The sequence below is a fragment of the Typopeltis vanoorti genome, chromosome 1 (assembly GCF_054136105.1).
Source record: "Typopeltis vanoorti isolate ZY-2024b chromosome 1, IOZ_Tvanoo_1.0, whole genome shotgun sequence".
NCBI lineage: Eukaryota > Metazoa > Arthropoda > Arachnida > Uropygi > Thelyphonidae > Typopeltis > Typopeltis vanoorti.
In genome coordinates this window covers 56,173,578-56,245,666 of record NC_143549.1, presented here as the reverse complement: position 1 = coordinate 56,245,666, position 72,089 = coordinate 56,173,578, and the positions used below count along the sequence as shown (strand labels likewise).

The 72,089-nt window shown below is 35.4% G+C and overlaps 2 protein-coding genes across 2 annotated transcripts in view; both read left to right on the top strand.

The window, feature by feature from the left end:
• LOC150109995 (monocarboxylate transporter 9-like) overlaps positions 1-3,735 on the top strand; it is a 17,266-nt gene extending 13,531 nt beyond the window's left edge. The window contains exon 3 of the mRNA XM_090400649.1: positions 3,581-3,735. Coding sequence (XP_090256775.1) covers positions 3,581-3,735 — 155 coding nt within the window. The remainder of the gene's footprint in view (positions 1-3,580) is intronic.
• A 42,264-nt stretch (positions 3,736-45,999) lies between these two features.
• LOC150109994 (monocarboxylate transporter 12-like) lies at positions 46,000-62,286 on the top strand. The gene is made up of 4 exons (XM_090390494.1): positions 46,000-46,614; positions 60,667-60,810; positions 60,978-61,865; positions 62,063-62,286. The coding sequence occupies exons 1-4, from the start codon at positions 46,431-46,433 to the stop codon at positions 62,173-62,175; spliced, it is 1,329 nt and encodes a 442-aa protein (XP_090246620.1). The 5' UTR covers positions 46,000-46,430; the 3' UTR covers positions 62,176-62,286.
• The last annotated feature ends 9,803 nt before the right edge of the window (positions 62,287-72,089 follow it).

Below are 72,089 nucleotides of genomic sequence, written 5' to 3'. Positions count from 1 at the left end.
ATTCAAAAGAAATTGAACATCAATGATAACAATGAGAACATAAAAAAACTTCATATTTTTCACCCACTGTAGATTTTTCATATTCGTTTTCCTTCATTCTTCTTACATTACTTCATTTGGCACCACAAATAAACAGTTATTTATTATTATTTCAGTTATTATTAGCTCTGATCTTTTATTTTATGTTAACTTTCTGTTACAAATTCCAAACAATTAGAACTTTACACAAAGAAACTTTCAAAGAATTTTGTGGCTCACTCATTATTTTTATTTGACTAGACACAAAACACCACAACACCACAAATAAACAGTTATTTATTATTATTTCAGTTATTATTAGCTCTGATCTTTTATTTTATGTTAACTTTCTGTTACAAATTCCAAACAATTAGAACTTTACACAAAGAAACTTTCAAAGAATTTTGTGGCTCACCCATTATTTTTATTTGACTGGACACAAAACACCACAACACAATACAATACAATTGCTGCAGTTGATGAATGATTGCCTTAAGTCTAAAGTCACTCTACTTGATTCTTTTTCCTTATTGTAATGTTTACCCTACCCTAACCTGACTGTTCCTTCAAAAATGAAACTTTCATGCAGATGAATCACAGAAATGTTTTTGCATGCTGTTGTGTTTTTATCTTACTTTGTTTGGGAAAAGACAAAATTTGTATTTGTGCTATCTGCAGATTAGAAACCATTTCTCTATACCAAAGTTTTAAGAGTTTAAGCATGTTTTTGGGTTAAATTATCTATTGTCTGTGTAAAATCACCATATTCTAACAGTTGGCGTTTTCGAGTATGTTAACGAAATGTTTATAGACAGGTAACTCAAACAATGTCAATAGGTAACATTAGACAATTTTCTAAAATAATCAATTACATGGATATCAGTTTTCACCACTTTTTTCCCATTCCTGGCATTAATTTCACAGTAGTGATTTTTTTACAATAATAAAACAGAATTACATTAAGGTATAAAGTTGTGGATTTAAATATCAAATTATAATCAGAATAACTGAGTAAAAACTTCACTGTGGAAAAACACAACAACAATACACATCTTTGTTGATTTAAGTTTGCAAATGGATATTTTATTTTGCTGAAATACTATTTACAAGTATATTCACAGAACAAATTCGAAAAAACGTGTAATTACCTAAAATTATTTCACAATATTTAGTTTACACTGTTAACATTTTCCAAAGATTTCAATAAAGAAAATGTTTGCTACTCACTGTTTCTTGGTTATATTGCATCAAAATAGTTAGTCATACAAAAGAATCTTAAGACCTGATACCATAGTAAGCACAGCTCAATACATTTGATATTGTATCTGTCTGGAAATGACACCATGCCATATTAAACTTTCTGTGTATTCTTTTGTCACCAGATATACACAAGCAGTTTTTGTAAAATGTTCATAAATATCCCAAAATAGAGAATATTTGTCAAATTGAATAAACTCTTAAAGGTCTAATTTTACGATTGGTGAATTTAGATGATTAAAGATAATTTTCCCTCATGATACAAATTGCTGTAATTCAGTTTCCAAAAATAGTAAATGATTATCAACGATGTACATTTTTGGTGAAAACCTCTCAGCTTAGAAAAAAAGCCAAACAGCTATTTAATGGATTTTTATCCCCTTATAACTTAATCTCTTAGCTTTTTCACAACTAATAGAAAAAACTTTACATCCACCAGCTCCTGTATCATCAAGCATTAGTTCCCCATCTTGGCATTTCAGAATATAACAGTCACCAAGGTCCATTTCGTAATCAACTCTTCTTTGTAAATAGCCACGAATATTAGACCACTTCCTGCATAACGTTTCGCAAGTGGTCCTGAATAAATACATCACAATGTATGTTTCTTCTAAAATAATAACAGGTTTCCATCCTTTTAAAGCTATGTGAAGAGTTTTGTCTCATGCTATTTTCCTGAAGAAAGAAAATTTCAAAGACTTGTGTGGCTCACCCATTATTTTACTTTACTGGACACAAAACACCACAACACAATAGGATAGCTACATGGGATGAACGATTGCTGTTACTGAAAAGGCACTTGATTCGATTGTTTTTCCTTACAGTACTGTTTACCTGACCCTTACCCTGACCATTCCTTCAAAAATTAAACTTTCCTGCAGATGACTCACAGACATGTTTTTGTATGCTGGTGGATTTGATGTTGATGTGAGTTTATCTTACTTTGTGACATCATGGGACAAACTTTATCTCAGTGGCTCGAATATATCAAAGGGGAGATGAGCAAGCTCACCATTTGAGGATAGTGATGTCACCTCAAAGTGATAACCAGGGTGATGAGCAAGCATGCCATTTGCAGATATCTTTTAGTGATGTCACCTCAAACTGACAACCAGAGATGAGCAAGCTAGCAATTTGCAGGTGTCCAAAATTGTTGAGATGGAAAAAAATAGCATTACATGGTGGAGGTGAAAGGGTAGTTGAGAGGTTGACAGTGGTCTTCCCTGCAAGGCTCCCCCCCCCCACACACACACTTTCCCTCTCCTCCAGAAGCTGTCTGCTCATCCAAGGAGAGATGAGCGAGCTCGCCATTTGCAGATATCACCTCCAACTGATAGTGATAACTTCAGAGGGAAAAAAAACGAGTTTTTTTTTCTTGCAAGCTATAACTTTTTTTGATGTAAGCCATAACTTTCCAGTAGGCCAGAGCAGTGAGTTCAAAAGTGCTGCATACACTGGTGATGATCCCTCCCAGAAGAAGTTTTCCATTTGGAAGAGGTTTAAAAATATCTGACTCATATTATCACAAACAAGTACACAGCATGCCTGATAATGGAAGCTGGATGTGTGAGCAAGTTACCATCCTGAATTGTAACTCATACGATTACAATTCTTGCTGATAACTATATCGCCTGTCTGTGAAAAATTTCCTAAAATAGCACTCAAGTAATTTTTATCTTGTTTAGCCATGTGGAAATAGAATTTGTTATTCTATAGCATTGCACTGGAGGAAAGACCATTTTACGTTTGACTCCATTCTCTGACTACATGAAATGTTTTTTAGCTGTTTTTATTACCTATTTGTAACAAAAAATTTCAAAATTCAATGATATTGTTCATAAAACCTTCCTGCTATTTCAGACAATAATACATAGGGTTACAAACCACCATATATCAGCAGTTGCCCATACTCCTCTTCTTTGATGCCTTTCATTAAGAGCTAAATCGACCTTGAATATTTCCTTTGAGAATAAAATATGGTAGTGAATTCCCTATGTTAATCTTTGATACAAAAATCCCTATGTTAATCTTTGATAATATTTTAGTTACCATGTGATTATCAGTTGGTTCAGGACTGATGGCCTAGATTTATATGCGATTCAAAAGATGAAAATATTCTTTATAATGTATCATTATTAGAAATATTGGGTCACTACCTAAATTTAAGGATCATACTCTCAATTTTGTTTATTGTTTTCTTTTAAAATTCTAATATTTAACAAAAAAATAATCAATGGGCAGTTTTCCATTGACCACTATTTGAGAAAATCATTTAAGAAGTCATTACTTTTTTCTTTCTTTATAGGCTATTTCAGGGATATACTGAAGAGTTATGATTGGCTCTTTTATATTCAAAGTGTCCTTGTGACTACATCAGGATTGCTGTTGATCTGTCTTAGAAAAAAGAGAAATACGAGAAATTCCAGAACTATTGATATACTGCACTTTGTTGATGAATAGTTTTTATAATACTCTCTTACTATTCCATCACCATTAATTATTCAATTATTGTACTAACAACTAAATAAGAAAAGCTACAGTAAAAACTGAAAGGAATTTATGATGCTCACATGATTTTTAAGGTTTGGCAAACTCTTTTGTTCAATTAAAAATAAAAGTGCAGTACAAGAAATCAAGTGGTTCTTGCTTTCTTGTAACACACAAGTTATATGTGAAAGCATTTGTTTTATTTCTGCGATAATCTCTATATACTGATAAATGTAATTAGTAAATTGTAAAACAATTTGAATAACGCATCTGTATAATAAAGGTATATGAAGAATATTAATGTTGGAGTTCTTATTCTCTTGTGGACAACACTGTAATTCTGAGTACAGTATTTCTTTTAATATTTGAGAATTCCACACAGGAGCAATTATACAAACCTAAAAAAAAGATGGGAATGCAAATAGGCTTGTGGCATGGATTGGAGCGCTGTTGTGTGATAGGTATGAAACACTGCTGTATGGAGGTGACGAATCTAAGAGAATGCGGATACTAATGGGCTACGCTTGGACCACTCCTATTTAACTTGTATATTGATGAAACTGGGGATGGCCTGGTTAGGGAAACATTCACTCATTATTCTTTGTTTTTATTATTATTATTATTATTATTATTATTATTATTATTATTATTATTATTAAGAGAGACTTCTAGGGAGTCAGGGACTCATCGAGGGAGGCCGCATATGCACGCACCAGCTATCATACTTATTCTTGAATTCATTCACACTGCTTGCACTCACAACATCCAATGGCAATCCATTCAAATCACGCACCACCCTGTGAAAGAAAAATCTACCCCGCATCTCCTTCTTAGCGGACTTCATTCTCAGCTTCCAAGGATGCCCTCTTGTCCTTTCCCCACCCTCCATAAATTGAAAATTCCATCGCTTGAAATCCCGTATGACCATTTCAGAAGTTTGTAAGTCTCAATTAAAGCACCCATCTTTCTCCTGTTTGCTAGTGTCTCAGTCTACAAATTCTCAATATGTCTTCATAATCAGTATTCCACAATCCTGATATCATTTTTACACTCCTTTGTACTGTCTTCAATATATCAGAATCACAACGGAAGCCACACCTGTGCACAATAGCCCAAGTCTTCACTTGGGCTATTGTAGTACTTGATAATGGCCTTATCCAGTCATCATCAGCAAACAGCTGTACGTCAACTGTCAAATCTTCCCCAATATCATTAACATACATATTGAATAACAGTAGACCAAAGACTGATTCTTGTGGTGCATCACTATTTATTTATTTATTTATTTATTCTTTCTTTATTTATTTATTTTTAATTAATCTTTGTACTGTTTATGAGAAGTACTACCCTTACATCACGTCCAGACATTTCGTCCAGACTTGATATAGACCTAAGCCTTTACAAGTGTTTTACCGTATGCCTGTTCGAGTTATCATTGTAGTGATTCTCTGGTGGCAATGCCATGCCACCAATATGCCCTATAGGACCCTCAGAAGAACTTTGATATCATTTTGCATAAGCCCAAGCTGTTTTAAGTCCTTATAACTATCTGCACTCCATACGCCATCTAAAGAAATGGTGGCGCTGGTAAATCCCAGAGTTGCCCCATGCTCCTCCCGTATCTTACTAACTAGATCTGGGTTATTTTTTATAATAATTTACTTTGTTATTATGGCTATAGGCTAGTGGGCGTCCTGTTCCCACCACCTGGGCATCAACTACCCAAACGTCACCATCTCTTTTAATCGCGAAGTCTGGCTTACGCCAACCTGCGGAGGCCCTATAGCGTGGTTCCACTGCAGACTCACATCCCTCATATACCACCTTTTGATATCTGTCAGTCAGCCATCCTCTTATCCATAATAATATTTTAACCCAAACCCATATTCTCCAATTCATACAACACTCTACCATGCTGTATTCTGTCAAAAGCCTTAGCAAAATCCAAATGTATCACGGTGTATCAATTACCCTTGTCTAGTTAAATGGTAACATTGTTATAAAATGTGAACAAGTTGCCATAACATGCCCTTCCCTTAGTAAACCCATGTTGCGCATTGCAAAGTAGAGATTCACTATCAACCCATTTCTGAATGCGAGCCCTAACCATTTATGTGCAGACTACATAATCTTTGCAGGCTGACTTGTACAGGCTGATTCTATGGACAAAGAGTAACAAGTTTTTCAATACCTAAAGATATGGCGGGTGGAGTGTTATATTAATGGAAACATACCGCAAGTTATTGATGAAGCTAGAAACTTGGGGGTAATAACGTACAGTGAGTTAAAGTTTATAGTTTCTCCTACTATAGAATGACTTAGTAAGTCCACATCTCGACTACTCTGCTCAGATATGGTCAAGTGGGTTCTATGGACATAAGGAAGCAGCCGAAAACGTCCACTACTGGTTAATTAAAATCGTTATCTGGTTTGTAACCTTTGTACACGAAAACCGGGCAACGGTGTGTGTGCTGTCATTAAAGTTTGAGAAATAGTAGGAGAAGAAGAAATACGAATATGGCAGAAACATACAAGTTAGTAAGATGCTCTTACAGTATAGATACTGAAGAAATTTTGTAGCTCACGTTAGGTCAAGAAGAACTTGGGGTCATCCCTGGAAGCTGAGTAAGTGTGTAGTCAGGAAGAATGTGAGGTCCAGGTTTTGTAAGTTACGTGTAGCGGGTGAATGAAATAAGCCACCAGTGTATATTGGCAGTGCTTCATAGGTGAATGTTTTTAAGGAGAGATATTAATAGGTATCAAGAATTATAGCTTCCACTCCTCTCTCTCTCAATGAATCTCCTTGGAGGTGCTGACATATAATAATAATAATAATAATATTTTTTTTATTGATTGCTAAAATATTTACACATACAATAAACATCTTGTGTGACATTGCAACTTATAATTTTACAGAATTCAGCACCAAGTGTCGCATTTTCTACATTGATTTCAACTAAAATTTTTAATAGTATTTTTTTGCCTCTATATTATGTATTTACAACACGTGTTCTTCTAATGTTAATAATGAAGATTATTCAGTATATTTTGTATAATAATGTTTTTTGTTTATATAATTTTTAATTATAAGAATAATTTATTACATTATTTTTTCATGTTACATAAGAGTATTATTTTAATGATATTATCACATAATAATCAGTATCTTCAGTATCTTCTTTATTGTTGTATACTTTACTAACTGTTTTATTACATAATCTGTTTCTTTGGCTATAAGGATTACGTGTGGTTGAGTGAGGCGAATTAATCCCACCTACTTCGATGCTTGGGTAAGCTTTTGTGAAGAGAGTGGGATTTAGGCTTCACTATTTATGGTCTTGCTACTGTTTATGTATGGGATGTTGGCATTGGATGCTGGTGATTTGTGATGTGTATATTAGTGTTAATGGTATATTAACTTTGTTGGTATATTTTCCATAGTTCGTGTTTTAATGTTCTGTAGTTATCTATGTGTTTTAATTTCTTTGTAGGTTGTTGAGTTGCGTGGGTATCTGATGTGATCTCACAAAATAACCGTATGAATTGTTGAAGGGTGTAGGGATGTAAAGAGTTGTTGTGGGTCGTGTTATACGATATATGTCTCTGTTGTTTCGATAGGTGATGGTGAAGTAATTCCTTGCTAATATCATGTAGTGTTTCAGGTTTTTAATGCTCAGAATTCTGTGTATCGCCATGTGCTTGTCGGATATTGGTTGTTGCGTGTAAGGAGTCCAGATCACTGTTGATAGGATTTTCCTGTGTAATGATTTTAATTTTGTTAGGTGGCTGTTTGATGTGTTTGCATAGACTGTTATTCCGTATATGAGTAGGCATTCCAGATACCGTGATATAGGAGTTTTTTTTTTATGTTGGATGGAATAATGTCTTTAACTTGGAAGAGTTTTGCCGCGATGATCTGGGATTTGATGTGTAGGTATTCTATATGTTTTGTCCATGTAAGGTGGGAATCTATATAGAGATCAAGGTATTTTGCATATGTACAGGTTTGATTTCGGAATATTTTTGTTAATGCAGCTGTATGTATGACAGTGTATCGATAGTGATTCGGGGCGTATGATTCTTGGGATGTGTATTATCAACGTGTGTTTTGGTGCCGTTGATTATAATTGCGTTTTGGTGGAAGTATGTTGTGATTTCATTTAGGTCTTCTTGAGCTTTGCAGAGAGCCGTGTTGAATAATAATAATAATAATAATAATAATAATAATAATAATAATAATAATAATAATAATAATAATAATAATAGGTTTGGATTATCGATATCGCAGTACGCAGTGATAATAACATTAACGACAAAGAACTGGAAAAAGTACTAAATATCGAGATCTAGCAATCGAAGTTGGCTGGTTGTGACTTAAACACACCAAAGTCATTTTAATAGTTATCGGTGCATTTGGTGCAATTTCAAAGAAGCTATCCAACTCTTTACAGCTATTAAACATCAAGGAAGTGACCTCATATGGGTTGGTCTCTATCACCAGTCAAATTGTTGTTTAAATGATATCTTGTTTTGACTGTGTATCAATTATGCGAATAAATAAATAAATAATAATATGATGATTGTTTTTTCACCAACACTGAATTATTTGTGTGGATATATAATGCCAATTATATGCCAGCCAGGCCGGCCGAGTGGTTAGCGTATCCGCTTTCCAGCCAAAAGGCTGCTGCAGCTTCAAATCCCGCTGGGCATTGATGTTGGCTTTTGAAATACTAGTGGTGGTAGTCGGTGGTAAATGGCGTTGGTGTGATTAGTTGGTGGATTGAGTGATAGAGACAGAGTTGTAGAGCAGGTGCCCTCCCTCGATGAGTCTTTGGACTCTCTGTAGGTGTCTAATAATAATAAATAATAATAATATATAATTAAGGTTTTTTTGTAATTTGTAAACGTTTATGCTGTACAAATATCCATGCCACCATGCGATTCAAGCGCACGACGTATTGGATGAAGAGCAAGTACAATGTCTACTTTTTTATTATTATTATTCATATGGAGTTTCCTCCCTTTTTTTCTCCTTCCCTATTGGGGCGAGTTTAGCCCCCTCATGGGGGGGTTAAGTATTTATGGCTGTAGATCCGTGTGTTCACGGGGCCGGTTTGCCTGCTTGCCTGAAGAAAAACCCCAAATAAACTGGGGTAAAAACCCTGCTGTCTACGCCCAAGACAGGCTGGCTTTCCTATGGCTGAGGTAGATCCTTAGGCTCCTCACGTCAGCGAGATAATCGAGCCAAGGACGCTCCTTCTCTAGACATATGGTTGCGAAGCGCATAGACACTCGGCTAACCGCGCGGACAATGTCCACTTAGGCAGGATTTTATTTTTGCAGAGAGTTTATTAATGCCTGTTCCAATTATATCTGCATCGAAGTGAAGAAGGAATAATCGTTTTAGCTAATCCTCACGTCATCTGTAATTCTAAAGGAGATAGTATACTGTGTACAAATGATGGTTTTCGGATTGTACAGATTCTCGATTTCGATAAATGTGATCCGTGGATTTTCAACATAAGTGATTTTGGTTTTTCCTGGTTTAAATATGAAACCAGTTAATTAAATATGAATTTTAATGAAATTATTTAAATATTAATTTTAATAAAATTATTTAATTATGAATTTTGTTTTCGTCAGCGAACCAGGGCGAACAGCGCAAATTCAGCTACTGTAACAAATCCTAAAACACACTCCAACTCAATATCACCAGAATTGAAGATCGGAACTATCAACATAAGAAGCCTGAATGGCAAGGAAATGGAGCTAGCTGAGGAATTAGATAAGTACGAGATCGACATAACAGGGGTGACTGCAACAAAAAAGACCAAAACTGGTGAGCTCTTTCTGAGCAATAAATAAAAAATGTTATATTCAGGCAATGACAATCAAGGAAAAGACGGGGTTGCCATAGTATTCAGCAATAAATAGAGGCTAATCTTCTTGAATGGCAGGCAGTCTCAAGTAGAGTGATGTGGGCAAATATCAGAATGGGAAACTAGACAATGAGACTTATTTGTGCCTATGGTCCCACAGAAGGCTCTACTAAGGTAGAAGTGGAGGAATTTTTTGAGGCTCTAAAGAAAGCCACTGATACAATGAAAAAGGACAATTTGGTCCTTGTTGAGGATCTAAATAGCAGAGTAGGAAATGATTGTCAGACATACGAACATGTTTTGGGGAAAATTTGGAGAAGGCTGCAAAGTTAATAATAATGGCAAATACCTGGATTTCTGCTAAGGACATGGACTGGTTATTACTAACACCATATTCCAACATAAAAATGTACACAAATTCACATGGAGAGAAGAGGAAAGAAATAAAAAATGTCTCATTGATTATGTTATTATTGAAAGTGGTGTTTTTTCCCTGGTGCAGGACACCAGAGTGTACAGAGGATTTGAAATTGGAAGTGATCACCATTTAGTCTTAAGTAGGATAAAATTGAATTTCATATTGAAAAGAAGAACATGTAAGAAAGTTTTAAAGCGAAAGTTTCAAACTTCTGGTTCTGTCCACTGCTGGACGAAGGTCTCCCCCATGATTTTCCAGATCACTCCGTTTTCTGCCTCTCTCTCATCAATCTCACTCCTCCAATTTGTTCCAGTTCATCTCTCCACCTTCTTCTTGGTCTTCCTCTTTGTCTTGCTCCATCCATTGGTCTCCACTCTGTTGTTTTTCTAGTCCATCTCCCGTCACTGCATCTGGCAATATGGCCAGCCCATCTCCTCTTAGTCTGTTTAATGTATTTTACAATATCCATGACACATGTTTGAGATCTTATCGAGATATTTGTCTTCCTATCTCTTAATGTTATTTTTAGCATACTTCTTTCCATGAGATGTTGTGTTGTTCTCAGCTTTTTCTTTAGGGCTTCTGTTAAAGTCCATGTTTCTCCTCCATATGTTAGGACAGGAAGTATGCACCGGTCGAAAGCTTTCCTTTTTAGACTCATAGGGATTCCACTTCTGAATATGTCTCTCATTTTCCCATAAGCCATCCATCCAAGGTGAATTCTTCGTTCAATCTCTTTTCTTTGGCATTCCTCAAAGCATAACAATTGGCCCATATATATATATATATATATATATATATATATATATATATATATATATATATATATATATATATATAAGTAACTTGTTCTATTTCATGGTTTTCAACTTTGATAGCTCTATGGTTTATGTATTTATTCATCATTATTTTTGTTTTTTCTCTATTTATTTTTAATCCAATTTCTCTGAAGGCTTCATTTAGCTGATTTAGCCTTTCTTCCAGATCTTCAAGATTCTCCGCTATCAGGACAATATCATCTGCAAATTTCAGATGATGCAGCCTTTCTCTATTTATGTTTGTTCCATTTGTTTCCCAATCAAGGCTTCTAAAGTCTTCTTCTGGCGCAGCTGTAAATAATTCGGGAGATATGGTGTCGCCTTGCCGGATGCCTTTTTGTATTGGGAACTTTTCACTGTTTTTATATAATTTAATTACAGAAGTTGTATTATTGTAAATATGTTTTAGTATTTCAATATATGGTTTCTCAGTTCCCTGGGGTTTAAGTGATTTTAGTGTTGCAAATGTTTTAACTGAATCAAGTGCTTTTTCATAGCCTATACAAACATTATTCAAGATAAACTGAAAGAGTTTAAGAACAGGAATCAAACCTTGTAGATTCAGTGGAAAGCTCTGAAGAAAACTGATTGAATCTGCCCAAGAGGCATGTGGTGAGGTTTTCTGCAAGGATAGAAAAATCAGAACTTCCTGGGGAACAGAGGAAGTTAAAGAGGCAGTGAAGGAAAAGAAGAAAGCATATCACTGTGTAAAACTAGCTAAACAAAAGTGATGGGAAGACTTTGGTAAGAACATAGAAAATAAATATCAAGAAGGTGGGAAATATTCTGGAGCTTGTTGAAGAAGCTTAGGAATGGAGGAAAGAGTGCTGTCAAAGGAATTAGAGATGATAAAGGGGATATGAAAACTGGAGAAAAAGATATCCTTGAAGTATGGAGTAATTACTTCGAAAAATTGCTAAATGAAACTAGCAGTGATGACAGCACAGTGATAAAAAAAACACTGACCAGGCATGCAATCAGGAATACATATCCATGCTTGAAGTAGAAAAAGCCATCAAAAGTCTGAAATGTGGAAAGGCAGCTGAAGTAGATGATATTAGACCAGGAATGCTCAAGTATGGAAGTATAAACGTTTTACAGTGGTTACACTGCATAGTTCACAATACCTGAACAGAGAGACGAATTTCAGATGACTGGAGTAGAGCTCTCATAGTACCCATATATAAAAAGGGAAATAAAACTGATTGTGAGAATTACAGATGTATTTCTCTACAGTGTTCCTGGTAAGATTTATGCAAGTATACTTGAGAAACGGTTGAGAAGGATTGTGGAAGAGAAGCTTGGCGAGGAACAAGCTGGATTCAGGCCAAATAGAGGCTGCCAGGATCAGATCTTCACTTTACGACAAATAGTTGAAAATCATAGGAATATAACAAAGATCTGTGTTTAAGTTTGGTAGATCTGTAAAAAGCATATGAAAAGGTGACAAGAGAGAAGCTATTCAAAACGCCACAGTTGTATGGTGTCAGTGGATCATTATATCAAGCAGCGCTTAGTCTTTATTTGAGTTGTAAGTCAGCAGTTAGAATTGAAGGAAGTACAGGGTTTAATATTAAATCTGGTGTGAGACAAGGATGTACGTTATCATCTCTGTTATTCATTATCTATATGGATTACATTATGAAGGAAAGTGGTATTAAACATGATATCAAAATTGGAGATGTTAATGTCAGCTCTGCTTTATGCGGATGATGTTATACTTCTAAATAAATCTGCTACAAGTCTGCAAGATTCTCTGACTAAATTGAATAACTGTTGTAATGGATATGGTATGAAGGTGAGCAATAAAAAGACAAAGACAATGAAAATAGGCAGAATCATTGAAAAGTCAACTGCGTTGTGAATGGAGAACCTGTGGAACAAATAAAACATTTCAGCTACTTAGGCAGGATTTTTAGTGAAGATAGTAAATTAAATATGGAAATATACAAGAGAATCAACAAAGCTGATATGGTAGGAAATCAACTGAATAAATTTATATGGATAAGAGAGAAATTAGTCAGAACACTAAATTAGCTGTATACAAGACATTATTCAAACCAATTTTAACTTATGGATCTGAGAGCTGGATGAGAAGTAAAACACTTGACCAAAGACTAGAGACCGCAGATATGAAGGTCCTGAGAAAGATTAGAGGCGTGAACAGATGGCATCAATGGCAGTATCATATTGAAATGGAGGATATTAGGAAAGAATTTGACATTGCCAGCATTCAGGAATGCCTTAGCAGAACTAATCTCGGGTGGTATGGTAATTTAAACAGAATGGGTGAGGAAAGATTAGCCAAACAAGTATTCTTCTGCCAGGTTGGCAGGAAAAATACTCAGAAGAAGACCAAGATATGGGTGGATTTATACGGTAAAAAGTGCCTTAGAAGATAGATATATAAATATAAGATCTGACAATGTTGTAGCTTTGACAGGTAGCAGATTGATTTCGCAGAAAATTGTAGATTGGGAGTTAGTAATGATGTAAATTTTTCATGTAGTACTATCATATCCTGTACACCCCTTGAGGGTATATATATCAGGGATTTGATGATGATGATGATGAATTTTAATAAAATTAAAAATATCTGTAGGATGCGATATTTCTTCTTGGACGTATTTATTTACTTATTGTAATGAACTTCACTGCAGCATAAAATATATACATTTCTTCTCCTCTCTCCCTCCCCCTCTCTCTCTCTCTCTCTCTCTCTCTCTAAATATCTATATAGTCGGTCTAGCAAACCATGCCTTGGATTCTTTTTAGAATCAGCAATAGCTTCAAAACAAACTCTAAATCTCAACAAGTATGGCTGTATCGATTCACCAAAAGGAGACAGTCGTTTTAAAATCTAATTAATACTTCTTCTTTTTATTTTTCTTTATTCAACAATAGATGGCGCCAATTAGGACTTAAGTTCCTTGTGCTGACCGTAAATTAAAAAAAAAAAAAACTACTCCTACTATCATACCAAATTATTGTTATTTCGTTACTCTGACAAATTGTTCTTGCCAGAAGATTCTGGACATAATACCAGAGAAATATAACAAATAAATTAATAAATAGTATTTTCTTATTATTCTGTTGACGTGAATTAAACCGTTAAGCAAACGGTTATTGCCAATACATAAGCCTCTCTACTCATTTTACCAGTAAATGCAATAAATATCAACACCGTTGGTTACCTAAACTTTCCTAAGGTGCGCAAAGGCAATTAATTCAACAACAATCACATTTCAACATTTTAGTTACGAAAACAACTTCTAATATTTCGTGTAACGCGCTTTTCAGATAGACCACTAACTGTATAGTGGCGCCATCTCCTGACCATCTTCCAGAAAAAGATAATAATAATAATAACAGCTTAATTTAATAGTAAGCGGTTGCTCTAAATTATTATTATTATACGAGTTATATATGTTATTATTATTAATATTATATACGCAGCCAATTATACCGGAGGCAAAATCAGACGCCGAACTGAACAGAAAAAAAAAATGCAGGTGAGTCCTATAATTTCAAGTCTTTAAATATACTAATAGGAAACGGTCTAGAGACCATAAAAGCCAGCTTAGTAGACCTTGTGCAAGAACTCTTTAAGAAACAGAACGAACAAATAACAAAAAAAATCTAGCGAATATGAAGATTTGGTAAAACATAATAATTTAGCAGTTATAGAAGTGTTGCAAACGGTAAAAGACATTGAAATGAGCATTAATGAACTAAATGACAGGCAACACAATTTGATGAAAGAGACATCCGAACTCCGTCAAGAACTTCATTCTCTAAAACTACAATACGAACGTTTAAATCAGCAACAACATAAAAAAGATCTTGTCATAAACGGTCTTCCTGAAACTGCACCTACAGAAAACCTCAGAGACGTGGTTTTAAAATTAGGCCATGTAATTGATATCCCCCTATAGTTAACGACATTCAGACCGTAAATCGGATTCCTAGGAAGAGCAAAAACCAAGGCTTTCCACGACCTGCACCAGTCATAATTCGTCTTAAGAGCAAGTCCAAAAGAGACAATCTCATAAAAGCCAGCAGGCAGGAAAAACAGTTGCCAAGGACTTCAACACACAGCAAGACAATACACCAATCTTCCGAATATTTAACACCATTCAACCAGAATCTGTTGTACCAAAGAAGAAAAGCAAAAATGGAAAAAAATTACCAATTTATGTGGACCAGAGATGCCAAGATATTCATAAGGAAGTCACAAACTTCAAAGCCGATACAAATTAAAAGCACAGAAGACATAGAAAGGCTGCCACTGTGAAGAAAAAAGCCTCCTAAATAGTCGAAAAGAAGCCCACAATAAAAAAGAATGTGAACCATCAAGACAAATGCAATAACACAGGATATATCGGTAATTTCACTTTGATCAGACCTTTCAGATCATTCGTTTGACCTCCCAAACATCTGCCTACTTCCAACACAGCAACAAAATCAATAACAAATATATATATATCTAACCAGAATCACCTTCAGATAAGCTAATTACAAAGCTTCGAGGGTGCAGTTGAGTTACATCCCAGTAGTAGTATTTATCTAACATTATTTACTTAACATTCTGTAATGAATACTAGTAATAAACAGAAAATGTGGTAGTAACAATTCAGTTATATATTTAAATTTAAAATTATATATTTAATTTACATATTTAATTTAAAAAGGTATTATTATGTAAACTGCAACATAAGTAATATTGTTTAACTTGTGAGTTATTAAGTCTTAAATATTACTATGATTATTATTAATGGTAATAATACACACTTTTTACTCTTGTGTCAATGAGAAATTCTGCAAATGATAATGGTATTACGAGTAATTATAATTTTTACTGAACCATTTTGCAAGAAAAAGTTGTACTGTTGCCTAAATTTTAGTATATTCATGTAATTATTTGAGAGATAATAAACTATTATTATTAAAAGAAAAAAATTATTATTATTATTATCCGAACTATATAATTGTAAATTATTGTTATTTTAGAAGATAGCAAAAAAACTATGTTATCATCATTATTATGGAATTTCCTTATATGCAGCACTTCGTGCTGAACCTTGTAAAATAATATACTGAATGTTACTCAAGATGATAATTGTATATATGTAAATATTTGAGAGATCAATAAAAAAAATAAAAATAAATAAATTAAAAAAAAATTATTATTATTATTATTGTCATTTTCACTGGTTTATCATTAGGCATTTCGTTGTATTGCATCATCTATCGTTGCAACGGGTTTCTCTATAAAGTAATAATGTTATTGCTATTGCCCCAGAATTGTTATGCTATAAACAGGTGGAGAAGATATCTTCTCCACCCTTCGCATTCTCCTCCATTGCCATTTCTTTTTAACTCCATGCTAATAATGGTCATCCTAAAGATGTAGCAATTTTAAGATGTTACAAGCATACAGCTAAATACGACATGGCCTTCGTAAGCAATTTTCGAACAGTCCTTTTAGCTGTGAATTTAACACTCGAAGAACTGCTGAATAATAATAAAGAATTCATTTGTATTTTCAAAGAGAGAACGTAACTTGTATATGCTTTAATTTTCCTACAAAAATATATCCAGGGTATTTTTGACTGTCTCTCACAAAACGTTATAGTTATTAGTGTCTAATTAGGTTTTGATTTCTCTCCGCACACTAAATTTACTCTATCGCATAACAATTATACATTTCTGGAGTAGAAAATACTTGAAGCTTGCTAGCATTCGTAACTTATTCGTCTCTCTCTCTCTCTCTCCCCTCCCCAGACACATCTATTTTCTGTGTAATGAGTGTCTTTTCAATGAAATTCTGTTGAGATATCTCATCTCACACTTTGTTGTAAACCTGTAACGAAATCCTTCCTACATTACTAAAGGAACTAAATTTACCTACTCTTAGCAATAACAAAAAAAGTATAATCAATATTCTTTATTAAATTTATAAAACAATAATTAATAAAAATAAAATAGAAACTAGTACGTGAAAAGTAAGATAGTGCAAGTTTCTCTCTGTGATGGCAGATACTGATCTGGTGTTTTAATTCGTAGTGATATCACAACTGTTTAAATGTCACCCTAGTTGTCTGCAAAGACCTGCAGATAAATGAGGCAACCTCTTAATAGCTTTCATGTAATAAGCGACGCCCTTCAGTTTTCTTAAATCCACAGAAATTAATTACACCCTTACTGACAGGTACGTTTCAATGAGAATATATTCTGGTTGGAGGATTTCCAATCAGATTGGGCCTCCGCCTCTGCTGTCAACATTGTTTCATCTTCTCTGTATTAATTAAGTCTCAATTCCTAGATCGCAACACATTTCGATACATGTGAGATGTATGAAGTTATCAGATAAGGCGCATCAAATCTTTATTAACGATAGCGGTAGAGATTTTACTGTTGTGTTATTCGCTTCAAGTAACCTCCAGAAATCGTTTTGTCATTTAAGTATTGTTTCTACGATACGCAGGGTTTGTAATGTTTGTCCAGGAATTTATATAAAAGATGGTTCTATTATCGTGCAAATGATGTCAGTTGCCTCAAATTTCTAGACATTTGGATAGAGAAAAAGAGATTCCATCCTGTATGAAACATATTTGTATAATCCTAGTCGAGCAAGGACTCAGGAACTATATCATTATTTTACATAAATTACGTAATTTGGATAGGCACGGAACTATAAAATGGTACGAGATTTATTACAATTAGATAATGATTTTAGTGTTTCTTTTCTAGAGATGTTTAAGATGATCCCTGTGGAATGTGCGACGTATTTGCGCATATGAAATGCGATGAAAGCTGTTCATTGAAGGAAATAGATTTTCGTTGGCTCTGCTGAAAAATATTAGAGTGGTTTCTACTTAGAGTATTTTCGGTTGGCATCGAATCTGATTATATGGTGTTATTCCAGTAATCAGTTTAGTCCTGATTACTAAAATATATTGAATTTAAGCGAACACGATATTTTAAGCAATTTGTACAACTTCCAACTAATAAACTTAAACTGATATACCGATAAAAGGACAGGTTAGAAAGTCAATTATGGCTGAAGAAACTAACGGATTATCTTTCGCGAAAGAAGAATACTGTGTAGAAACGCATGCAATTAAAAGAGAGGAACATATCTGAAAGGAAGATTAGTGTAGTTTAGTGTGACGTGTGTGGAGTAGTCATATGAATTTAATGTAGACTTTCTGCACGAGTTTAGCTTCCATTTGCAACCAATATAACTGATCGGTATCGATGGAGGTGCTGTGTAGAAAACAAATATATCCGTTAATTGAGCGTATTTTCCTGCTAGTTCACGTATTGATGTAAATTGATTAATTCAACCTTGACGGAGAGAGAGAAATCTACCCACCTCTGTATGAGAACCGATAATTTTCCTTCATCTGAAAAATCTTTCTATACACTAAGTCCTTTCATCCAGGATAGTAGCATTCGAACTCAGTTCCTTCCAACTAAACAGAAAACCTCATTGATGCTCTGCTCTACATTGGTTTCTGCGGGACAAATATTATTATTATTATTATTCTCTGATGATAGTAATAATAATAATAATATTTTTTTATAGTTTATTATCTCTCATATAATTACATGAATATACTAATATTTAGGCAACAATGCATCTTTTTCTTGCAAAATGGTTCAGTAAGAATTATAATTACTCTTAATATCATTATCATTTGCAGAATTTTTCATTGACACAAGAGTAAAAAGTGTGTATTATTACCATTAATAATAATCATAGTAATCGTGTTTATTATTAATGACTCACAAGTTAAACAATATTACTTATGTTGTAGTTTACATAATAATAATTTTTTTAATTTAAATTGTAAATTAAATATATAATTTTGAACTTAAATATATGACTGAAGTATTACTATCACATTTTCTGTTTACTACTAGAATTCATTACAGAATGTTAAGTGAATAATGTTAGGTAAATACTACTACTGGGATGTAACTCAACTGCACCCTCGAAGCTTTGTAATTAGCTTATTTGAGGGTGATACTGGTTATATATACATATATTAGTTATTGATTTGGTTGCTGTGTTGGAAGTAGGCAGATCTTTTGGAGGTCAAATGAATGATCTGAAAGGTCGGATCAAAGTGAACTTTTCGATATATCCTGTGTTATTGCATCTGTCTTGATGGTTCACGTTCTTTTTTTATTGTGGGCTTCTTTTTGAACTAATTAGGAGGCTTTTTTCTTCACAGTGGCAGCCTTTCTATGTCTTCTGTGCTTTTAATTTGTATCGGCTTTGAAGTTTGTGACTTCCTTATGAATATCTTCGCATCTCTGGTCCACAAAAATTGGTAATTTTTTTCCATTTTTGCTTTTCTTGTTTGGTACAATAGATTCTGGTTGAATGGCGTTAAATATTCGGATAGGAAGATTGGTGTATTGTCTTGCTGTGCGTTCAAGTCCTTGGCAACTGGTTTTTCCTGCCTGCTGGATTTTATGAGATTGTCTCTTGTGGACTTGCTCTAAAGACGAATTATGACGGGTGCAGGTCGTGGGAAGCTTTGGTTTTTGCTCTTCCTAGGAATCCGATTTATGGTCTGAATGTCGTTAAGCTGTAGGGGGATATCAATTACATGGCCTAATTTTAAAACCACATCTCTGAGGTTTTCTGTAGGTGCAGTTTCAGGAAGACCGTTTATGACAAGATCTTTGTTTTGTTGTTGCTGATTTAAACGTTCGTATTTTAATTTTAGAGAATGAAGTTCTTGACGGAGTTCGGATGTCTCTTTCCTCAAATTGTGTTGCCTGTCTTTCAGTGCGTTAATGCTCATTTTAATGTATTTTACCGTTTGCAACACTTCTATAACTGCTAAATTATTATGTTTTACCAAATCTTCATATTCGCTAGATTTTTTTGTTATTTGTTCGTTCTGTTTCTTAAAGAGTTCTTGCACAAGATCTACTAAGCTGGCTTTTATAGTCACTAGACCGTTTCCTATTAGTATATTTAAAGAGTTTAAATTATAGGACTCACCTGCGTTTTTTTTGTCTGTTCAGTTCGTCATCTGATTTTTCCTGCGGTATAATCGGCTGCATCGTAGGTGGCTGCCTTACGTGCGTTTCTTTGTTCGTCATGCAGATTACGCACTTCCATTCCTCACGTGTTACATCGGGTTCATATTTATGTTGCCCGGTTATTTCAGAAAAGCCGGCACATTTTAAGTGTAATTTAAGTGTTTAAGTAATCCTACTGCATTTCGTAAAAGTTATATTATTTCCGTTGGACGATAACTCCTCCAGGCATTTGATACACTTCATGACTCACCTTTCTTCCCTTAGGCAGTGACGCGTGATTATAAAGATGGCGACGTCCTTTGTTCTTCGCTGGTTGTTGACCACGGTCCTCTCTGTTCCCTTTTCAACACTTCAAAATTTGTTTCTTTTTAGCCGATCTTGTTGAATTTTATATCACTATCTTCGGCGTGATAAGTAGGGTTACTTGGGAGCACTTTCAACTTAAAACAGGAGTTGGAACCACTTTAAAACTATAAAAAACTGGAGCAGCGATATCACCATGCGACCGTTCGTATGCCTACACAGCGCCCTCTCTATAATAATAATAATAATAATAATAATAATAATATTATTATTATTATTATTATTATTATTATTATTATTATTATTATTATTATTATTATTATTATTATATTATTATTATCAGAAAACTCCAGGGACTTTACTACCTTTTCAGTCCATATACTCTCAATCCATCCTAATCTTTTGAGCTGTATATAATCTGAGAGGCTATGATCCCTAGCCTCTTAGTTTTCCCACGTATAATGCAACCAACAGAGTATTTCACTAGAAATCTCTCAAAGCTAAAGTGCATAACTTTTCACTTGCAACACTGATCTTAGCAAAGAGACACTACCGTCTCCTTTCGATATGTATTATTATTGCGGAGTTCAGCTACAGTTCAGTGTCCAATGCTGAAAGCTACTCTAGAGCCTCATTTGACACTTCATGTATCTCTTGCAGGTCGCCGTGGAAACGGCGAAGTATGTAGTCACCGATAATATGTTTTATGTGGGTACACTCAAAGTAAGGGTTATTTGCCATATTCCATTTATGGAGGAGAGAGCCGCATATGTCCTGATTCACTCTAATTCTGTTGATAGTTGTCCGTGGTCTTCTAGGAAGGATGAAACCGGGCTGGCGGCTGCAGGGGTCTTTCACAAGAAAGCCATTTGAATATGAATGGAAGTTCATATTCCATTGTTGATTTCACATGGTGTGAGCTGAAAGTTCTGGACCAGAAATGGCTCTGGTTATGTTCCAAAATGGAAGCTTGGAGGTCTGTCGGGTTCTAGGGGTTTTTATAAGGGTTGAGTGGTGAAGAAGTTATTTGTGATATTCTCCGGTTCTTTCAGTGAAGCTTGCCTACTTCATCTATTTGGTGGGATTATGTTGGAAATGCTGGTAGCCACATGGCAGAGGGGTGGATTTCAGGGTCCCACTAATCATGTGCATGGTTATGTTCAGTTCGAGTCAATAATGTTTGTATGAGCACTTCTTTCCAATACCGGTAAACAGTACTCTTCAGAAGAGTAAACAAGGGCAAAGCCGGAGATCCTAAGTACCTCGGCTCTACAATCCCCAGCCAGTACCACTTAGTCTTGAGATGATTTTGTTTCTCGTTTTTATTTTTTACGATGCATTTTACTCAGGTATGTATTGCATTCGGTGTAGTTATTTCCACCTCATTTCTAACGTTTTTGATTCCCCTTTATCCTGGACAGCCAATTTTTCTCGTAGTTTAACTTAGCTCTTCTAACAATGAGAAAGTTATCTCAACTTTTCTGGACTAAAATTTATATATTTCATATTCCTCTCATCCTTATTCTCACAATATTCCTGGAACATAAAAGATTATTCTCCTGATAAGCTGGAAATCTGAAAATTACGAGTACTGTCATAATTGGCCGGGTTGGTTCAAATCTCGCTGCGGGAATGATATTTGTTATTGTCTGTGAAAATATTAGGGGTAATGATGGTGGGTGGTAGATAGCGTGGGTGTAGATGATGATGATGATGATGATGACGATGGTAATTGTGGTTCGTTGTAGTTGGCGGATTGTGTGGTGGAAACAGACAATTGTAGAATAGGTGCCCTTCCTCGATGAGTCTTTGAACTACCTGAAGGTGTCACGTAATAATAATAGTTATTATTATTATTATCTGATTTCATTATAATAACATAATAATAGTTATTTGCCCACCCTGTTATAATAATTACAGAGTGGCCATAAATTAACTTTCCCTCTTTGGAGGTATCTGTAGCTAAAATCAATACACGGAATGAAACAACATTTTATAGTGAGCTATTCTGAGGCACAGGGACATGAATTCAGCAAAAAAAAAAATATTTAGTACCAAAATGTCGCAGATAGGAGAAATTTTGGCGCTTGCAGAGTTGAAAGCAGTCATATATTTTCAGTAAACGCAGGTAAAAAGAATGCAAATTTTACTATGCGTACCTGACAGCAGCAGCACCAATTCCACTTAAAAGGGGATTGAGAATTCAAGCAGTTATTCGAATGACTGATGAATTGTTCTCAATATGCGTCCTACCATCCAGCACCATGTTCATTTCGCCATGTTCTTCTCCGCTTCCTTTTACCATCAGGCGTCCATGTCAATGCCATTCTTGTGTGTTCTGATGTTGGCATTCTCATGGCCTATCTATGTTCATCTGTGTTTTTTTAACTCTATTATAATGTGTTTGGGTTTGGTTTTGTTGGTAATTTTAATATTTGAGATTTTATTTGGCTAGTAAATTTTGAGAATTCTGCGAAGACATTTTGTTTGGAAGGCATTTATTTTATTTTATTGTTGTTTGGTTAATTTTCATGATTCACTTCCATAAAATAATACAGATTTAATTTTTGAGTTAAAAATTGCACGTTTAAGTTTGTTTTTATATTGGATGATTTCCAAATTTTCTGTTAAGTTTTAAATGCGTAGAAAGACTTTTTTTTTATTCTTATTGCAATGTCTTTCTTGGTACCACCTTCCGTGTCGACAATTATTCCGAGGTAATTAAAAGTGTTTGTGACTTCTACTTGATTTCCATTTATAAAAATTGGATCATTCTTTTTACTGTTGATTTTTAATATTTTGGTTTTCTTCACGATCATGTGTAAGCCTATTTGTTTAGCAGTTTACTCTAACTTTGCTGTCTTAATTTTCATGTCTTCAAATCTAGATGTTAATAGTACAATGGCGTCAGCATAGTCCAAATCTTCTAATGTGGTGTCAATGTTCCATCTTAATCCAGTTTTCAGACATGACACAACCTTGCTTAACACTAGTTTTGGTGTAAAAACCTTTGGAAGCTGTTCCATTTAATAGAATTTGTCCTTTACTTCTATCATACAAATATTTTAGAATATTTATTATTTTTTTCACGAAAACCATAAATTTTCAGGATTTTCCATAAACATTCTCTGTCTATGCTGTCGAAAGTTTTGGCAAACTCAATAAAACTGAGATACATAGTTGAATTTAGTTCAATACTCTGTTCAATTATGTTTCTACGATTAAAAATTTGATTCACTGTGCTTCTGCCATTTCTAAAGCCTGCTTGTTCTATTCTCAGAATTTTCTCAATGCTATTTTTTATTCTGCTTATTATGATTCTAGTGAAGATCTTTGATGGTACTGACTATAGGCTGATTCCTCTCCAATTGGTGCATTCGGTAAGATCACCTTTTTTTGGAATTTGTGATTTTGAAACTATTTGTGATTATTTCCTGATTTGTGATTACTTGGAACCTTCTCAGATTCCCATATGATATTAAACAGTTTATACAGTATAGTAACCGATGTTTTTAGGTCAGCGTTGAGCAGTCAGCTCAGCACTAATGTTATCATTTCAACTTGCTTTACTATTCTTTTGGATCTTGATTGCTTCCATGATTTCTTGCACTGAGATCTCTCCCATGTTTACATGAAATTCGAAATGATTTCATTTGGCATCTCTTCGAAAGGGGATTCGATATTAGGATTTATAGAGTAGTGTTTAACATTTCTTCAAAGTACTCTTTCCATATTTGTTGGATTTCGTGCTCTTGAGTTAGTAGTTGACCATTTTTATCTTTAACCCCACATTCATTCATCTGGTAGGTTCCTCCAATTTGTCTTATAATTTTATAAACTTCTCCAAGATTTCCAGTATCATTCGCTCTCTGAGAATCCTCAGCCAACAGCTGATAATAGCTTCTCTTGTCATTTCTGGCAGAGCACTTTACCATCTTATGTACTTCTTGGTATTGCTTCTGATATTCTCCACGTAATCTTTCTGATTTGCAGTTGTTTCTGACTTCCCACTTTTCACTCCTAAAATATCTTCTGAAGTTTTATTGAAGGCTTCTTTACACTTTTTCCAGTTGGTTTCAATTTTATTTTCCTCATAATTTTCATTTGATTCTTCCAAAACTGAGAATCTATTCTTCGGTTCATTGGTAAATTTCTCTTTTATTTTATTTTCCTTCAGTTTATCAATGTTATGTTTAATTTTTTTATTATTTTTTAGTTTTGAATTTCTTGCTAGCTTTAATTTAACTATTGCGGTTAGCAGAAAATGTTCTGAAGCTGCATCAGCTCCTCTTTTAACGTCCTCTTGAAATCTCCATTAGTACTATCTGGATTATTACATATAGCAATGTGATCGATCTTGTGCTTTGTTTTTCCAACAGGAGAGATCCATGTTAGTTTAAACATAAGGAAATTCAAAAAGATACTGCCTCCTATAATGAGGTTATTTAATTCACAGAAGGATGTAAAAAGTTTTCTATTTTCATTTTGCTCACCACTCGCTTCGTTACCTATAGCAAGTTCATCCTCAGTCTTTCTTTTCCCTACTTTAGCATTCATGTCTCCCATCAAAATTAACAAGTCATGTTTAGGGACTTTATCAATCACTTTTTGAAGTTGTTCATAGAATTGTGCTTTCTCCATTTCTTCGGCATCATTTGTGGATGCATATACTTGTACGATGGTCAATTTCATGAACCTGGAAAAAAAAATCCAGCTTTAATTATTCGTTTATTTATTGTATTCGATTTCATCAGTCGTTTCCTTCCTTTCCCACTTACAATCACTGCAACTCCTTTCTTATGTTTTTAATCATCTCCCAAATATAATATGTAATATTTGTCAGTTGTTCTTATGACACCAAAACCTGTTCATCTTGTTTCAGCAGTTCCTGAGATATCAAGACCGTATTTACTCATCTCGTTGACTTTCTGCCTAGTTTGTCCAATTTGGTACATTATTCGAAAGTTCCATGTTCCAATTTTAAGTTTAATTTTAGGGTGACTGATTAACTTCAAATTAGCCCAAAAATATGTCGGGTGCCCGAAAAGGCCGAAAAGTTGCGGAGGTGCGCGTAGCTGGTTCGAGAGCAAGAGTGAAAGCAGAAGTTGACCTTTCGGACCCGTTTCAAGTACAGACCGGTGTGAAACATGGTGATGGGCTTTCTCCGATTCTCTTCAATCTATTGTTGGAAAAATTAATTAGAAACACACAGCAAGTGGCAGGTGGAGTCGACATGAGGGTGCAAGTTAGGATTCTTGGCTACGCTGACGACATGAACGTTATGGCGCATCAACGGGACGATGCCGTGGCATTGGTTACTGCTATTGAAGAAGCTGCAGAAGAAGTTGACCTGAAAATAAATGCCGAGAAGATAAATATCTTTTTATGAATCGCCATGCTGCTCACGATCCAGAGGGAGCTGCACAGTTTGCGAGTGTGAAGGTATTTAGCTACTTGGGTTCATTCGTGACTGAAGACAACAAAGTTTAGGCCGATGTCCAGAGTCGGGTAAATGCTGTGAATGTGGCCTATTATCAGGCTCATCCCATTTTTGCCTCGTGCTTGCTGTCTTGGACGATTGGACGACAAAGGTGGGGCTATACAAGACTTTCATCAGGCCTGTTCTCCTCTACGGTGCTGAAGCATGGACTGTCACTGCGAGACAAGCCGATCACCTGAGAGTATTCGAGAACAAGATGTTACGACGTATCTATGGAGAAGTCATGGCAGACGGAGTCTGGAGGAGGCGGTCCAATTCTGCCATACACGCTTTATAGAACTCGGCAGACGTCTTGATGGAGCTGCGAACCCGGAGTCTTCAGTGGCTGGAGCACCTGTACCGTATGGGCCCCGAAAGGACTGTGAGATAAGCGTGGGAAGCCAGATCCCGATCAGGGAGGCCGCCAGGGAGACCGAGAAAGAGATGGACGGATCAGAAGAAGGAAGACCTGCAGGCAGGCTGTCGGGCTGGGGATTAAAACGTGGCGGACAGTAGCAGAGGAACGTGCCCAGTTGCGACATGTGGTGCTTGAGGCTAAAAATCCCCCAGGCTGATAGCACCTGGCTAACGAATGAATGAATGAATGATTAACTTCATGTGCAAGTGAGGCTCCATGAGGCTTTGCTCCACCTGCATCATAATGTTGGCTCCTCTCTAAAGTCCTCTAAATATTCGTCTCTTTGGAGACCACAGGTCGTAGCACTCTGTCCCAAGGGATTTCTTGTTGCTTCACTCGTGGTTTCTGTAATCATGGATTTTCTTTATGAGGATGGGTGATTAACCTGTTGCTCAACCTTCCTCTTTTAACCGGTCTTAAGACCGGCATAGGGACCAGATACGCTACGCCTATGGCAGAGTTTCATTATACTCGTGTGTATATACATATATATTAATTCTGGTTTCCTTTATATTGCAAATTTATATGCATTATGTATGTGTTTTTGTATTGATGCAATACTGTATTCTATAACTTCCTTGTGAAAAATAAAAAAAAAATAAATAAATAAAAATTTATTAATGTAATTATGTGTCTCCAAGCTTCCCCTTCCCCCTGGAAAATTTTTTGCGGACGCCCATGCTCCATAATGTTCTATTTTCTAATGAGGCAACGTTTCATGTGCATGGAGTTGTGAATCACCATAATTGTCGGATGTGGGGGTCAGGAAATCCGCAGGAACTGGTGGAGTTCGTCCATAACAGTGCGAAAGTCGATGTGTGTGTGGCATTATGCACGATTGCATTGCTGAGCCATTTTTTCCATGAGGATTAAGCTTACGATGTGGTATACCTGGATATGCTAAAGAACTTTATGTTTCCCCAGATTGAGAATGTGGAGAGCCTCATTTTTCAACAGAATGGAGCCCGCCACATTATGCAGCAATTGTGCTGCCTGTGCTGAACAACCGATTCCCAGGAAAATGGATAGCTTAAGAAGGCCACCGTGCATTTGACTCCAATGGATTTCTTCTTTTGGAGGTATATAAAAGACATTGTGTAACAAGAAAAAAATTAAGACCTTGCTTACCTGCGCCCGTTGAATAAGAGCAACCATAGAAGCAATTCCTATGGATAAGCCGGAGTGTGGTCTGAGGTGGAATTCCCTTTTGATTTCTGTGGGGAAATGGTACACATATTGAGTTACACTAACAGGAAATCGAACTTGAAGCATAGTAATTTGATAATATATGCTACATAAATTTCTGATTCAAAATGTCAGAAAATAAATTTCATTGAAAACCTCGGAGTTCTTTTTCGAACACACTGTATATACGATAACCTCGTGTGTCTATATTCCGTACTGTACTTGGTATCCCACAATAACGAAATCGGTTAATCTTTTTATTTTTAAATGACTAAATGCACATGCAAGGAAATGAGACCAACACTCCAACTAGGACTTATTTTGGCTCCTAATGATCATCTGCTTTCTCATACAGTTTAATATGCTTTATGATAGATGCGGAGCCCAATTTACTAATACAAGGAAGTTCGCTCTCACTAAATAGCGGCTGATGGGTGAACTCATTGGAACTTCATGAACATCACTAGGGGTATGAATGTGTATGAAATGGACTTAATATATTAACAAGGATATAGTATCATTCTCTCTAAGCTCACTTCCAGAGTCTCGGGAATAATATTTCTTTGTCTTCATTCGTTTCCAAATGCTATACTTCGTAGCTACGTGAATTGGTATGAATTTTTCAAAGGCTCATTCTGCTGAGATCTCATATACATCAATGAATTTATTGGAACCGTTCTACCCTGAACATCTTCAGTGCAGGATGTGAAAATCGAGTTTAGTGATGTACGTAGTAAAGTTCAAACAGTTATTAACAAAGAATAAAATTTTAATTAGTAGTATCGTTTAAATCTGCATAAAACAACTAGTGTCATAAAATCATTCAATTAATGAAATCACTTTAGGAGTTCATTTGCCGCATTTCTCATGATAGAGGATACTCGTTCTTCGCTATTATCCAGTGATAAATATAACCTTATCAAAGACTGAAGTAACTTCTTACACTTAGGTATTTATGTATGTATATAAATTTTGTTTTTAATTAGGGAATAAACGGTTCCCTTCCAGTGATCTTGTTACGTTTAAGATAGTTTTTGCAACTTTGTTCATTCATAATTAGCATTTTTAAAAGATATTACTATTAAAGAAATAATTTTAAATAACTATTAAGTAGTTATTTAAAAAATTCCAAACTACTTCGAAACTGTGATTACTAACATGTCAGCTGATATACGCAGGAATACACACTGTATGGCCATGAGGATGTTACTCTGGACTCTTTGAAAATTGTAATGGTGGCTACAAACAAAACGCTGCTTATTCTGAAAATTCCAACGAAGAAGAAGGTAATAAGGAAACGCGCAGGAATCATCAAACACTTTGAAATATTGTCTGCTATCATTTTATCTTGATGTTTATAAGTCAGATACGTTTTATATATGAGTTTAAAAAAAACTCAGTTAAGACTTTTGATGCGTAGCAAATAGTATGGAGACGATATGTAAATCACTACAATTATTTCCACTGACACAACATTTTTTAAAACTCATATAGACATAAACACTGTGGTAATTATGGTGTTTTATATACAGTATGTCAATTTTACTGATATTTCTTATCGCCTTTAAGTCGCCCTATCCATTATACCGATGAATAAAATTTATCTGAATTCTCCTTTCCTTATTAGGATAAGAATGCGAACACCTGCAAAATACTTTGACTCTTTAAGTAAATATTTCGGATGTTCGTTAAAATGCATTAGCAAAGCAGCAAATTATCGATTGTCATAGACATGGAAAAGAGACAGCTTTTACCACATTTCACATAATGTTACAAATGCAGCGCGTTCACGTACTCTCTAGTTACATATTCATAGTGGTATTAAAACTCTAATGTTGTCTGTTCCACTCCAAGGTAACTGATATAATTTATACATACTGTTTCCTTTCGCAAATAAGATTAATGAAAATGTCCTTTTCAATCATGTCCTTTTGTCCGCCTACAATTTTTTTAAATATTTCAAAACCTTACACGATATCTCTCTCTTGGGAAGCTTCTTTGCGTACAGTCATCCGGAAAGAAATTCTTAAATATTGCTATGCATTTTCCTTTTGCAGGGAGCAATCTTTTGTCTATAGTAAAATATATTAGATTAACGAGAGAGGGGGGGGGGGTAAAGAACATGACATTAGTGAGACATTAGGCATTTACGTTTGTCGGCATATTTAGATTTGAGTTTAAATGTTTGACCGCAAGAGGGTAGGTAAATCGACGAATAATAGAGAGAGAGAAAATTGCGTATCTCTATGACAACAGTTATCGTAATATAAATTAAAGCAAAATAAAATACATCTTAATTTATTCCATTGGTTAATATTTCCACTATTTACACTATGAACATACTATGATGATTGTGTAGTCAGTTGAAGTAAGCCATAAAAATTTCAATTTGGGAGGTCAAACTGTTTTTTTTCCATAGAAAACGATTTTAATATTTTTAATTTGAAATTATTGAATGAAAGTAGTTTATTTGCAAATGAGTATATCAACCAAAGCAATTCATGTTAGACAAATTGAAGAATATATGTAGCTTTTAGAAATCTCAGTTTTTTTTTTTTTTTTCTTACACTGAACAATACACCTTTGTGTTGATAAAAACAACTTTGTAATGTTCCGTTTTTTTTTTCTTTGGTATATTCGGTGAAAAAGGATGCCACTTTAACTGGTGCACTGCCCTGTGGAAATGTATTTTCAACTGAATTGTTCACTCTCGTGTATGTATATATATAGGTGGGGAGATTTGATATACATAGCAACAGGTGATGAGTAATAGTGGACATCCGTGTCTTGTTCCTGAAATTATATCACTATTCTTGTACTCCCTTTAACTGTATCCTGCTTTTAATTCAATTTAAATGCAGACTACGTATTACTGCGAATAATATCCTCTTTCAGTCTTGCTTCAAAGTAATTACTCCAAACATCTACAATATCTTTATATTCCTTTTCACGACTTTATTTTCATCAATAATCCTTTTTACAGTACATTTTTCACAATTTTTAATCTCATCTCATTGCAGTTAGCCCATGGTTTTTGGTTAGGTTCTTTTACACGCTCTTTAGCCTTGTTATACTTTTATATAACAAATTAAATACAAATTAAATACAATTCCATGTGAAAGTATGTAAATAGGCTCAGTTATTATACTTGAGAAAACTTATTTAAAACACACACACACACACACACACACACACACACACACACACACACACACACACACACACACACACACACACACACACACACACACACACACACACACACACACAAACTCAATCCGCATGCAGAACGAAAAACGCTTCATCGGCGACACAACGATGACAGAAATTTATCATGACAAATAAAAAAACCAACAAAAGAACCTGATTATAGAAGTAGATCCAACGGTGAGGACCAAACTGCTGAAAACCGGTGTTAAAATGCTATGGAGAATTTTCCATTGTGCAGACTACATAATCGATCTTTAACTGCAATACATTTTACCACCAAACACGACACTGCTCTAAAGAACATTAGTTCAACGAGTGCCCACGAACTATCCGAGATGAATTCCATAAATTTTCAAAATCAAAACAAGCATGCCAAACCAAATAACGACTGCAAACACATGGCACTACTAAGCAGAGACTACAAGACATACAACTACTACAGACAGCTCAAAAATCGAAACAGATATCATGGAAAGCAATAATCAAACTTCTAGAAACAGCACTACTTCCCTGGCATGCCTGCGAATAATTCGACAACGTTCTATCAAGGCTGTCAATAACTTAACAGGACTCATAAATAGAAAAAATATAGCACTGGCATTAATACAAGAACCCTATAACATCAACAACAAAATATGCGGTTTTTTAAGTAATTTCAGAATATTTTCCAAAGGATCTGAAAGAAAGAGAGCTTCAATAATCGTGGTCAACCCTGAAGTCGAGGCAATATTAATTTCTCAGCACAGCAACGAGGACTCGGTACTTATTAATATTACGTATAGAGGGGAATTAAAACTTTTGCTGCAAGTATGTATCTAAACTATCACACTGACATAAAATATGACTTCGAAAAAATGGGCAACATCGTGGATTTTACCATCAACTACGGCTTAATTATAAGAATAAAGAGCAACTTCCATTCGGTTTTATGGTTTAACGAGAGCACAAACAATAGAGGTAAAAATTTGGAAGGGTTCATAGCTTAAACTTCCTACACATACTAAACGACGACAGTAACACTCCATCATTTGAAAATACCAGAGGAGGCAGCTTCATTGATCTGACACTGGCCCACAACGCTATTTTACCCCGGGTTTCTGAATGGAAATGCGAAGAAGAGGAAAGCTGTTCTGATCATCGCATATTAACGGAATAAACGGAATAAATAACACAACCCATCGCATTAACATCAAGCACTTCACAAATAACACCAATCTAGAGATATTTGCTAAAGTATTAAAAATCGAATTTTCATGCCTAATCTCAGAACATCACTTTAGTGGAATCAGCAAACAACGGCTCAGCTTAGACAAGAACCTTGCCATCTGGGCATCAGAACAAGCCGATGTAGACTTACTCGCATATGTGTTTTCATTATGTCTGAAAAAATCTAGCGACCAAACACTCAGAACAACCAAGAAGTTAAACATCGAAGGAAGAAAATCAGTACCTTGGTGGAACGCCGAATTAATAGTCCTAAGAAAACGTGTTTACGCACTCATACGACTATGTCAAAGAACATACAATAACCAAGTTTTATGAGAGAGCAGATGAGACAGAACTATTATAGTAAAAGACAAATGCACCTATCAGTCCACAATTACAGACGCAAAAACAGAATCATGGAAAAAATTCTGTATTGTTTCAACCTTATCGAATCCTTGGAATTGCATATATATAGTAGCAGCAGGCAAGACTAAGTCAACATCTACAGTATATTATCAACCATCAAGATAACAGATGGCACCTACAACACAAATTTATATATATATATATATATATATATATATATATATATATATATATATATATATATATATATATATATATATATATATATATATACCCTTTTTTGAGTAATTATAGCCAATGTATTTAAAATAAGGGGCACTTTTAAACAAAAACAGGCTATAATAGCTGCAATTATAATAATAATTATTATTATTATTACGTGACACCTCCAGGTAGCTCCACGACTCATCAAGGGAGGGCACCTATTGTACAATTGTCTGTTTCCACCAACTACAACGAACCACAATTACAATCATCATCATCATCATCTGCACCCACGGTATCTACAGCCCACCACCATCACCACTAATATTTTCACAGATAATCACAAATCTCCATTGCCGCGGTGAGATTTGATCCAACACGGCCAATTATGACAGTACTCGTAATTTTCAGATTTCCACCTTATCAGGAGAATAATCTTTTATGTCCCAGGAATATTGTGAGAATAAGGATGAGAGGAATATGAAATATATAAATCTTAGTCCAGAAAAGTTGAGATAACTTTCTCATTGTTAGGAGAGCTAAGTTGAACTACGAGAAAAATTGGCTCTCCATGATAAAGGGGCACCAAAAAAAGTTAGAAATGAGGAGGAAATAACTATACCGAATGCAATATATAGCTGAGTAAAATGCATCGTAGAAAACAAAAACGAGAAACAAAACCATCTCAAGACTAAGTGGTACTAGCTGGTGGGTTGTAGAGCCGAGGTACTTAGGATCTCCGGCTTTGTCCTTGTTTACTCTTCTGCAGAGTACTGCGCACCGGTCTTGGAAAGAAGTGTACACAAAAACATTATTAACTCTGAACTGAACATAACCATGCACATGATTAGTGGGACCCTGAAATCCTCCTCTCTGCCATGGCTACCAGCATTTCCAACATAGACCCATCAAATAGGCGAAGAAGGCAGGCTTCACTAAAAGAACCGGAGAAAATCACAATTAACTTCTTCTCCACTCAACCCTTATAAAATCCACCTAGAACCCGACAAAACTCCAAGCATCCATTTTGGAACATAACCAGAGCCATTTCTGGTCCAGAACTTTCAGCTCACGACATGTGAAATCAACAATGGAATATAAACCTGCCAACAAATGGCTTTCTTGTGAAAGACCCCTGCAGCCGCCTGCCAGGTTGCATACTTTCTAGAAGACCACGGACAACTATCAACAGAATTAGAGTGAATCAGGACATATGCGGCTCTTTCCTCCATAAATGGAATATGGCAAATAGCCCTAATTTTGACTGTACCCACAAAAAACATATTATCGGTGACTACCTACTTCGCCGTTTCCACGGCGACCTGCACGAGATACATGAAGTGTCAAATGAGGCTCTAGAGTAGCTTTCAGCGGACACTGAAATGTAACTGAACTCCGCAATAATAATACATATCGAATGGAGACGGTAGTGTCTCTTTGCTAAGATCAGTGTTGCAAATGAAAAGTTATGCATTTTAGTTGTGAGATTTCTAGTGAAATATTCTGTTGGTTCCATTATACGTGGGAAAACTAAGAGGCTAAGGATCATAGCCTCTCAGATTATTTACAGTTCAAAAGATTAGGATAGATTGAGAGTATAAGGACAGCAAAAGGTGGTCAAGTCCTTGAAGTTCTCTGATAATAATAATAATAATAATAATAATAATAATAATAATAATAATAATAATAATAATAATATCATCAGAGAATAATAATAATAATAATAATATTTGTCCCGCAGAAACCAATGTAGAGCAGAGCGTCAATGAGGTTTGCTCTTTAGTTGGAAGGAACTGAGTTCGAAAGCTATCCAGGATGAAAGGACTTAGTGTATAGAAAGATTTTTCAGATGAAGGAAAGTTATCGGTTCTCATACAGAGGTTGTTAGGTTTCTCTCTCCGTCAAGGTTGAATTATTCAGTTTACATCAATACGTAAACTTGCAGGAAAACACTCTCAATTAAAGGATATATATTTGTTTTCTACACAGCACTTCCATCGATTCCGATCAGTTATATTGGTTGCAAATGGAAGCCAAACTCATGCAGCAATCTACATTAAATTCATATGACTACTCCACACACGTCACACTAAACTACACTAATCTTCCTCTCAGGTATGTTCCTCGCTTTTAATTGCATGCGTTCTCTACACAGTATTCTTCTTTCGCGAAAGATAATCCGTTAGTTTCTTCAGCCATAATTTGATTTTTCTAACCTGTCCTTTTATCGTTATATCAATTTAAGTTTATTAGTTGGAAGTTCTAGAAATTGCTGTATAATATCGTAATCAAATAATTTCCATATACTTCAGGAATCAGGACTAAACTGATTACTGGAATCACACCTTATAATCAGGTTCGACGCCAACCGAAAACACTCTAAGTAGAAACCACTCTAATATTTTTCAGAAGAGCCAACGAAAATCTATTTCCTTCAATGTACAGCTTTTATACAATTTCATATGCGCAAATACGTCACACGTTCCGCAGGGATCATGACAATCATCTATAGAAAAGAAACACTATAATCATTATCTAATTGTAATAAATCTCGTACCTTTTTATAGTTCCGTGCCTATCCAACTTACATAATTTATGTAAAATAATGATATATTTCCGGAGTCCTTGCTCGACTAGGATTATACAAATATGTTTCATACAGGATGGAATCTCTTTTTCTCTATCGAAATGTCTAGAAATTTGAGGCAACTGACATCATTTGCACGATAATAGAACCATCTTTTATATAAATTCCTGGACAAACATTACAAACCCTGCGTATCGTAGAAACAATAGTTAAATGACAAAACGATTTCTGGAGGTTACTTGAAGCGAATAACACAACAGTAAAATCTCTACCGCTATCGTTAATAAAGATTTGATGCGCCTTATCTGATAACTTCATACATCTCACATGTATCGAAATGTGTTGCGATCTAGGAATTGAGACTTCGTTAATACAGAGAAGATGAAACAATGTTGACAGCAGAGGCAGAGGCCCAATCTGATCGGAAAACCTCAAACCAGAATATATTTTCATTGAAACGTACCTGTCAGTAAGGATGTAATTAATTTCTGTGGATTTAAGAAAACTGAAGGGCTTCGCCTATTACATGAAAGCTATTAAGAGGTTCCCTCATTTATCTGCAGGTCTTTGCAGACAACTAGGGTGACATTTAAACAGTTGTGATAAACTGTTATTATTATCTTCTGCTGGAAGATCGTCAGGAGATGGCACCACTATATAATTAGTCGCGCCATCTGAAAAGCGCATTATACGAAAGATTAGAAGTTGGTTTCGTAATGTAATTTAAAGGTTGAAATGTGATTGTTGTTTAATTAATTGACTTTGTGCGCAAGTTGAATCAGTTTCAACTTGCAGTCATGACATAGCCCTACACTCATTCCAAAACTGTTCCGATGGTGCTCAGTCGACCGAAACGATCCGCACCCCGTTAACGCTCTGCCCTGTTTCCCCATAAATAAACGCCCAAAAAAGCACCCTTAAACACCAAAAAAAAAAAAATTTATATATATATAAATATTTTTTTTGGTGTTTAAGGGCGTATAATTTGGTGTATAATTAATATATATATATATATATATATATATTATGAATACAAAAACCCAGGTTTCCAAATTTATTTTTCCCGCGTGAAAACACCCCCAACGCTGCCTTCCACTTCCTCCCCCCTTGTTATGAACAACCTTTAACTGGATCATGGAATTGGAAGATATCCTAGTATCAACACAAGGTATGTACAAAATTTTTTCACCTCTTTATTCTGCAATAATTGCCTTCTATACTCACCCATAATGCCCTAAAGTATTCATACCCTTTTTTGAGTAATTATAGCCAATGTATTTAATAGAAGGGACACTCCTAAACAAAATAGGCTATAATAGTCGTAATTATAATAATAGTGTTGAATTTTCCCCGAAACTATATCTAATAATAATAGTAATTTTTAGCTGTGTGGTCCAGCATATAACCTGTCCTAACTGGAATATCTATATAATTAGCTACTTCGCAGTTCAGTATGGTATAAATACTGTTGCTACGTGGTGGCAAAATAGTCACATCTTTAACTGATCCCCTCCCACCCGATGCTATGATCAAATTTGACTTTGACCTTGAGTTATCTCTTTCAAATGACGCCTGAGAAAGTTGTCTCATAAGTATCTGAATAAATTCTCCTTCGTTCTTATCATGAGTTTCTCTACTACCCAATCAATACTCGAATAATTTAAGTCACCCATAATGATTACTCCATGGGTAATAGTGATGCATTTCTTTGTCCCTGGCAACGGAACTGCCAGGTTTGTAACAACATCCCACCATATATTTCATCCTGTCACACCAGATAGTCTCAAACTCACTGCTACTGGGGACATAATTATTGCTTTTATGAGTTTATACCATAATTAGACTGGAATCATCTGTTATGATTAATAGTACTCCACCTCATCATCTATCTGTTCTCCTCTTCCTACAACTACACCCTTTACACTCGATTCCACTTACTACATTTAAAGCCAGGTTTCATTGATGTCAACAGGCCTAGACATAACGTATTCACCGGTATCAAATCATCCCCTTTGTTCCTGATGGTCCTCAAATTTGTGTATAGACATAACACAAGTACCTTTAGTCTTTTATGTGTACTTACATCCTCAGTCTGCTTATCCTATTTGGGCAACTGTCTCTTTACTGCACACTCAAAAAGTCCGAATCAAGCATACAAATTCCTCCTTCATTAGATTCATCACCATGCATATTGATATTCACATGGTTACCAGATTTGCATACCTTAACTGAATTTACACACGTTCTCACCATTTCTCCCATTATCTAGCTTCACAGACTTTTTTCATTAGATCTCACCCCAATAAACACTTGGGGGTGAGACCTAATGGTCGTCATCAAACTTACACTACACATTCAATTCTACTACACAGACCACGCATCGAATCATTTACTATCAGAGTACCCATTCTTAACTTAACCAATCATATTTAGGCAATACGCTAACAATTTCTCTCTCTCTCTCTCTCATCCGCTTCTTCTATCAATCCTTTCACATCTTCTTTCATATTGTATTTTTTCTCTACCTACTACCATCTCTTTTATTTTTTCTTTCTATTGTATTTCTTGATTGCATTTCCCTTTTGTGTTAGGTGCAATGGTCAGGCATTACCAGCAACCTGGCTTTTGAGAAAATGATACTGTTTATGATAAGGCGGTTAACCAAATTTGCATTGGATGGCATGACTGTAAATTGGGTGTTGTTCTGGTCATTTTCATGATTTTGAGGAATGAAAAACCCAGGCTTACGGGAAGGGAAGCTTTTCTATCCCTCAGTATAAGAGCAGCTAACTAGCCTTCAGTTGAAAAGCACTGATAAATGTTTTTCGAATCTTAAACTAAATTAAGTCTTCCTGGATTCGAATCGTTAAAAACAAAGGTTTGTTCGAAAACAAAAGAGCTTTTTCTCCATCGACTGACCTACTAAAAATCATTATGATAAACTACAACTGCATTAATTAATCTAATGAAACACTGAATAAACAAAACAAATTACAGGAGTTTGAAATAATATTTCCTTATTCCCAGGGGTTTTCTAAATATCCCTATCACTCTGTTAGTTTCTACTCCTACGATTAGTCACAGTTTATATCCTTCTCATATACTGAAATGAACCCCGTGATAGTTTTGTTTTGCTAACTCATTCTAGCTAAGGGAAAAATCCAGAACCTTTTCCGATAAACAAAATAATTTTCCGGTCTATGAATTACGAGGAAACAACTGATCATGACACGGGATATCTTTGAGTAGTTTTCGTTTCATTTATTGTTTTTATGTAAGAATAAAGTACCTCCTTTCCTTATCAGGAAGTACTTTATTCCTACATGCTCGATTGCATACAATGCTTATATTACATGTAGCTTACAAGTCCTTATGAGGACTGACTTAAAGGGGCGAAGCAAGAATGCTTTTCATGTTCTCCGTTATCTGTAGAGGATAGTGTAGAAATAAGGTGTTATTGAGCTATTAAAGCTCTGATCATGGCAAGAGGATAAGAGGAATAGCCGAGCTTCAGTTAGAACTTCATTGGCTACAGCATTGCTTTCCATTACCCTCTAAGGGTATTAATCACCGCATCTAACGGTCGATTCTAAACCGTAGCTTACAAGTACTGGTTAACATTTATATTTATATTTCTGTATCAAAATTCATATTTAGTTTCCAATTTTGTATCAGTATTCATATTTTCATTTCCAATTTTGTATTAATATTCATATTTACATTTATATTTACATCTATATGTACATATTAGGAATATGGATGTAAAAATCCATATATATATATATATATATATATATTTACACTATATAATTCATTCAATATCAGTAATTATGTTAGCTTACAAGGACTGGAAGTTGATCTTATTAATTTAATTAATTCTGAGTAATACTTTTCGAAAAGTCTCTGTTTTGACACTGGCCACTTGTCTCCGGAAGTAATGACGTGTTGCATTAGGGGTATCCATATGGAGTCCAGTAGCTGGCAGTCGTAAAGTATGTGGTCAACAGTCTGTTGAAATTGTGAACTACAAATACATGATGGTGATTCCAGGATAATCTGAATAAGCAGTGTCTTAGTTTTGCATGTCGCGTTAGTGGCGTTTTTAAACCTGAAGAAATGGCGTGTTTTTTCAGCCGGAGTCTGCTTCTGATACTAGGAAAGAATTCTTTTGTTATAATAAAAACACTTCTGAAGTGTTTTTATAGCAGATTTCGAGTACTTCTGGTAACTTGTTTTTAGCCGCTTCTTTAGCCAACTGATCCGCCCTCTCGTTTCCTTTAACGCCGGTATGTGCGTTCACCCAGCAGAACTTGATTTCCCATCCCGATAGAGTGAGATTCCAAACCAACTTTCTTGTCTGTTCTATTAACGCTATATCGTTGTTCTGGTTTTTTATGCTGTCTATAGTGCTTGTACTGTAGCCGTAAATTGTTACTGTCTTTTGATGAGAGGTGTTGACTTCTAATTCCTGGAGATAAATAAGCGAATGAACTATAGTAAGTTGTTCTGCTTGATTGTTGGAACAGAGAGGGATGCAGTCTAGAGCAGCGTTCTTGTATAATGGTCGTATGCAACGAAAGAACAGCCGATATTCTCTCCAGTTTTGCTTCAGTCAGTGAATAAATGGAATTCGTCACTTTCAGAGCTTTCCTTCTCTTTAATATTTGTTTTCTTTGCTGGGTGAGGCCAATTACTGTAGTGAAGCGGACGTTAGTAGTAATTTGGATCAATGTTAGAATTTTCTTTATATTTTCCGGAAGTGACTTCGTATATTAGAGATACAATCAGGGGTGTAGTCGGACCAGGCAGGGCGACGCCCTGGTACTTTTTTAAAACTACCAAAATGTTTAAATTCATTATAACAAATTATAAGAATTATAATAATGAGACTTATAATGCATTTCCAGCTTTCGGTCAAAAAATAGCAGCTTGCGGCGCTTGTCATTTTCGTTTCAGAAAACAAGGCAATCTCTCTGCTATATAGCTGACGTAATAATAATAATAATAATAATAATAATAATAATAATAATAATAATAATGCCACACTTTGTGCTCTGGATTTTTGTTTCCAAGGTAGAGCCCTGGCACTATTTCTTTTGGGACTACACCCCTGGATTTAATTCTTGTATTTTCAGGCAGATCGGTGTTAGAACTGTAATAACGGAAGCTGCCTTGAAAGATATTGTCCTGTATCCTTTAATTGTACGTTTAACGCCGTATGGTTATAAGGCGTTAAACTCTATTTAGCTTTTGTCGATTTGTCTTTGATTTTAGCGAATGTTTTGCAGCATAAGATATTGATGGTAGTATAACTCCGGTATAGACTGTTTTCAGCGCTCGTAGGCCTAATCCCCACTTAGTCCTTGCCGACTTTGCTAGAAGGTTTACAATTTGTAAGCTTTTTTCAGCAACATACGAGTTGTGCTTGTCGAAGGTAAATTTTTCGTCTATTATTACCTAGGGTATTTTAGTTAGGTAGTCAGGTATTTTAGCTCACTGGCTACCTCGAGAACTTCTCTGTTTAGGAAGACTGTAAGTTTTATATCTCTTGATTGATTGATTGATTATGGCTGGCCATAATCAATCAATCACGCAACATCGAAAGCTCCTTGTACGTCGAGGGTGATCAATAGTAAGTCTTTTTTTTTTTTTTTTTGCTGTAGATTGTCTTCGGTGAATTTTACCTCCACAATTGCATCTACTGCGCTGGATTTAGGTATAAATGTGTATTGATTGCTGCTTAATAGGTTTCATAAGTAGACATAGTGCATTATTCGGTTTATCAGAAGTTTTTCTAGCACCTTACCAGGCAACGTTTATGGGAATGATTTGCTTGCATTTGCTAATTTCGTCGGAAGTTTCTTTTCCTGATTTTATTATGGGTATAATTTTAGAACGTTTCCATTTTAAAGGAAATCGCCCTCTTTTTAGACATTCGTTGTAAACTGTTGTTATGAATTCGGGGAAATCGACAAACGCACTTAGTAGTATATCTCTAATTATTCCTTCCTCTCCAGGAGTTTTACTTGGATCCATTGATCTTAATACTGACTCGATTTCTTTAGTTGTAAATAAGTAGTCGTTTTAATAATTAATTATTTAATAATAATTAAATAATTCCAATTTAATAATAATTCCAAGTATTCGGTATTCTTGAAACAGTACAGAATGTTTTCCATAATTATGTTTTCGCGTCTGTAATTGTGGACTGATAGGTGTATTTGGCTTTATACTGTAATAGTTCTGTTTCATCTGCCCTCTCATAAATCTTGGTTATCGTATGTTCTTTGATATAGTCGTATGAGTGTGTAAACACGTTTTCTTAGGACTGTTAATTCGGCGTTCCACCAAGGTACTGATTTTCTTCCTTCGATGTTTAACTTCTTGGTTGTTCTGATTATTTGGTAGCTGGATTTTTTCAGACCTGATGAAACCACATAAGCGAGGAAGTCTATATCGGCTTGTTCTGATGCCCAGATGGCAAGGTTCTTGTCTAAACTGAGCTGTTGTTTGCTGATCCCACTAAAGTGATGTTCTGAGATTAGGCATGAAAATTCGATTTTTAATACTTTAGCAAATATCTCTAGATTTGTGTTATTTGTGAAGTGCTTGATGTTAATGCGATGGTTTGTGTTGTTTATTCCGTTTATATTTTTGTTACTGATATTAAAACTTAATATGCGATGATCAGAACAGCTTTCCTGTTCTTCACACTTCGATTCAGAAACCCGGGGTAAAATAGCGTTGTGTGCCAGTGTCAGATCAATGAAGCTGCCTCCTCTGGTATTTTCAAATGATGGAGTGTTACTGTCGTCGTTTAGTATGTGTAGGGAGTTTGAGCTATGAACCCTTCCAAATTTTTACCTCTATTGTTTGTGCTCTCGTTAAATCATAAAACCGAATGGAAGTTGCTATTTATTCTTATAAATAAACGGTGGTTGATGGTAAAATCCACGATGTTGCCCATTTTTTTCGAAGTCATATTTTATGTCAGTGTGAATAGTTTAGATAGATACTTGCTGCAAAAGTTTTAATTACCCTAAATATAATTTGGATAAGTTCCGACTCCTCGTTACTGTACTGAGAAATTAATATTGCCTCAACTTCAGGGTTGACCACCAGTATTGCAGCTCACTTTCTTTCAGATCCCTTGGAAAATATTTTGAAATTACTTAGAAAACCGCATATTTTGTTGTTGATGTTGTAAGGTTCTTGTATTAATGCCAGTCCTATATTTTTTCTATTTATGAGTTCTGTTAAGTTATTGACAGCCTTGATAGAGCGTTATAGATTTATTTGTAGGCATGCAGGGAAGTAGTGCTGTTTCTACAAGTTTGATTATTGCTTTCCATAATATGTTTTGAATTTTGGGCTGTCTGTAGTAGTTGTATGTCGGGAAGTCTTTGTTCAGTGCCATGTGTTTGCAGTCGTTTTTGGTTTTGGCCTGCTTGTTGTGATTTTGTCAATTTATGCAATTCATCTCGGACTTATTTCGTGGGCAATCGCTGAACATATGTTCTTTAGAGCACAATGGACAGATGGTTTTCCCCCCCTGCAGTGTCGTGTATGATGGTGAAATTTATTGCAGGTCTCAGAACGCTTAGTCTGCGCAATGGCAAATACTCCATAGCATTTTAATACCGGTTTTCAGCAGTTTGTCCTCACCGTTGGATCTACTTTGTGTGTGTGTGTGTGTGTGGATTAATTTAAATAAGTTTTTTCAAGTATATATAACTGAGCCTATTTGCATTTTACACGGAATTTCGCTATTCCTCGAATTCCATCAAGTCCTTTGTTCATCTTTATAGATAAATACTCAAAATGACAGCACAAAAGATTGGAAATTGGGAGAAATCGAATCCATTATAAAGTAATCGATGAGGTTGTGTCAAATCATATTTCAAAAGCCCAGCGCTGTAAAAGCATATTTAAATGACATTTAACCAGAATTTCACATACCTTGGATACCAGTGGAATGTTAACTATTAATAAAACAGATGAACCAATTTCCTCCGTAATAATTTTTATAAAACGCAGTAATCAAATTTTCGCTTCCATAAGTACCAACGGTCATTAAAGAATAGATGAAGGAGACTAAACAGCCATTAAGGGATGAAACCCAGCGTACTTCTGACCTAACTCGATTCATCTTCTGCTGATGAGCCTCGTTATCAAAGTGTCTCCCCTCCCCCTGTTAATGGATAATGAGGGTAGTCATCTTTGGACTTACCCGTCTAACCTGTAGTTTGGTCGTCAAGTTTGTGCTACCTTAAACCAGGAATAAGATAACAGTAGGAAATAAAGAAGGTTCATGTTGTCTGGGGCCTTGCCCTATTAAAGAATGCACTGGCTGTCATCTTCAGGGAACCAGGCTGAAAAGTGAGAGATTAGCTAACACACATGAGGAGGATTAAATATAGATATCGTCGGCATAAGGTACATCAACAGAACACATGTGGAAATGGTAGAAAAATGAGATAAGTACTTTGTTGACACAATTACTGTCACAAAGACAACAATAAGGAGTGCGAACCTTCCAAAGCAGATGCAATTTTATTAAATAATAACTATAAGACGTGCTGTTCGGGCAACAGTAATCCGAAAATGGATGGATGGAGTAGCCAGAGTATTCAAGAAAGACAAAAAAGAAGAGTGATGAGGGCAAATTTTATAATGTGGAATTGAACAATAGGGCTCATTTTTGGTGATAATTCAACAAAAGAGTTCCACCGAGACAAAAGTGGTTGTTTTTATCGAGTCGTTAGAGAAAGCGACTGATATAAAAAAAATAGCAAAAGCTACAGTAGTTCTTGTCGTTGATCTAAACATCAGAAAGTGAATATAGAAAAGGTTTCGAAAATTGGAGAGAACATGGCGAAGCTAATAATCATAGTAAGAGCCTACTGGATTTTTGTTCAAAACATAGATTCGTCATTGCTCACACCATGAATACAACATAAAGATGTTCAAAAATTCACATGGAGTGAAGATACAATGAATCAAAAGTGTAATTGATTATGATATTGTTGATAATAATATCGTCACGATGGTTCAGGGCAGAGTTTATTGGCTACAAACAGAAAGTTTTGACCTTATAGTATTGAAAGTGATAAAACGAAAAATCATATTGAAAAGCAAAAATATTTAATAAGTTTTAAAATTAATATAAATTGAAGGCTCAATTAGAAACATCAGAAATATACAATTACTAATCATGCAAAAAAGAAAAAGAAACCTTTGAAAAATTAGTATAATGTTTTGAAGAAAACATGGACTGATTCAGTAGAGGAACTGAGTTGTGAAGTCATTCGAAAGGATAGAAAATCAGATAACGAAGAAATAGCATATTGAAATCTCCCCCCCTAGTAAACCAAAGTGTATTTAATTTGTTATATAAAAGTATAGCAAGGATAAAGTGCGTGTAAAAGAACCTAACCAAAAACGATGGGCTAACTGCAATGAGATGAGATTAAAAATTGTCAAAAATGCTGTAAAAGATTATAATGAAATATGAAAAATAAAAATAGAGTCGTGAAACGGAATATAAAGATACTGTAGATGTTTGGAGTAATTACTTTGAAGCAAGACTGAAAGAGGATATTATACGCAGTAATACGTAGTCTGCATTTAAATTGAAAATTATCAGGATGCAGTTAAAGGGAGTACAAGAATAGTGATATAATTTCAGGAGCAAGACACGGATGTCCACTATTACTCATCAGCTGTTGTTATGTATATCAATCCCCCCCCACCTACATATATACGTACACGAGAGTGAATAATTCAGTTGAAAATAAATTTCCACAGCGCAGTGCAACAGTTAAAGTGGCGTCCTTTTTCACCGACTATAGCAAAAAAAAATAAAAAGAAAGAAAAATGCAGAACATTACAAAGTGGTTTCAGTCAGTGTAAAATGAGGAAGAGGGATTCTCATTTTATGAACACGAAGGTGTTTTGTTCAGAGTAATGAACTTTCTTGCCCCCCCCCCCCAAAAAAAAGAAAGGGAAAAAACTGAGATTTCCTAAAATTCACATGTATTCTTCAATTTGTCTAACACGAATTACTTTGGTTGATAAACGTATTTGCGTATAAACTACTTTCATTCAGTAATTTCAAATTAAAAATATTAAAATCGTTTTCTATGGAAAAAACACAGTGTTTGACCTCCTAAATTGATATTTTTTATGGCTTACTTCATCTGCCGCACAACCACCATAGTATGTTCGTATTGGAAATATTGTCCGCGCGGTTAGCCTAGTGGCTATGCGCTTCGCAACCATATGTCTAGGAAGGAGTGTTATGGGTTCGATTCCCGTCGCTGACCTGAGGAGCTTAAGGATCTGCCATAGCCAAGTTAGCCGGTCTTGGGCGTGGACAGCAGGTTTTTTCGCCCAGTTCATCTGGGGTTTTTCATCCCGCAACAGGCAAACCGGCCCCCGTGAACACATGAATCTACAGCCATAAATACTTACCCTCCCCCGAGAGGGTTTCAACTCGCCCCCAATAGAGATGTTGGAGAAAAGGGAGGAAATTCCATATAAATAAATAAGTGGAAATATTAACCAATGGAGTAAATTAAGATGTATTTTATTTTGCTTTAATTTAAATTACGATAACCGTTACCATAGAGATACGCAATTTTCTCTTTCTCTATTATTCGTCGATTTACCTACTATCTTGCGGTCAAACATTTATACTCAAATCTAATTTAACATATCGACAAATATAAATGACTAATGTCTCACTAATGTGATGTTCTTTACTTCCCCCTCTCGTTAATCTAATATATTTTGCAATAGACAAAAGATTGCTCCCTGCAGAGGGAAACTACATAGCAATATTTAAGAATTTCTTCCCCGGTTATTGTACACAAAGAAGTTTCGCAACAGAGATAGCGTGTAAGGTTTCGAAATACTTAAAAAACTTGTAGGCGGGACAAAAAGACATGATTGAAAAGGACATTTGCATCAGTCCTCTTTGCGAAAGGTATGTATAAATTATATCACTTTAACTTGGAGTGGAACAGACAATATTAGAGTTTTATTAGTATGAATACGTAACTAGAGAGCACGTGAACGCGCTGCATTTGTGACATTATGGGAAATGTGGTAAAGCTGTCTCTTTTCTATGTCTATGACAAGAGATAATTTGCTGTCCGTCCAACGCACATACGGCTTTGCTAACGCATTTTAACGAACATCCGAAATATGTACTTAAAGAATCAAAGTATTTTGCAGGTGTGGTCGCATTCTTATCCCTTATCAGAATTCAGATAACATTTTATTCATCAGTCTATTGGATACGGCGACTTAAAGGCGACAAGAAATATCATTAAAACTGATGTTCTGTACATAAATATTACCACAGTATTTATGTGTATAGGAGTTTTAAAATATGTTGTGTCAGTGGAAATAATTGAAGTGATTTACATATCGTCTCCATACTATTTGCTTCTCATCATGTCTTAACTGAGTTCATTTTAAAGTCATTTATAAAAACGCCTACCTTATGAACATCAAGATAAAATGATAGCAGACAATATTTCAAAGTGTTTGATGATTTTGGCGTGTTTCCTTATTACCTTCTTTTTCGTTGGAATTTTCAGAACAAGCAGCGTTTTGTTTGTAGCCACCATTGCAATTTTCAATGAGTCCAGAGAAATATCCTCATGGCCATACATTGTGTATCCCTGCGTATATCAGCTGACATGTAAGTAATCACAGTTTCGAAGTAGTTTGAGATCATGTAGAGAAATGATTCTAATTATAATTGACTTTGTTTCATGAAAATTTATTACGTTTCTCTTCAAGTACCATAGGAGGTCATTTATTCTTCTCTTATTCCAAAATCATTACGTCCAAAATTTGATTTGCTGTAATTTCGATTCTTACCTGATACTATAACCTTTTTAGAAGTATTAATCATGACATACCCTGCCCAATTGGAGTTTTAAATCCTGTAAATAATAACAATAAAAAAACAAAGAACTAAGATTTTCGAGAGAGAGAGAGAGGTGGGGAGTAAGGCAGACATAGTTTTGGATCGCTATCAATAATTGTTTGCGGGATGAAATGTAATCTTCAAATAGTCTTATAAAGTTACTTTGAATTAAAATAGTGCACCTACCCCATTTGGGGATAAAGAAATAGGAATAAATGTAGATAACAGCGGATGCTAATATCTGCTTTGACAGATATTTCATCTCAGTTAGCTAACTGCCTTCTTAATACTTCATAAGCACTTTATCTTACTTAATAGTTATTTAAAATTATTTCTTTAATAGTAATATCTATTAAAATGCTAATTATGAATTAACAGAGTTGCAAAAATATCTTGAACAAAACAAGATCACCCGAAGGGAACCGTTTATCCCCTAATTAAAAACAAAATTTATATGCACATAAATACCTAAGTGTAAGAAGTTACTTCAATCTTTGATAAGGTTATATTTATTACTAGATAATAGCGAAGAACAAATGTCGCCTACCATCAGAAACGCGGCAAATGAACTCCAAAAGTGATATCATTAATAGAATGATTTTAACTCACTAGTTGTTTTATGCAGATTTAAACGATACTACTAATTAAAATGTTATTCTTTGTTAATAATTGTTTGAACAGAGAATGATACTATATCCTTGTTAATATATTAAGTCCATTTCATACATATTCATACCCCTAGTGACGTTCATTAAGTTCCAAAGCGTTAACCCATCAGCCACTATTTAGTGAGAGCGAACTTCCTTGTATTAGTAAATTGGGCTCCGCATCTATTATAAAGCATACAAAACTGTATGAAAAAGCATATGATCATTAGAAGCCAAAATAAGCCATAGTTGGATCTCATCTCCTTGCATGTGCATTTAATCATCTAAAAATAAAAAGATTAACCGATTTCGTTATTGAGGGATACCAAGTACAGTACTAAATACAGTATATGCACACACACACACGAGGTTCTCGTATATGCAGGGTGTCGGAAAAAGAACTCTGGGGTTTTCAATAACATTTATTTTATGACATTTTGAAGCAGAAATTTATGTAGCATATATTAGGATATTACACGTGTAAACTCTGGCTATTTTGAATTCGAAGGTAAACTTTATAAAACAGGTCAATAGATTAGCTATGGGAAGCTCCTTCTCTCCTTTATTAGCCAACCTTTTTTTCTAGGATTTTGAACAAAATGCAATTTCATCTTTTAGTTTAAAACTGCGAATTTGGCTTAGATATGTGGACGATATATTCCTCATATGGGAGCATAGTATTGAGAATCTTCACAGGTTTCTCAACCACTTAAACTACCTCCATCAAGATATCAAATTGACCATGGAGTTTGAAGAAAATAGTTCCCTCTGTTTCCTTGATGTTAAACTCACAAGACGCCTGATTCAATAAATGTCTCTATATTTAGAAAGCGAATACACACGGACAGATATTTGCATGCGTCCTCACATCAGCATCAAGCGCAAAAGTTGGGTATTATATCAACTCTTGCGAATCGTTCAAGATCTGTACTGTTAGATTGAAGAAGAACTAAAAAAAGAACTACAACATCTTAAATGGACCTTTAAAAGCAATGGCTACTCTTTAAAATGTATGAACAAACAATTATCCCACCGTCAACGTAGCAACATAGAGACACAGGACGATTCCAAAGGTTATATCTCCTTGCCATATATCAGCACACTATCCAAAAAACTGAGTAGAATCTTAAAGAAATTTAACATACAAACGTGCTTCTCGACTCTTCCAAAAATAAGATCAAGTTTCACCAACTACAAACAATCACACAACCATACAAAGTCATATCTCAGTGCGGTATTTCTCCGTTTGACCATTACTATGGTCAAACGGAGAAATCTATCCAACTACGTCTCGCGGAACACCAGACAGACATTACTTACAAAAAAACCAGAGTTACTGCCCTATCAGGCCATGTCCTGTTTTCGATAAACACGAACAACGAAAGCCGCCAACATGAAGTAAATTGGACAACAACTTCAAACCTACATATTTGCCACGATGAGATAGAACGCCGCATTGTCGAGTCATAAGAAATCACCTTGGACCCTCTTCATATGAATAATAATCTCAGCTATAATTTGCCTGACTCTTTCAGCTCTACTATCAGATACTGGAGTTCACGTGGTTCCACACACGCACAAGTGTACAACAATAGAACTCTAACACGGACTATAGCTCAAGTTCATAATAACTGTAATTTACAGTCGAATATTATAGCTTTATAATTGTATAGCGTTAGAGTGTCTCAATGTTTTTTTCAGCGTTTTTTAATAGCTTTCTATGTTCTTAACGCCTGTTGAAGTCAATCCCGACAAAAACATGTTGCGTTTTTAAATAAATCTCAATTTGTTATAATTCTCGGTTTTTTAGTCAGTTTATATTAAAATGAATATATATATATATATATATATATGTGTGTGTGTGTGTGTGTGTGTGTGTGTGTGTGTGTGTGTGTGTGTGTGTGTGTGTGTGTGTGAAAGAATGATCATTAACTCGGTTAATATACATATTTTTTATAAAGAATTGAATGACTAGAACCGAGATTTAAGTAAAAATGTTTTAATATAAAAACACGACTAGTTTCGGCTTGTGACAGCCTTCATCAGGTGACATTATAAAAGAAAGAAGAAAAAAAAAGAAAAAACACTAAAACACTGAAGCTTAAATAAACTATGAACATCATGAGAGTCTTTGTACATAATTGACATTAAATCGCGTTGTGGTTGTATTTAAACTGTTCTTTTATTAGTTGTATTGTTGGGAAAGTGCGTGCTAGTAGCATCTCGTGAACGCCAGTACATGATTACAGCTGAATGTCCATGTGGAAGGTTGTAGCTCAAGTTATTATTTAGATGAACAGGATTGAAGATGATTTCTCTAGATTCCACGATTATTCTCTCTAGTTCATCATTGCAACGGAAGATGTTAGTAGATTTTTCCCAGCAGACTTTGTGACTTTGGTTTTCATCATTAGGATTAGCCAAGAAAAGGATATGACTTGATAATGCACTGGCTCTCTGTCTGTTGTAAGATTTGATTGTCATTCAGCTGTAATCATGTACTGGCGTTCATGAGATGCTACTAGCACGCACTTTCCAAACAATACAACTAACGAAAGAAGAGCTTTAAATAAAACCACAACGATTTAATGTCAATTATGTACAAAGACTCTCTATAATGTTCATAGTTTATTTAAGCTTCAGTGTTTTAGTGTTTTTTCTTTTTTTTTTGTTTTTTTATCATGTCACCTGATGAAGGCTGTCACAAGCCGAAACTAGTCGTGTTTTTATATTAAAACATTTTTACTTAAATCTCGGTTCTAGTCATTCAGTACTTTATAATATATATATATATATATATATATATATATAAGCGTCCCATGGTCGAGAATGTAAGGTTACATATCTCAATCACTTTTACGATTATAATTTGTGGAATTTTTTACTCGATCCGGGTCAAACTCGTTAAACCCGGGTTACTCGATCCCGTTTGATCCGGGGGGGGTTAAACACGGGATCGAGTAACTAATATAGGGCAAGGGCCCGTTTGAACCCCCCCCTCTCTGTCGACGCCCATGCAGTGTGGAGATTTCAGGAGGGGTTGTGGAGATTTCAGTAGTTGTCATGTTCAGAATGAGATCTAACATAGTGATCACAAACTGAACTCTTGATTGCCTATCAGTAGGCTGGATGTAATCAAAAAGCTGCAGTTTATAAGCATGACGTTTCAATCACTTGTGAAAAACGTCATGCACTGTGCTCTTAGGAATGTCTAATTGACGACTAACACTAAGAACCAAAACGTTTCGGACTACGCTGGAAAGACAGTCGAATTCGTTCCAGGTTTTCCGCCTTGTAGGCCTACCTGATGAGTGTCCTTTATAAAATACTTCCTGTTTCCAAGAACTATTGATGACATTTAGGGATGCTTTTGCATTCCTACCATACTCCCCTCCTGAAATCTCTTTGAACAGTTGTCACTAACTTCACTTCTGTGAAACATAACATGCACTGTGCTTGGTCTTCTGGCGACGCCATTACTGCAGCACTTAGCGTCTGTACAGCTGTCTGTTAGCGCTGTTATCTGGCGGACAACATTTGAACTATTACAACTATATTATATTATATATATAACTTGAATGTTGTTACTCCACGAATATGCTTAAAATATCATCGTATAGTGGTTCAAATATAAAATACTTGTGTTAGAAACCTCAGAGTTCTTTTTACGGAACCCTGTATATTTGATACTGTACAAAGTAGTGAACCTACCAAAAATCTACGAGTGAATCGTCAAAGTCACAAGTATTGTCGTCGTCATCGTCATCAACATCCTTTTAAAGTGGACTGAGGCTATGAATAACTGCTTTCTAGCCAGGCTGGTTGTAGCCGAGATATTTAGATTTCGAATTCAGTTCAAGTATGCGCTCTTGATTCTTTCTAACCATTTTCTTCTTGCTCTCCCAGATTATCTTTCCTTTTACACTTCCGTTTTCGAAGGTTTATGAAAATTTTCAATAGGCATTCTATATACATATCCATAAAATTTAAATTTTTTATCATTCTTACTACCATTGAAACATGATAGTGTAATTTTCTTTGAACACCCCATTAGTATTCATTTCAGTCCATGCTTCTTTATTGATTTTCCTTAAACACTTGTTTTAAAGGGTGTTCATTTTTGTTCTTCCTTTTATTTTACCATCTAAGTCTTTGCAATATAAAAGTCTGGGGGAGATAATTGAGCCATTGCCTTTGATATACAGGATGGTCATAATTAAAAAGGAGGTTTTCTGAGCCCTGTAGCAAAAAATGTATTGGTCGAAATTGAACAAATACACTCTGGAACATGGAGTTAAGATTTACAGAAGATAACATATAATACAAAATTCTGCCTGCGATAAGGGGACATTTGACACTATAAGTCTGTAGTGTGGGATTAAATAAACAGCAATGACTGGAAGAGACACAATAAATTGATTTTTGTGTTTGTATAACTTACCGATGTGGCTCAATATGTCCTCAGATGGCCGAAGAACTGTTCTATACGTTTCAGATGTTGTAAGAAATGCATTCTGCGAATAACATTTCTACAGCGTAAAGCAACTCATCTGCAGATTTGCTTCACATGCTGCGTTATTCTGTCTTTCAAGATTACTTATTCAGGAGTATGTCCTTCATACATCACGCGTTTCAGAGGGCACACAACCAAAAGTCACAGGGATTGAGATCAGGCGAACGAATCAGTAGGCACGTTCGGAAGGTGAGATCCATAGCAATTCAGGCATATCAGAATGAAGCGCATCCGTTTCGGTCTGCCTTATATCCACCAACTCGTCATTAGAAACAGTGAGTTATGCAAATATCAAGCACTTACAGCACCAAATTTCCCCTGGTGATAGACTTTTAGTACTTTTTTTTATTTTCTGTAAATCAAACCCCTTGTTCCAGAGTCAACTTACACCAAGTTTGGTTGAAACATTTCGTCCAATACATTTTTCGCTACAGCGCTCTGAACACCTCCTCTTTATTTATGGTCATTACACGTACTTTGAATTTGATATCTTTAAAGTTATAAATACACTCATATTTCAACACATTATGATCACCAGTATTGAATAGGCCTCATGGACATCACAGAATCTTCTTATCCTCATTGAACACACCTTAACCGTTAATTGTTAACGGTTAAGGTGTGTTCAATATAATAATGTTCAATATAATATTAAGTATAGTGCATTATTTTTTCCATCTGGGGATTTGCTTGACCAGATATTATCATATATGAAGACAATGCAGCCTGTTGGATCTGGACGTTTCTAACAACACAACTCCCCAATTTCACAAGGCTAGCATTCTAAAAACATGGGTTAGAAGAGTATATACAATCATTCCTTGTACCCACCTAATTCTCCTGATTTGAATCCCATCTAACATTTGTGAAATCGTGTGGAAGGCAGCATCCGCTATTCGAGGCGAGTCCATCGCTCAGTCTCTCACCTCCTGGACGTTATTCTGTCTATTTGACCCAAATACCTTACGTCACCTTTTGTAGTTCAGTAGAGACAGTGCTAAGTTGGGTGCAAGACGATTATGCTACTAGGTAAGTGATCATAACGTTTCAATACATGACCGTGTAGAGCTCAGTGATGCTATATAATTTTTATACTCGGTGGAACAATAAAATCAAAGTATCCCGATGTGTATTTTCCAAATAATTTTCATTTGGTCATAGTAAACCATCCAAAATTATTTTTTCCATCTGTTTATCTATATTTCTTCATAATTCAACTTGTCCATAAGATATTGAAGGTTTCTCTAAGGAATATCTGCTCATACTACTCTGTCTTATGTGGGCTATGGGACAAAGAAAGAAAGAGGGAAAGAAATGTGTTATCAAACAACGAGAATTCAGTGGCTCAGATATGCAATGTCATATAACTAAGAATGAATCTTCAAAAATACTATCTTGAAAATAATCATCCATGGAATACTGATGCGCTTCCGGTTTTTGCAAACTCACCTATGTGATAACTATAACAACACCATTCTCTATGATATGCTAGATACCGACCTCTCTTATTGCCTTTCCATGGCAATAAGTTGTGAAATGTTCCAATGCAAATTATATAAACAAGTGTAAGATGAATTATTATGCAAATTATTATGCATTATAAATTACAGAATGTTGCCACTTGATGGCCAAGTGGTTAGCTTAGCAAAAGGCTGCAAGTTTGAGTCCCGCCTAGGGCATGGATGTTTGTGATTATCTTTCACCTTTATTATTATTATTATTATTATTATTATTATTATTATTATTATTATTATTATTATTATTAAAACAGACCTCCATGGAGTCAGAGATTCATCGAGAGAGGCCACATATTCAATGGCGGTTCGTAGCTCAAAATCGTGGGGATGATGCAACTTTCAAAATATACATACACACTGTAAGTACAGTGTATATTGTTTGGATAAAATATCAAAATTATGGTAAAAATGTAAAAAAAATTAAATATGAAAAAATATTGTTTATTATCGATAAAATTATACAGTTTGGTATCATTCAAAATTACTTAAAAATAAAATCCATTCCTTTAATTAAACGAATGGATTTACAATTTTTGGACATTACAATTAAATCCTTTAATTGTAATGTCCAAATATTTAAAGAGACGGAGTAAACACGATAAGCACTTTGATCTCATTACTCATCACTCCACTACTGGCGCAATCTGCATATAAACAACAGTGGGGTTCCACCGTTGTTTATATTGTTTTTATATCTCGCGACAGACAGTGCCGCATTAGGCTAATAGCTCGCATCTCACTATGGCGTAGCAATATGACACTATGGTAAACACAGTGCTGCTAGCGTCCTTCGCCCTCCTAAGTGCTACAAGATGGATTTTTATTATTTTTTATACAAAATAAGAGAATTGTATAGGATTGTTGATTATAAGATTAAATATCGCAAGCAAATATAAATAATTAATAAATATATTTATATATCGAGAAAAATTAGGGGTGCTGCAGTTCGTCAGTGCCTATGCACGAGCTGAACTGCAGCACCCCCTGCACATACTGCACAGACCAGTTATCATACTTATTCTTGAATTCATTCACACTGCTTGCACTCACAACATTCAATGGCAATCCATTCCAATCACGCACCAACCTCTGAGATAAAAATTTAGCCTGAACCCCCTTCTTAGCGGCATTCATTCTGAGCTTCCAAGGATGCCCACATGTCCTTTCCCCACCCTCCATAAATTGAAAATTTTCATCAAATGAAATCCTGTATGAGCCTTACAGAAGTTTGTAAGTCTTAATCATATCACCCCTCTTTTTCCAGCTTGATGGAGTCTGCAGTCTACAAATTCTTAATCTGTCTTTATAATCAGTATTCCACAATCCTGAAATCACTTTTACCACTCTCCTTTGTACTCTCTCCAATATATCAGAATCACAACAGAAACCAGCAGACCAGACCTGCGCTCAATAGTCCAAGTGAGGTCTTATCAAGGCCTTGTAAAGAGGCAAATGACATCCTTATGTTTACATGTGAACGTTCTTTTCAGCATTGCAATTGTCTTTTGAATTGTATTCGTAATCTTTGCCAGATGTCTCTGAATTTCAACTTCTTATCTACTAACACTCCAAGATCTCTGTTCTCATCAGTTCATTCTAGCCAAATCCCACCAATATAATATGACATTGGATATCTAATCATGCCGAAATGAATGACTTTACATTTACTGACATTGAACTGACACCCATTTTCCCATGCCAACAATTCCAGCCTATTCAAATCATTCTGCAAGTAATACATATCAACAGCATTCCTGATTACCCTACCTATCTTATAGCTGTATGTCATTTTTCATATCCTTCCCAAGCACTGATCCTTGTGGTACACCACTAGTTACCTTCAACCACGAGTTATCCCCTCCCCCCGTATACCACTTTGTGATGTCTGTCGGTCAGCCATCCTCTTATCCATGCTAATGTTTTATAACCCAAACCCATTTTCTCCAATTTATGCAGCAGTCGGCCATGCTGTATTCTGTCAAAAGCCTTAGCAAAATCCAAAAGTGTCATGGTGTATCCATTCCCCTTGTCTAGTTCAATGGTAATATTGTCATAGAATGTGAGCAAGGTGCTAAAACATGACCTTCCCTTAATAAACCCATGTGGTTCATTGAAAAGTAAAGATACACCGTCAACCCATTTCTGAATGTGCGCCCTAACCAGTTTTTCCAAAACCTTCACCACCACTCCAGAGATATTAGTTGGTCGATAGTTGGATACATCGATCTTTGCACCACCCTTGTGCAATGGAATTACCATACACTGCTTCCATTCCTGAGGAATCTTCCCTGTTCTGAGACTCATGTTAGACAGTCTGGTCAAAAAAATGGCCAGTTCATATGGACACTCTTTTAGCACACCTGCTTCATCTAGAGAAGAGATAACAGTGAGCTCAATGTTGCTTACACCAGATTGATAACTTTTAACAAAATTGGCACTCAGTACCTGAACAACCTCTTCTGCTTTTGTATCCCTAACACTGTCTGGATTTAGAAGCGTTATTATTTCATATTCATTCTTTCTTTTACTTGCAGCATATCGATAGAATTTTTGTGGGTTGTTTTTCGCACGCAGAGCCAGTTTCTTTTCATAATCAGACTTTGCTTTCCGTACAACAGCTGTGACCGTTCTAGCCTGCTGCTTATAATGTTCATAACGGACGTCATCCTTATGCAAACGGTATTCCTTTCAAATCTTCTTTTTCTTACGAATCTCTTGCTCAATAAGATTACACATCGATTTGATTCCTACACTATTTATTCTTCGAACTCTCAGGGCACATTCTAATATTGCATAATTTAAGTATTGTTTAAACACTTCCTATGCACTGTCCATATTCTGCCCACTGCCCATCCAGCAACCGATCCCATTCTGCTGAACTCGGTACACTCCTCAGTTGGTCATAATTTCCTTCTTTGTAGATCAACATGTAAAGGAAGGGAAGGGAACATTCTGAAGGGAACATTGATAAACTTAGAGACTTCTCAAATGAGTACCGCATGATCAATCACTGTCACCAACCGGAAGCAAAATAGTTACGTCGCTAACGGAAACGCTCTCTGACATTATAATCAATTCTAACACTCTTTGCCCTCGAGTTCCTTCTGTCACATGCTGCTTGAGAAGTTGTCCCGCAACAGCTCAATAAATGCATTTTCATTCTTCTCACAAGATTCTACTGCCACGCAATCAATAGTTAGACAATTAAAGTCACCCAATGTGATTACTCTTTTCTATTTGGTGATGAATTTCTTCGTCACTAGCAATCGATCCACCAGGTCCGTAACAACACCCCACTATGCAATTGCTCTTGTTAGATTCCACCTCACACCAGATGGCTTCAAATTCACTGCAGCATGAAATATTGCTACAATCCTAGGTCTCAACTCTAACTGGATTCAAGTCATCCGATATCATTAGCAGCACGCTCCCTCCTCTCCTATCCTCTCTCTTTCTATCCTGCTAAAAATACTGTACCCTTGACACTCGATACCAGTTAGTAGGTCTGGTTCCGATAGCCAGGTCTCACTAATTCCTACAATCTGAGGTCAACATATTGATTAAGGCAAAAAACTCCACTCCTTTGTTTCTAATACTCCTAGCATTCGTGTACAGACATAATAATCTACCTGCATGTTCTTTAGCATATTCTTGTTTGCAGTCTGTCTGACGCAATTGGACAACTTGCAGATCTCTATTCTTCTCTAATGCCGTACACATACAGACATCTTTGCACACATGTGATTGGTCCGAACCGGACGAACACAAACCCGAAATGTTCTCTCCTCGTCAACATTTCCATGACAAAGCCCTTTTCACTCATAACACAGTTACATAACATTGTCCCTCTTAGACTCACATTCACACCATTCCTCCCTTTATAATTTAGTTTCACTGACTCTCTGTGTTAGGTCTCATACCAGTTATTAGTTTTTCAAGACTTATGATACCAAACGCAATCAGGTGTGGGTCGTCCATCTTATACAAATCCAATAGAAAGGGTGTTCTGAAAAGTTCTCTGCTTAAGAATAAAAAACGAAATTATAATTTCAAAATTATTTTTATTTTTCAGCATAATCTCCCTTAAGACTAATACATTTATTCCAACGATGCTCCAACGCCATTATCCGGTCCCTGTAGTGGTTCTCAGTAAAATCTGCAAAATACCCCTCTACAGCTGCATTCACCTCTTGATTCCAAGAAAAACGCTCACCAGCGAGGAAGAGTTTTAGTTTTGGGAAGAGATAGAAGTTAGAAGCCAAATCTAGGGAATAGAGTGGATGTCCAACAATTCATAGTGCAGATCCCTTAATTTTCCTATTGCCAAAACACCTTTGTGGACAGGTGCATTGTTCTGTTGATAAAAGATAATTTTTATATAAAAAAAATCATCCTTCATCAACTATTATGGAATGGTTCTGCAAACCGGGTCTTTTCTCACGAAATGTTTTATCTAGTCTGGTTAAAAGATAGGAATAATATTCCCCGGTTATTGGTTTACCCTTTTCAAGATAATTAATAAACAAAATACATTTAGCATCTGAAAACACTGATGCCATGCCCTTTCCTGCTGATGGAACCGACTTTGTCTTCTTCTTTGGCGATGAACAACCGGTTTCTGTCCACTGTTTTGACTTCTGTTTGGATTCTAGTGTGTAATGGTGATTCAAAGTCTCATCCATAGTAATAAATCGACGCACAATATCAGTTTTATTCTTGTTAAAATGCTTTAAGCACTGTTCAAAGATTTTCATGCGAGTACGTTTTTGATCTGCCTGTTGTGAGCAAGCACGGAACCCATCTTGCACATTTTCATTTGCAATTCTTCATGCAAAATATATCCTACACGTTCTTTTGAAATGCCTATAGTCTCAGCAATTTCAGGCACTTTGACTCGCCGGTCATCCAATAACATATTGTGCACTTGATGATTTCTGGTGTTGTTACACTTTTTGGACGTCCTTCATATGGATCATCTTCAAGGCTGATATGGCCACGATTAAACTCGGCGGCATTTTCTTAATTGTCGAAAATGAAGAAGAAGAAGAATGCTCATAAACTTTTATGGACTTTGAATGAATTTCTTTTGGCATTAAACCTTCTTTTACAAAGAATTTTATAACCGCACTTTTATATATATATATATATATATACATACAGACAGCATTTTTGCTTCAGACAACTGTATAAAACAAACTACTCGATAAAATAACTTGCAATTTCACATGGATACGTATGACAGATGTGCCAGCTTAGAAAAAAAAAAAAATATATATATATATATATTTCATAAACACAAATATATATATATATATATATATATATATATATATATATATATACAATTGATACCAGCAGAAACATAAAATCAATTACATCCATTTTTGATTTTGATCACCTCCTGCACCCTTTAAGGAGACTTTCCACCAATGTACCAAAATACATTGGTGGAAATACTCTGGACCTCAATCGCTGCTCTAATTCGTCCCACAAGTGTTAAATGAGATTGAGATCAGGACTTTGGGAAGGCTAGGGTAGTCTTTTAACACTCATCTCTTCATACCACTCCATAACAGTTGCAGCTTTTGTGGCATGTTGCATTGTTGTCTTGACAGTAGCACGGGTCTGTTTCATAAAACTTTCACAGTGTAGGCAGCATCTGATTATTCAGAATTCCAAGGTACTGAGCTGCCTTCATAGAATCACTGACAACGACGAGTGGTCCCATTCCAAACCAGCTGAAGGCACCCCACACCATTACTCCTCCACTGCCAAACTTTACTGTGGGTGCAACACACTGGCAACAAGCGTTCACCAGACTGCCTCTATTCTCTGTCATCAAAGTGGAAACGTGTGACTTTTGATTAATCACTCCAGAGTACTGTATTCCCCTGGTCAATTGACCAGTTCAGATGCTCTTTGTACCAGGTCAGACGAGCCGCCTTGTTTGTTATTGTGATGTTCGGCTTGTGTACCGCTTCTCTTCCATGGAAACCAAGTAATTGGAGTTCTTTTCATATAGTATTAGTGCTCACCATGGTGGTTAGCACAAATGCCCAGGCATGTTCGAATCTCGCCTAGGACTCGAAATTATAATAATTTCGCTTGACAAAAGTATATCGAACAAATTAAACAATGGGAAAAAGCTAATAAAGTAGAAGAAGAAAGAGACTGTACTTATATTCCGAAGCTTAGAATCATATCAAATCTATTCAGTTTATCATGTGGACATACAGTTTGTTTGCGACTCGCAACTCTTTGAATAAATTAGTGGTCCATAGTGCGTTAAGAGCTTCCTAAACCATATCCATTATTCCCAGTGAGGGCTTTAGTACATGGGGGAGTACTGACCAACAGAATTGCCAACCTAATCCGAGTAATCAGTTGTTGTTGTTTTTTAAGCTTTATTTTATGATCGTTAAAATGTGCCTCTTGGATTTCTAACAAAGAAATCCATCTTCTGGTTTTTGGATTAAGAGGAAGTTCGATTCGTCTTCGATATTTATTGAAAGTGGGGGAGAGGAGTCTATATTAGTGAAGGCAGTCTTTTGGTGCCAAAGTTTGCAGATAATCTTCTGAAAGCTTTGAGTAGGTCTGTGGGTATTTGCAATTCAGCCTTTGGTAGATCTTGCATGATCTGGGAGACTTCATAAAGAGGATAATATTTGTGGAACTCCCTATTGATAGTCTGCGAGCTCAAGCAGATGTGCAGCATATGATAGCTACACTGTCCTATAGGTGGGGGTCCTCCGACAAGAAAACGAGTCAAACATATTTAAGAATAATTCAGATAGCATGAATGAGTTCCATTGTATGACCTTGCAGTTTAGTCGCTAGGTTATGGAATACTCTGTAGAAATATAATAAGAATTGCTTTATCTCTCGCTTGTACTCCAAACGAGACATAATGTGGAGTGTTCCAAAAATCAGTGTTGTTGAACTGCATTTGTCATTTTACAGGTTTTGCCTAGGCAACTATATAAAATTAGATACAGATAACAAATTTTATAAAACATATAAACTAGTATATAGAATAGTTAATATATAGTTTATTAGTTAACTATATATTAACTAATAATATATAGAATAGTTAACTATTTGCTGATATAAAATTTTTACTAATGATTTTTCTTCAATTCTGCAGCCCTTCTTGGCGGAGTGTTGGTACATAAATTTGGAACTCGCAAGGTGGCACTAGTTGGCAGCTTAATAGCTGTACTAGGATTAACAATGTGTGTATTTACAAACAGCATAGTCTGGTTAATATCTTTTTTTGGATTCATTTTCGGTAAGTAAAATTATTAAGTGTGTTGCATAAAACAAAATTAAAAAAGAAAAATTGACGACATAATAAGTAAACCAAGAGGCAGTGGATGGCGTTTATTTTAAATTTGACTTATTTTCTAAACGGTGGTTTTCAACTCAGTTAAATCAATCTTTTTTTTTATCTTATAGGAATTGGAGGAGGTTTGCTGATTATAACGGTTCCTATTACAATCACTCAACATTTTCAATCCATGAAGTCCACTATATTGGGAATTGTATTCTCTGGGCAGTCCCTTGGAGGCTTCATATTACCAACCGTAACTGATATATTTATTAAAAACTATGGATTACGAGGTTCATTTCTTATTCTTGGTGGAACTGCAATGCACGTAGCAATAGCAGGAATTGTTATGAGACAGCCATCAGATGTTTGTGTACAAAATGGTTCCAAAACACAGGAATCCAAGTTCTCACAACAAAAATCCATAAACGTGGAAGTGATTGAACAAACATCTACTACGCATCAACAGCAAACAACTAATGTTAAAGAAAACAAAGTACAAATCAATACCTCTTCAGCCGCAGGTTTGACGTCCGGAACTTCTACACTGAAAATCATAGGTAGTCTACTAACTTCACCAACATTCATTATAATGTCATTTTGCTTCAACGCACAAGCTCTTGGTGGAACCATTTATCATACTGTTATAGTGGACTTCGCCACTGATAAAAACATCACAATGAATCTTGCTGTATTTCTCGTCTTCGCTTCCTCTTTATCAAACTTCATCTTTCAGTTTATTATTGGATGGATTACTGACAAAAGATTTTTAAGCAGGAAAAATCTTGCTATACTCCTTTTGGTATTAACTGGAATAGACATGGCTTGCATTGCTATTGCCCAGAGCTATATCTTCCTACTGATAATGTCCGTTGTGTACGGAATTACATCTTGTGTTATACCCTTCTGTCCTGTTCTGTTTGAAGAATATTTGGGAGAAGAGACATTAGCCCTGTCAGTTGGTCTTTGTTGGTTTATTGACGGATGTGTTGCTATATTATCACCAGTTCTAATTGGTAAGTAGACTACTTTTGTGCACTTTCATTTTTGTTTTTATTATCTTGATTTTTTTCCCACTGAGTCGAAGAAATAGTCTCTTTTATTAAGCATGGGAGGTATAACAACAGGATTAAGGGTCGTTTTGTATATTTGATTAAATGTTAATTGTAAAAAAAAAAATAGCGAACATTTCATTATTTTTTTTCTTTTACAGGCTACTTCAGAGACACTTTAAAAAGCTATGATGGACTCTTCTATACCATGAGCGTCATTACGACTCTAGGAGGAATAATGTTGATTTGTCTTAGGAAACAACAAAAGACCTAAAGCTGCTGTGAATTCTTTAAGTCTATGTCTTAATTTTTTGTATAAGTTGAATTCAGATCTACAAGAAAGAGTAAGACAGCTATGTAGCATGAAAGTGAAAGCGATTGCGTACTTGGATTTAGTCTCTCTCTCTCTCTCTCTCTCTCTCTCTCTCTCTCTCTCTCTCTCTCTCTCTCTCTCTCTCTCTCTCTGTCTGTCTGTCTCCATACAATATGAATTACCAACGATGCTTCCCAAAGCTACATTAGAACCATATGTACCCTAAATTAGCATATGGCCTAAACATATACAAAACCTGATATATATATATATATATATATATATCAGATGTCCTTGTAAAGGTCAAGAACCTTTACAAGGACACCTGACAGGTGTTTGTCTATTTTGTACAGAGGTGGCATGGCATTTCCTACCAGAAACGTGTTTTAATCCCAGAAAAATACAAGGGATTTCAGAATAGCCGCACACAAAATTTTGAGACATAATATTCATAATCTTAGCTGATTCGGTCTTAATCCCAAACTCGTTCGTCTAAATTTTAAATTCCGCAAGGAATAATACACATTCATTTGCACTTGGAAAGTCGGTGGTTTTATACAAAGAAATCGATCCATCACCTGTAAGATCTTTGTATCTGATATCATAAATGAAAGGAAAGGCACAATGTACAGCCAAAAAAAAAAAAAAAAAGATTACTAATGATCCATCACTAGTAATCTTTTTTTTACCTGTAGTTAAAATTCAATTGGCACATTTAAACATCAGAATCATTCAAAACAATACAGGCAGATGGCTGGAAAGAATATGTGAACTAGGCCACGAACCTATCATTATAAAAAAAAAAAAACATTCCACCTATGCAACATACAATAGCACCGTTAGGCAAAAAAAAACAAAAAAAAAACATCGTTTTGAAATTGTCTAAATTTAATGATTTGTGCATTAACGCCAGAAATACAGATTTGGCATCAAAGTTCGTTTAGAAATTCCTGAACAAACAGAAGCATTTCTATTTTTCAGAACTATTTGTGTTTTAGCATAATATCAGAGACCTCCGTCTTTATTCAAATGGCTGAAATGATAATGTTTTGAAAATTGCACAATATTCTTACTGAAGTAAGTAATATATGCTTGGTAGCATCCATGATTGAATATGATTTAATTAAAACAACTGTTTAATTTGTTTATTAATTATATGGTAAAAGGATCTTAGAGGAACTGTTCATTTATTTGCTGATGATGCAAGTTGGGTAAAGCAATAGTGAAATCACATGATGTCAAAATTTGAAAGATGATTTGGATAGATTGGGGGACTGGGCTAAGAATGGATGTCAACTTAATGTAACAAAGTGTAAGGTTAGGTATTTTGGGGTGAAAACATTAGCAGCAGTAGATCACACTGGTGGAATTATACTCCATGAGGTTAATGAAATCAAAGATTTGGGTGTGTTGGTGGATAGGGAGTTAAAGTTCAGGGGGGGCACATAGCAAAAGTGGCCAAATCAGCTCATCAGATCACTTGGTTACTGAAGAATACTTTGACGAGCAGAGATAAGCAAGTTATTGTTTCTCTTTATCGAGCCTTGATGGGACCCCATCTCGACTGCTGTGCCCAGATATGGGGCACCTAGGTTTCTTCTTGATGGGGAGGAGGTTCAGAGGATACAGAGACGAGTGACCAAGATGATAGCTGGTCTATGGAACGAACCTTACGAGAACAGGTTGAAGATTTGTGGGTTGCAGAAATTGGTTGATAGGCAGAAAAGGGGGAGGGGGGTATGAGTGAGACATTCAATTTACTGAAGGGTTTTTACAAGATTAATTCGTAGGAAATGTTTCAGAACAGGTCTGGTGACCGCAGAACTAGGTCCATCCATGGAAACTGGGCAAGAATGTGGTTAGGAAGGGTGTTAGAACTAGGTTTTTACTTCGAGAGTGGTGAATGAGTGGAATAAGCTGCCAGATTTTGTTGTGGATGCCATGACTGTTTGATTTCAAAGCAAAGTATGATAGATACTGTGCAAATGCCGAACAGCTCTTGACGCGATTTTTAGCGCCTTCCTCGATGAGTCTAAGGACTCCTTGGATGTACCAGTAATAATAATAATATGGTTAATACTATTTTTAAATTATATAACCATTTGTATGAGTTTATCTGTATTGTAGCAAATTTTGAAACACTGTGTATTTTAAAAAACCTAACACTTTTGTAAAATAAGTTAAAAATCCCGTTGAGATATTTGTTGCGCGATATACTGCTTGGCAGCAAGAAGTTAATGGACCCCTCACACACACACACACACACAAACATGGGTAAGGTGCATCGTGATATGTTACAACCCACGTGTTTGTGGTAGGTATAAATTGGAGGAATATGGTGCTCCCAAATCAGCGCATCTGTATCCCGTGAAATGGTTGCTAGAAAGGAACGGACGGAGTTTGAAAGAGGCATTGTGATAGGATGCCATGTTGCATACCTAGCTATTCAATAAACTGTATAAACTGTTCAATACATGTTGCATACCTAGCTATTCAATAAACTGTTTACAAATTTGTACAATCAATTATACCATGCTGAGATGGAAGCACAGAGAGTCAACTGCAAGTATTATCTGATGCCCCACACTCGTCGAAGTGCTACGAAAGCTATGCAAAAAACCCCATTAATCTGCGACACGTTGAATGCGGAGTTACGGACAACAACTTGAACCTAATCTCTACAAAAAGATTCAGAACTGAGGCTCACAACATGTGATTCCATGGTAGTGCCGTGATGTTCAAGTCCCACATTTCCCGAACCAACATCTTCAGTGGTGCAAAAAAACGCCTACAGGAAGACATGGAAGTTTCGAAAGCTGTGTTATGGAGCGACTAATCATGCTACATCCTCTACCGAGCATAAGGATGGCTGTGGGTGTGGCGGATGCCCCACGAACGTCTCTTACTAGATTGCGCAACCCGAACTATGAATTTTGGAGGTAGCGATGTGATAGTATGGTCCTGTTTTTCCTGATTTGGCCTCGACCTCTGTTTGTGGTGTCACATAACATTAAACTGGGAGAAGTTTCTGAACATTCTGGAAAATACAATGCTTCCTACTTTGTGATGTTTCTACTGAAATGACCATTGTCTCTTTCTGCAAGAGAATGCGTCGTGTCATAAAGCTGCTGCCTTATTACACGGACGGGTGTGGGCGTGGCTCTAACTACATGGTTTGTGGACATGAACGTTTCCACACTTGACTGGCCTGCACAGAGTCCTTAATCTCGAACCTATTGAACATCTGCGGAAGAATGAACTGGAGCGTCGGGTGAGGTCAAGGGACATCAGTCCCTTAACAGCCCAGGACCTCATTACATGCCTACAATAAGAATGGTTTCAAATTCCCATTGATGACTATCGGACGCTTGTCGAAAGTATGCCTGGTAGGATTGCTGCAGCCAGCGCAGCGAACGGAGGTCCTTACATTTTATTATGGTTGGCGCTACGGCTGTTTGTTCCTCACGCTATGGCATCCGTTGATTTCTTTCCAAGAAGTGTGCATGGGCAGTTTATTTTTATCAGAGATGCTCATGCCAACAAACAATACTGAGTTAAACTATTAGCAAATAGACCTAAGGGAACTTTCATATGAATTTTACAACGTTTGCCTTTGGTTTGAAATACTTGGATTCGAACCTTCTCTATGACGAGAAGAATTTTAATAAGGTTATTTTCAACTAAAGATGAGTTTGTCGGTCTTCATACGCGGGTAAATTTTTTTTGCTACTGGAAACTCGGCTTTTTTGTCCAGAAAAATGAACAAACCGACGAGAATACAATTTACAGAAAACCTGACATTGCAAGTAATACTGATATATTGGTTAAATAAAACACCTGTCTGTATGGGCCTCACAGCAGTTGCGTCATCATACGTCGAATAAATAATTCACAGCAAACATATAATCAATAAACAACTGAAATAATGCATTTTATTTCCCAGAGGGAGAAGGCTGTTACAGCCATGTCTAACTTGATGATTGACTGAGGGACATTCAATCTCCACTCTAGCTTTCAGTTTTTTTCTAAAATTTCTATATCTAGAACAAAGTTTTACATTAGATTTACATTAGTGTGGAAACTAACATAGTTCGTAGTTTCTTTCATGCAGCGATATATGTTAAAGTAGCTAGTCTCATACAAAGTAAGAAATTCTTTCTCCGAAATAGGCAAAATGGCTAAAGCAAAGTTATTAGACATAATACTCTAGCCTCGTGATCTTAGCTTGATTTAATATAAATTCCAACTATTTTCGTTTTGTGCCCAATGGATATATGTTGCAGTATAAATAGTTTTTAACAGTAACAAAACCCTATCTTTTTGTATAAAATTCACTTTTTCGCTATATAGATATTAGAACGTTCTAAATGTGAAGTGTTAAAAAAATTGTTTTACTTTGTTTTTAAGATCTCCACTACATTTTGAGAGAGCTGTTATTTAACTTTCTTCGTGGCCGTCGGCCATAATTCATTACTTTAGTTGTGATAAAGCTCAGACAATAATTTTATTTACAATATCCTCCTTAGTCTGCATTTGTAGATCATAAATTGTGGCTGGATATTAACAGTTTATTATATGGAAGATAAACTCGAAGTAAACAACACATACAGACCCAAATTCTATGAAGTATCAGATAATAAAAATGTTTTAAGTAATAAAAAGAAAAACATCCGACACGATGCTTGGAAAGAAAAACAGCAGACACTATTCTCAACAATTTTGTCCTACTTATTAATGTGTTAGAAATACATTCTAGAATTTGTCAATAAGAATTTGATTAGTTATTCTGTACCCCAAAAATAATAACGAGTACCGTGTATGAATGAGAAATTAGTTTTTATTAGTTATTGATATAATTAATTAATTTTATGTACGTTCGATGTAATAGAAAGCAAGAGAGATATTTCATTAGAACGGATATTTCTTCTGAGCTGTGGCAGATGAACAAAAATATTCTGGTCAATGCACTGTAAGTACAGTGTTGCTTCCTTTACTTCTCAGTTTCTCCCCCCCCCCCCCCACACACACACACAGTGACGAGTTCATGGTGCTGTAGCTGAATGTATAGTCCATTGTTAAGAAATGCATCAGAGAGAGTAAAATAAAGTTTTGAAATAAATAAAATCCGATAATGCCTTTTGTTCCTTATGGGAAGTAGGCGATGCTGTTTTAGCCCTATCTAACTTTTGGACACTGAAGGAGAACTTCGATCTCCACCAGTAGTCATTCACAGACTGGCTGGCACAAGACTTTCACTAATTATAAACGGTATACGACAAAGAAACAACAGACAGGTGCCACCATCTCCTGCTCCCTAACTCTGAGAAAGTATATTATTTTTCTGAACTAGTGTGAGTTCTATTGTCGACTTTCTTGTGCTTAAGAAGAGAGATCTCGAGTTTCCAGAAGGAAAAACCTGCTCACCTGTACTAGAGATTGGTTAACTCTGGAACCGCAGTCGAAGAAAGAGTTAGAAAAAACTATTCTAGTCGACGACTTCATCCGAACTGTTAACGACTTTCTTCGGGCCGCCTAGTGCTAGGGATGCAAACGCTACCTCAACAGAAGTACAGAGACCTAAATTTGCAAAACTTGAGGTTTGAAATAGAAGCCTATACTCACATTTAGTATATTGCAGTAATTTCCACTGTTATTTCGATTATATGCTTTACATTTCTTCACCTACACTAAATAGCAAATATAACTGTGTGTGTGTTATTCTGAGGCGACGTTTTGTTTTTCTCGTTGTTTAATCGATAATTAATTCATAAGTCAAGGCAGGTTTCGATTTGAGAACATAAAATATGAACTATCTGGCACGTCATATGTAGAAAAGCCGTATGACAAAATGATACAAGTTGATGGATATGTGAACAGGAAAATAATATGTTTGCAGTAATATAGAAACTTTCAGAATAAAAAAATTAGGTACGTAGTCTGACATAACCACACAGTGGTGGTGGAACTTTCGTGAATCACCTCCCATCCACAAAGCAGGGATTGAAATAATAGCATGGAAAATTTATCTTCACAATACAGAAATAATATCGCTTACGGCATACCATAACTAGTTCCCTATTTGAATTTGAATCATATCTTTACATTCATATGCACCTTACCATGCATTAATCCCTCCTTCCCTAACACGACTACTTTGAAAGTAATAATGTACCTTATCTCTCGGGATGTCTCTCTCTCTCTCTCTCTCTCTCTCTCTCTCTCTCTCTCTCTCTCTCTCTCTCTCTCTCTCTCTCTGTTAGTGGAATAAGAGTGGAATCTAAGTGGGAATAAACTCAGTGAAAAGTCAATGATTTGCAGAAGAGAATTATTAAAGAAGAAATTTATCTAGTCACCCCAAGTATATCAGCTGACCCCAGTTTTCTAAATACAGTTTTCTAAACAATAATACCTAGTAATATTATTGTTAAAAGCATAGCCTAAAACTTATAAAAATCGTCATGGTCTCCCTGAAATTAAAGTTGATTTGTGAATTATTACTAGTTCATGCCATATATGGTCTAGGAATCCCAAATCACAATATTTTCCCATCTTCAGCATTTATATATACTACAGCAGGATGAATCGTTAAATGATGAAATTCATGCCGAACTTAAATAAACACTGTCTTTCAATACGGACTAAAATAGATGGAATTCAGTGCACTGCACATTGTAGCACACTAATTAACAGCTTCCCAGCTTTAGTTGGTTACTATAACTAGTTTATCAACTGGCGCCAACAACACGAAGAGAAATGAGCTTATACTTGGAGATCAGCTAACACAGAGTAGCTGGCAGACGTCAACATTGCGCTCAACTAGACATGTACTGCATATCCGGACATACTATCCTTTTCATCAGAATCATCTCTAATGCCTATGTTTTTTTCATCTCAGATTAATTGCAACTTTCTATCTTCTAGAAACCATCCAGAAGAGAAGTATTACTTGGATCTTTAATAATACCCTCTTGCAAGAATCTAGAATATGAAACTGTAAGTTAATCACAATGTTAAATCAATCCAAAGAGAATATAGAAACGTAGTTTCCGGGCCACAATTATTTATAACTAAAATCATTTACACAGCTCTACATTCACTAGAAAAGTGACTGGGATGATCACCAGTGGCCATAGCCACAGGATTACGAGTTAAATCCCATTATAGCATGAGTGTCGGTAAAAAGTATTTTTTGTAGAAATAGACCATATAAATCTCATCTAGGAATTCCATGTTTGTCACTCCCTTTAGCCGCAATCATTCTCAAATATAACCATTAAAATTAAAAGGTGTGATTTTAATTTATAACTAACTATTTTTGACTTAAAGTGATCATTTAAAAGTAAGGTTTCTAATTTCTGACGATATTGACCAAAAATCAGGACAAAAATCAGGACAATAGTCTGATTTAAAAATAAATAAATAATAAAGTTGAGTACCTGTGTAGCTCAATAGAAGTGGCGTTTGCATTCTACTGCACTACGAAACACTTTCATTCTAATCTAGTCGCCACTAGAAGGACATTTTTTCTAAACCTTTTCTCGACCGATTCCCGAGTTAGTCGATCTCTGGCACGGACAAGCGCGTTTTTTTTTCCGGAAACTCGACTTTTTCGTCCCGTAAACTCAAGAAAATCGGGGGTTGAACGGACACTATTTTCAGACATTAAAAATATTGTGTTAGGGATCACCAGATGGCGGCACTTGCTAGCCGCCTTCTTCACTGTGTACCGATTAATTACTGATAGTCCTTGGGCCAGCTATCTCTGATAACTGGCTGATAGATTGAACTGCCCACTCAGTCTCCAAAAGTTAGATAATGCTAAAACGGGCTCGCCTATTCCTTATGCGGAAACAAAAAGGCGTTAGCTAATAATAAAGTTTCCCATTTTAGTATACTAAATACTAAAAATACTTTTTAGTATTTTAGTATATAACGAATGGAATATTTCAGTACTCGGATGAATGCCAGCTGTAACCTACGAGCTTAAAATGTAAAGCTTATTAATCGCAGTAACTAAAAACGAAAGGTCGTTCATAATTCTGTGGGGAAATAAACGCAGAAAAATGGAAAATAAGGACCTCGAAATGCCACTTCAACTCGTTATGAATTCTTCCACATAACGTAGTAAAAATGCAAAGCTTCGAACTGAACGATTCTTTTTAATTGTAGACAATTTGGTAGCACACACAAATGAAAATAAATACTGAATTTCTTATTGCAATTATTTCGAAGACGGTCATATTTAATAACAAAATTGCACTACAAAATTTCTTAGATCTCGCTATTAGAAAAGGGACAAAAACAAAAACAGAAGACCAAGGCAACTGTAAGTACACTAAAAGAGATGTTCCAAAATATTTCAAATGCTGAAGGTGGCATGCAAGAGCTGACAAATATAAGATATTGAGATAAATATTTTTAAATTTGTTATGTTATGGTGTGTATACACATCGAGATGGTGGTATAGGAATAAAACGACGTACTACGAGTACACCTTATACATTGTCATATATAGTCGCGCAGACTTTTATTGGTATCATAGCAATCCTTTGCTGTAATGTCTTTCTTTCTTTTTTTTTTTTTTTTTTTTTTTTTTGCATTTCAATTTACATTGGTGACGAAGTGAAATTTTAATTTAAGTATTTTTCGTATAATTCCTTCTTAATTCCATTTATTAATATAATTTCTTATTCGGTCCTACCCAGTTTCTGCTATATATTCCTAAGGTCAGTTGATGTAACAAACAAGTGATGTTTTTGCCTTCCTGGAAAATCCCTTTTAATAAATTTTAAATTTCGTTCATGGTATCGTGTCATCACTGTACTTTATTTATAATGAATAACGTATTTTCCTCCTCAATTGGCTACTCTTATTAAGATATGTTTGCCAAATTCTGATTGTAAAGTTAAATATTAAAAACAATCCTTCAAACGATCCTTTTCGTTTGCATTTTTAACGCTTTTCATTGTTCTGCGATTACATAGACAACTGTGTTCTATTTCTTATTCATATCATCGAAAATGTGAATTTATTCCTCTTTCTTTTTCTCTTTCTGACTTCAGTTCCGGTAATGGTGCGTGATGTCCTGCATATATTATTCCCACAACCAAACAGGAGGAGCAATGTTTTGCTAATATAACGAGATATTAATGAAGTCCAGGAAAACCTTTATCGCGTGTTAAGTAATGTTATTAATTTAGGTTCCATTTTTCTTAAAGGGTAATCCTAACAAATTTTGCTGTTCTTTTATTCTGTCCATTTAGAAATAGTTATGTTCTCTCATTTTCTGAGGCGTGCTGTTCTTCTGAGTTTTCATTCTCAGTCCTCCCTCATCGAGTATTTTTATTTCTTACGAAACCTACTTTGGCCATAGGATGTAATAAAAGCTGGTATTCTTAAGATAGATAGATATTTTTTATTGTCAGCGTATTATTCAAGTACAAAATATCGACAATTATAGATGTAACCTAAGGGCAACCTTTCGGCCAGGTTACGATATGTATAAAGATACAAAGATATAAAGATACATGTTATAAATTATTATAATATAATAACATAAAATTGCAGGAGACATGGTAATATGTACATAGAAAGTTGCATAACATTAATTAGGAACAAAATATAACAAAATAGTTATATAGCATATTAATTTTTATCATATTACACCAGAAACTGGATATTTTTTAACAATATGCAAAAACCAATCATTTATACAATTATTTTGAACAGTTTCCTCATTTCTGTGTGAAAATAAACATTTTTTCATTCGAGTTCTGCATTTATTTGAGTTAGTTTCATCTATTATTGCTAAAGGCAGGTATGCTGAATATATTTGACGTCAAATAAGTATATTATTTGTCTATTGCTTCTTTATA

Bases quoted from the DNA above. Each gene is read 5' to 3' on its own strand.
- LOC150109994 (XM_090390494.1), top strand. From the start codon at position 46,431: ATGATAGCAGACAATATTTCAAAGTGTTTGATGATTTTGGCGTGTTTC. The intron at 60,811-60,977 runs GTAAGTAAAATT...TTTATCTTATAG, and splicing joins TTTTTTTGGATTCATTTTCG to GAATTGGAGGAGGTTTGCTG. The intron at 61,866-62,062 runs GTAAGTAGACTA...TTTCTTTTACAG, and splicing joins ATTATCACCAGTTCTAATTG to GCTACTTCAGAGACACTTTA.